The sequence below is a fragment of the Plecotus auritus genome (assembly GCF_963455305.1).
Source record: "Plecotus auritus genome assembly, chromosome: 1".
NCBI lineage: Eukaryota > Metazoa > Chordata > Mammalia > Chiroptera > Vespertilionidae > Plecotus > Plecotus auritus.
The window spans coordinates 216,363,906-216,435,994 of record NC_137770.1 but is presented as its reverse complement, the minus strand read 5'-3'; the positions used below and the strand labels follow the sequence as shown (position 1 = coordinate 216,435,994).

Sequence of the window (72,089 nt, the reverse complement as noted above, 5' to 3'; positions counted from 1 at the left end):
AGGACATTTATCCGGCCCGCCGGGTGCCGCTGCCTGTCTTGCTTAGCAGCCAACTCGTCCCAGGCCGCAGTGCACATAGGAATTTGTTCATAGTTTTTTTTTAAACTATAGTCCGGCCCTCCAATAGTCTGAGGGACAGTGAACTGGCTCCCTGTTTAAAAAGTTTGAGGACCCCTGGCCTAGGATGTGTAAGACACTCCATGAATGACAACTGTCATCATTATCTGAAAGTTAAAGCTAGCATGGTATTTTAATTTCTACCACATGGTGAACAGTTAATATTTATTAATATTTAACAAGTAAACATTCTATTACAGAGTGTTTTCTTCCTGGTGCAAACTAAGGAACCACAGTCTTTTTCTACCTCATATATGTGCAGTTAGAATGTGGCTGAAAGTTAATGCACTAAAAACCTGTCTTGCCTCTTAGAAGCCAAAAGAGAGCATGTAACATTTATTGACAGTGGACCTTTTAAACATCTCAAGGGGGTCTATGCCCATTAGTTACCAAAAGCTTACTTACATTGAATCTAACAGTTGCTTCAGCCCTTCATCTTTTAGACAAGGAATAGTGGAGTTTTAAAAACACTTTTAAAAATTTTGGATTTTATTCACTTCTGATATTTTAGAAAACGTTAACTTGAAGATCAGTGCAACTTAATGAAAGGTGTATTAAATTTAGGCTCTCTGAGACTGTTTTAAATATGGAGATTGTATAATAGATACAGTAGTGCTCTGCAGATAAAATAATTACCAGTATCACAAACTCTGTAAAAACATAATTGCATGCATACTCTTAAAAAAAAGTCAAGTCACGATCTGAACGTGTTGAAGACCGCTCCGGTTCTTCTAGTGAGTATTTCCACAGGGGTGGTCTGAGACTTGGCAGCCCATGTTCTGGCCTGTCACTTGCACTTTGAAGAGAGTCCCGTCGGCGCACATGCAGAGCTTGTAGCGCACCCACTCCCCAGCACCGAACTGGTCCCCACTGGAGGAAGTAGGCAGGCGAGTGGTGCTAACCATCACGGATCCATTTAGGATGATGCTGTTTTCCTAGGAGGAGAGTAATAACAAGACCTATTTACCTCCACAAACGGGGATACAACAGGTTTAATAAACAAAACTTACTGGAATATTAACAAGTAAAGAAGGCAGCAAGAAAGAGGGAAGTCATGACCAAAACGACAACAAAGAAACCAAAACTAATGTCAAGATTCAACCAGTGGCCTCTTAGTAATCGTTTACAACGTATACCAATACACCGTTACACAATTTACTTCTCAACTAGTTAAAATTACATCAGAATTCCTAAGTGCGAGACGAGGCTGATGTTGATAAGGTCTCAGACCATTTTGTTTACTTCCTGAGAGAGTTTTCACAGTTATTGCTTGGTAAGTTTCTGATGATGATAAGAATTTTCCCCTAGAGAAAATTAACTTTAATTTCCACTGTTTTTCCATCACACAGATGAAGATTCAAGCCGTATACTTTTGCAGACCAGGCACTCCAAGGAACTGCCTGGAGGGCTCTTCTTCAGGTCCAGGAACTTGCTTGTATTATCGGCCCTTTCTATCTCCCTTCTTTGCTCTCTGTTTCCTTTTCTTCTTTTCATTCATTCAACAAATAATTATTAAATGTCTACTCTGTGTTAGACACTATTCTAGGTGCTGGGGATACAGGAGCCAACAGACAGGCAGAGTCCAAGTTTTCCTGCAGCATTTAAATGGGGAGGGACAGACAATAAACACATGAACAGGGAAAACTAATAGGACATCATCTGAGAAAAGTCAGTCAGGGTACGTAGAGAGAGAGTGACCAGGCAGGGTTCCATTTTACACAGGTGGTTGGGGAAGGCCTCTCTGAGGAGGTCAAAGTCCAAAGGGAACTGGGTCATGTGAAGGAGTGAGCCATGTGGGTTAATGGGGAAGGGCACTCCAGGCAGAGGAAATGATACACCGAAGGCTCCAGGAGGAAGATGTGCCTGGGGTTCAGGAACAAGCAGGCAGCCGGTGTGGCTGAAGCACAGAGACTGGGGGAGTACATCGGTAAGAGATGAGTCAAAGAAATAACTGGGGGCCACACATGTAAGGCCGAGGAATGGGCTTTGGATCTTATTCTGAACTAGAGGGGAAGCCATTTGTAGGGTTCTGAATAGGGAAGTGGTATGATCTTTTGAAAAGGATCACTCTGGCTGCTGTATAGAGAACTGACTACAGGGCGAAAGAGGAGGCAGGGACCCGTAGGGGGCTGTTCAACAGTGCAGGCAGGAAACTGGTGGTGGTGGTGGTGGTGGTGGTGGTGGCGGCACAGCCTGAAGGCTTTGCTGATGGACTGACAGGTACCACTTGGGAACCTTGAAAGAAATACATGTTTGGGGAGGGAGGGACGATATCAATACTTTAGTCTTGTTGTGTTTGAAATGCCTATTAGATATTAAAGTACAGAAAGTAGTTGGATATGTGAATCTTAGTTCAAAGGAAAGATTAAAGCAGGAATTTGAGAATCATCAACTTATAGAAGGTATTTAAAGCAATGAGAGAAAGTTGGTTATGAAGTAATGAAAATGGCTCATTGATCAGGAAGTGATAGTATATGGCCTAAATATAGTCCAATTTTGTTCCAATGCTGCCATCGTGTGGTCATTTAATTTTATTTTCTTAAAATTGCTAGTGCAGTTATTTTTTAAAAGCAGTTTTATAAAATTCTTTGTAATTATTAGCTATACACTTAAAACTAACCACTATTATTAACTAAATTACAAAGCTAATTATCTTTTCAATATTGGCCTTTATTTCTTTAACTGTGGAAAAACAGATATGTGTGTATGTATATTACAAATTATTTTAATAATTGTCATATTAACAACAGGTAGGATTTCCAGGTAGGAAAAAATAAAAGACTTAGGTCACTTGCTAATGGTTAGGTACAAATCTATCACACCTATTGCTTCTTTGAGTTTCTAGTGCAGAGAACAATGGCCCCACTGTGACCATTCTTCAACACTATTCGTTTAGAGGAATGTAAAAAATACCCTGTATTGCTATTGAATTTTTGGGAAGAATCACATTTTATGTCCATCTTTTTAATTCAGAGATTGGAATATGTGCTTTAGGGGAGAAAAGCTGTTTATGAAGGTGAAAGAACTAACTTTTTTAAAGTTTATTTTTTCTAAGAACTATGAGATTAAATTTAAATAAAGGAAAGAATTATTTTATAAGTCCTTAGGTTTAAGTTCACTTTTGTCATTTAGTGCTTGGTAAAAAAAAGTTAATTAGCTTGAATTAATTAACATATAGCAGGTGCCCAAAGACATCCTATATAATAAAAGCCTAATATGCTAAGTGTCCGGTGGTCCATTCAACCAATCAAAGTGTAATATGCTAATGATATGTTAAGGCCGCTCAACCACTCACTATAACGTGCACTGACCACCAGGGGGCAGACGTCCTGACTGGTAGGTTAGCTTGCTGCTGGGGTCCGGCCGGACACACCCTGGAGCCCTCCCTTGGTTCCTCCCCGCTGGCCAACCTCCCGCATCCCTCCCTGGCCCCAATTGCTCGTGCACTGGTGGGGTCCCTCAGCCTGGCCTGTGCCCTCTCACAATCCAGGACCCTTCGGGGGATGTCAGAGAGCTGGTTTTGGCCCAATCCTGCAGGCCAGGCCGAGGGACCCCATTGGTGCATGAATTCTTGCACCGGGCCTCTAGTTTTGAATAAATATGCTTTAACCAGAATTGTGAGCAGGTAAAACATTTTCAGACTTATTGCTCCCTTATGAAATATTTACCTATTAAAATTCAGATATAATCTGTAAAGCACAAAGAAAATCTCATTTCCACAGCTAGAATAAAGGGAAACCTTTTTCCCTTAGAAATAATAATGGATGTATAAATAAAAAAACATTTTATACGTTTGCTAATTGATTTTCATGACACTGGATATAAAACTGAGGAAGGGATATGAAAAATCTTTAACTGAAAAGAAACCCAACTTCAGAGAATAGGTACTTAATTTGATCTTTCAGAATTCTCTTTTGTAAGTTTTTGTTGTTGGTGTTGTTTGGTTTTTGTTTTTATCTTTTAAAATAATATAGGCATCATCATATACATTTTTTTAAAGAAAATGACAGGCAAGCAGAAATAAAATAAAAATAAAAGTCATCTGTTATCCTGCTACCCATAGCTAACTATTGTGACATTTGGCATCCCCTTACAAATTTTATAATTATACATGTTTTGAAATGTAAAAATGAGGTATTTCACAAATTGTCTTATAACTTTCACTTCATAATCCATTTTGAACATCTTTCCATGTCAAAAAATATACAACTACATTACCATTTTTAATAATTGTACACTATTCCACATGTGGATTTATATATACCCAAGAACCTTATAATTCTCTTAAATTCTTAAAAAATACTCACTGCTTTTAACTCCATATTACCACCCATGTGAAATTCAATGGTTTTGCCCATAATGAAAACTCCTTCATTTCCACGCACTATAGCATGTCCATCAACTTTTATATTTAAATCACTAGTGGCATTGCTTGTAATCTGAAAATTTAAAAAAAGCAGTGAAAACAGTTACTAAGTTAAAGTGAATATTATCAGAGACAGAGGAATAGGAGTTTACCATGAAATATGAAAGGCAAGTGTTTTCATTCATGTTTTACAGGTGTTGAGGTAAAGCTATGACTTGATAATGATCACATAAGCTAGGTAATGACAAATCTAGACTTTATCCTTTTCATTGTTCTGGAATTTCTTTCATGCCACATAAAATAGTAAAACTCCCCTCACAATTTGTACCTTTAGACCAGCGATTTTCAACCGTGTGTCGCACGAATCTTTAAAACATGCAATACCCAACTATTTAGCCAGGGGCACTAACCTCTTTTCCCTTATATTGTCAAATAAAAAAATGACATTAGCCAACACAATAATAGCTGTCTGATGGGAATGAATCAAAATTATACCTATTTTTTGGTCAAATCGGCAGAAAATATATTTTTTGGTGTGCTGCAGAATTTTAGTAATTAGTTTGTGTGTCATAAGATGAAAAAAGTTGAACATCGCTGCTTTGGACAGTAACTCTCTTCCATTAATAAAGCAAAGAAAATAAATCATACCCTTTCAGTAGATGCTTTTTGAACATTCAAACTTTTCACTCCACTTGGCAAATGAAACTCATGAGTTTCATAGTCTGTGCTGAATAAAATATTTTGAGTCCTTGGGTCGAAAAACTGCATACCAATGTCACTTGTAATAGAAGTTTTGTTCTTTTCGACACTGAGTTTTGTTGTCCCTTGCTGAAAAACAATCTTCAGAAAAACACTTTATCATGAATATGTTTTCAAAGAAGACTGCATCCAAAATTCATCAAGAACATTATAAAAACACTCTATAATAACAGACTAATTTCAAATATTTTAACTGTGTCTGTCTGTGACAGACAGACACAGTTAAAATATTTGAAATTAGTTTAGTCTCAAAAATTCTTTAAAACGAGGCTTACTGTGGTGGTGAACACACAATAAAATGCACATATGATGCATGGTAGAACTGCCCGCCTGAAACCTGCATAATTTTGTTAACCACTGTCACCCTAATAAACTCAATTAAAAGAAAAAAAAATAAACTGAAATAATTTAGAAAAAGTATAATCTCACCCCCAAAAACACACCCAACAAAACAAAACACAAAAACAAGGGCTTATGCATTTATTTGCTTATACTGCGCTGCACAAATACTTGGGACTAAGCCTGTGATGGGCACGGAAGGTAAGGGTACCTTGAGGTTCTATGTGGTTAAGAACCTTTGCTATAGCAGCCCCTCGGCATGGGCTACCACTGACTAGATTGGCATATTCTCTTCTAAACTCCCAGAAAGTAGAGAGTATCCTAACCAGAAAAGGCACTTTTCTAAAAAATGTTCTTTTATTGATTTCAGAGAGAGGAAGAGGGAGAGAGGGACAGAAACATCAATGGTGAGAAAGAATCATTGATTGGCTGCCTCCTGCATGCCCCCTACTGGGGATTGAGCCCACAACCTGGGCAGGTTCCCTGCAAGGGAATCGATCCATGACCTCCTAGTTCATGGGTTAATACTCAATCACTGAGCCACACTGGCTGAGCAGGAAAGGGACTTTTTAAGGATGGTGTTCCTGTATGGAGAAGACAGGAGTAAACTATGTATTCTTATGGTAATATATCTATCACAGAACATGCTACAATGGAACAAAATCTAGAATATTAAGAAAGCATTTAACATTAATAGATTAAAGACCAACAATATTATTAAATATATTTATGAATTTTTCTCTCATGTCCCTCAATTAAGTCTGATAACTTACAGGCTGGTTGTTGCCAGTGATGACCAAATTTTCATTTCGCCTTCCTCCTACTGTGCTCTTATAAAGAGGGTGGATAACGCCCATGTCAGATACTTGCTTAAATCGAAGCAGGCCACTTTCATGAAACTCCATGCTGTCACAGCCATTTGGTCCAATGCGAATCACAGACCAGATAACAAGTGTTATCTAAAAAAGAAAACAAGCCGGCTTTTAACAGGAAGCAAACACTTAACATACTTGGAAAACAAACAGAAAAGATCATCGCCAAAGGATAAAACTTCTTAAATAAACTGTTTCATCAGTGAGATGAACATATCAGTTGGTTTTCCACTTATAAAAAAATCATTTAATTTCTATCAGGATATTATATGCAAATAGCTGATGGTCAAAAAGTACTAAAAGGTCTATAATAGACACAGAGCAGTTTAGTTCTTCTACCCCTTCTATCTCATCCAAATGACAACCACTTTCAACAATTTTATCTATTTTGTCTAGAATTTATCTTCACATTTAAACATAATATTTGTGCATTATTTCTTCTCTCATCAAGTTTAGGTTTTATCTATTGATATTCTATTTCAATAGGTGAGAATTTTAGCACATTTATATTTCTTTTCCTCCAACTTCAATCTCAAGTTTTGGTTAAATCCATGTTTAGTATTTTCAGTATTATGACCATATAAATATTATTCACTGCTAAGTCAAATACCATATATGGTAGCAATTCCTTTCTCATACTTTGTGTCGCTGAGAGTTTAATACTTATCTTCCCTTCTTTTGCTTAGTTTCTTTGAAAATCTGACTAAATCTTTCCAAACCCTCCAGTATTTGTCAAATGTCTCTCAATAGAATGTTCTAGGAGTCCAAGCCTCCCAGATAATTTATAAGTTCTATTTTTCTCTCTCAGGAATCTTTCTGGAACCCCTATCTTCTTGCTCCAGTCTGGACTATCACCTCTGGGCCTGCTGCACAGCTGTAATCATGAACTTGTCCTTCATTTTCATGCTGGAACTCCCTTTTGTCTTTCTCCCTGTGGATACCCAGTTTCCTGTATCGGCGTTTTCACCTTCCATGCCTTAGTACCTCCTTCTGGTAGAGCACATCCTCCCGTGGCTTCCTTAGAATGTATGTGAAGTGAAATTTTTTTGAGTGTGCATGGCTAAAAATATCTGTATCATCCCTCACACTTGACTGGTGGTCCAGCTTGGTAGATGTTTCTAGATTGGACATTGTATTGTTTCTGAATTTTGAAGACCCTTGCTTACTTGCCTTCTAGCTTCCAGTGCTACTTTTGAGAGGTCTGATGCCACTCTGGTTTATATTCCTTATACATTAATAACCTGTTTCTTTCTCCTCTGGAAGATTTCAGCATCTCCTCTTTATTCCTGGTTTTCTTCAGTTTCAAAGTGATGGCTTTGGTGTGAGTCTTTTCTATGTGTTATGCTGGACCCAGAATGGTACTTTCAATCTGTTCTAGAAACTTTTCTTGGTTTATTTATTTGAGAACATTCTCCCCAGTGAGTTTCCTCTTCTCTTTCTGAAGATACTAACTCCTATTAACAGAATGATACAGATCCTGGATTAATTCTTCAATTTTGTTGAACTTTCTGGAAGAGTTCCTTTTCTTTATCTTCCAATATCTATCTATCTATCTATCTATCTATCTATCTATCTATCTATCTATCTATCAATCATCTACTTACCCACCCACTCATGTGTGTATGTCTATGAGTTGTCCTTATTCTTTAATTGCTCCTTTTTAATGGCATGTTATCCTTGTTCAATGGATGCAATATCCTCTCATTTCTCTGAAGATATTTTAGTTTTTTTATTTATTTAAGTTTTTGTCATTCATTGCACTTTCTCCATCTCCTTGAATTCCTCTTTTTCCCATGGTTTGGATAGTTTTGGTCTCTAACACTTTTCAATTATAAAATCTTAAAAAAAAATACCGCTCCCGGGAGGTTCAGTGTTCATATTTAACAGTGAGGTTGCAAAAAGTCCATAAAAAGTTCTGTGTGTGGGGTGCAGCTTGTGACTGTCAGGCTTCCTGTAGCCTTTTCATTGGGACCTGCCAACTGTCAGCATCTTCAGGTCTTTTCTCAAGGTGCTTCAATTTCTCTAAAGAAGATTATTTTATCTCTTGCCTTGGGGATGTAAGCCTGGTGCCAGAAGCTGGAGGAGCAGGATGAGGAGAAGGGAGCCTGGGAAAGGGACTCTCAGTACTCAGGGTTCAGACTCCTGCCTTCAGTATAGAAACCCATCCTTACCCTCCTCAGTGCAGTAGCTTCAAGCAGTGAGGCTCTCTCTGGTTCAGGGTATTCTTCTGTGGGGTTAGGAGGGGTTGTGGTCTAATTGCTGGCTGGGAGAGGAGGGCTAGGAATCTCATGGCTTCTATAGATTTTTCAAACAAGCTCCGTTTTCAGTTCTCGCCTCACTCCTGCTTGTACTTCTTATTCCTGAAGCTTTTCAGGATTCTGCAAGGCACTTCATCAAGACACCCTGCCACCCCTCCTGAACACACACAGTAGTTTCTTTTCTTGGATAAGTTATTTGCCATGCCTCCTCCTTTTTGTCTTCATATATGTTTAGGATTTCAGTTGCCTCCCACTTTCTTCCAAGATATTAACATTTTCACATTGGAATGGGCTTTTTAGAGAGAAAGAGGATGAAAATATCTTTAGCCTGCCTTCTTAATCACAAGTTTCCAATAAAATAAATTAACGAACTGAAATAAATTGGGAATATGTGCTCCCAGTAAAGCTATTTATAGTACTAGCTCTTTCTTTTCTTTTTTGGTTAACACTCACCCAAGGATATTTTTTCCATTGATTTTCAGAGAGAGCAGAAGGGAGGGAGGTGGGGAAGAGAAAGAGAGAGAGAGAGAGAAAAAAAACACATTGATGTAAGAGAGACACATTGATCGGTTGCCTCTCTCCCCCGACCCGACCTGAGATTAAACCTGCAACCCAGGTATGTGTCTTGATGGGGAACTGAACCTAATACCCTTTTGATGCTTGGGCTAATGCTCTAACCACTGGGCAATGCTGGCCAGGGCTAAGTCTTGACTTAAATAAAAAAGAGCTTGTGTTGCTCCGTGGTTAGAGCACTAACCTGCATGCTGAAGGGTTGTGGGTTCAGTTCCCCAAGGCATGTATCTGGGTTGTAGGTTCGATCCCAGCCCAGTTTGAGGCGGGTGTAGGAGGCAACTGATCAATGAGTCTCTCTCACATCAATGTTTTGCTCTCTTTCCATCCCTTTTCCTTCCACTCTCTCTGAAAATCAATGGAAAAAATATCCTCGGGTGAAGATTAACAAAACAAAACAAGAAGAATTAGACACAAAATCTTTTAGGTGTACATAAATACAAAGGACTTGGAAATATTTGAAGTAAAAAATAAATGGAATCACTTTAGAACTGCTGAAGTTCATGTTCATGATCGGTCTTAGGTATACCAATAATCACTCTCTGAAAATTTAACACTCACATAGTTACAAGCTTGGATTAAAATTCTTCTTCCTTAAAAAAGGAATATCTTTAGAAAGGCAACATACCGTGTCTTCAGTGTAAACTAGCTTACCAGATCCTTTCATTCTTTGACAACAGAGATTTAAGACTATAAAATATAACCTTTTACTGCTATCCAAGGGTTTATAATTTTAAAAATCTAGCTGAGGAGACAATACTAAATGCAGAAAAAGTTGACTGAAAGTAGAAGGATTATATTTTTTAGGAGAGGTGAAGTCAATAAAATCATCCTGGCAAAGTCTCTTCTATTGAGTTGATTCTACCCTTTTAAAAGTTAAGTCTTTAAAGGGAAGAATTCATGAACCTTTTTTTTTTTTTTAAGAAAATGAATACATGGCAATATCAGTACACTAAGTTTTATATATATACTAGAGGCCTGATGCACAAAAATTCCTGCAAGAGTAGGCCTTCCTTCCCCCAGCTGCTGGCACCGGCTGCCCGCAAACACTCAGGACCTGGGCTGCTTCCCTCCTCCGGCCACCCACAGGCACCCAGGACCCGGGCTGGCTTCCCTCGGGCCCTGGCTTCATCAGGAAGGACGTCTGGTCTAATTAGCATATTATTCTTTTAGTATTATAGATATATTCATTAAAACTCAGTAAGAGATAGAGGATGAAAATATGTGTAGGGGAACAGAAAGTAAGAGGATCCTGAAAGAACTTATAGAAACAAAGTCCATTATTTCACTGAAAAACAGAGCAAAATTCCCATGGTAATTAAAAAAGGAATATTCAGTACTGCATACTCACAATTAAGTTGATGACGGCCAGGATAAACAAGAGGATAATCACACAGATGGCCAAGTTGCCCTTTCTCCCTCTCAAGCCCGTTTTATGGAGGCGATCTTCATCAATTGGAATATATCCGGCTTTGAAGTTACTGTTGTGCTCTTTATTGACATTCCTTCTCTCAACAGCCTTCTCACGCATGGACTTCTTTACAGGACCATTGGAACTTTGCTAAAACAAAGTACAGCACATTGGGACAGCTTTTGATGTATTTATTTATTAAGTGCATATTCATAACCAAAGACAGCTCAATTGGTCAGTGATATACTTTCCCCTAATAAACTTAAATCACATTGAGTTCCAGGCTCCAAGAAAGGACATTAATTATTATGCTTAGAGGGGTGGCAGGAAGAACTTTCAGTGTGACTATCTGACAACAGATTTCCACTCTCTGCTTTGAATAGTCCTACTTCTAGTGAAGAAGCTCATTTGGGGGAAGAGTTGACATATATACATTCTACAGTGGGTAATCTTTTAATTAATGATTCATAATTATTTTAAATTATATATGTTTTCATTTATATGAAAAGAATTTGGAAAGGCTGACAGACTTTGTTATTTATCAAAGCCAAAAATGGGCTAACACTAACATTATCCTAGACCAGCAGTTTTCAAAGTATGAGCTGGGGAGTCCTAGAAGGATCTGGAGCAGGGGTCCTCAAACTGTGGCCCGCGGGCCACATGCGGCCCGCTGAGGACATTTATCCGGCCCTCCGGGTGCCGCTGCCTGTCCTGCTTAGCAGCCGACGCGTCCAGGGCCAGCAGTGCGCATAGGAATTTGTTCATAGTTTTTTTTTTTTAAACTATAGTCCGGCCCTCCAACGGTCTGAGGGACAGTGAACTTGCCCCCTGTTTAAAAAGTTTGAGGACCCCTGGTCTGGAGGGTAAAAACCATTTTCAAAATAACACTAAGATGTTATTTTTCCTTTTTTACTCGCCTCTCGTGAATGTACAGAGGAATTTTCCATAGGCTCCGTGATTATATGGGATGACATCATTGCTCTAACAGCTAATGAAATTGTGCATTGTATATTCCTGTGTTGAAAAATTTTTCCAGTTTTTCTAATACAGTAAATATCAATGGATATAACACATGTAGACAAAAGCTCTTTGAGATCCTCAGTGATTTTTAAGAATATAACGAGTACCTGAGACCAAAATCAATAGTATAGGCAATACATGCTGTGGAGTGTAATGGGAGGAGACACAGGATGGCTTGGAATTGTCAGGGAAACCAGATGGAGTGGGTGGGTCAGATCTGGCAATTCAGGGAGAATAAAGTAGGAAAAGTAGGGCAGGTTGTGAAAGTTATTGGACTGCTGGGTACAAACTCTAGTCTTTATGCTGTTTAACTGGGAGTTTCTAGAAGTTTTGAACATGAACGACATGTTTCAGGATGCTAAATGTGTTGGCGTTGGTAGGAGAGTTAGTAAGTACTACTACCAGGAAGCAGGCTGTTGGGAGATGTTGCAGGAATAGAGGTCTGTGGTAATGAAGGCCTAACCTAAAGTGGAATGAAAAAGGATAGATAAAAAATATACTTCGAGAGAAAAATTAACTGAATTTGTAGCCAGGTTCAAAAAAAGAATCTCATGTTTACTAAATGGTGACTAGTTAAATACGTGAAATGAAGGAGGGAGGTGATTCCACATATGTTGCATTTGAACTCAATGAAAAATAACCACATGCCTCAAATGCAATGGGAAGGATGGGATATTAGGTCGTTAGGACTAGAGATACAGATTTGAGAGTTCTCAGCCTCGAGGTAAGTTAAATCTATGAGACCACATCAGTTCATTGTGAAAAAATAGTATAAAGAGAAGAGAACAAGAGTAAGGAGATAGTACTGGGAGACTTTAAGTGTGCAGGAACAATGGAAAATAAGAAATACGATAAATGTCAAGAAAACCCAGGATGTACAGTTGCTGAACTTGCTTTGTCAGGAAGTGCCTCCACAACCTTCAAAGATGAACTCTGCATAGCAAATTGGTAAGTAGGGAATAGTCGTGAAAAGTCAGCATGTTTACATCTATTTTCGAATCCGGAAGGAGAAGAAAGATTATATCTAAAGAATTATGTACTGTCCGAGGAAAACTGTGTTTCTTCTGTTGTTTTTGTTAGTACCTTTCCCCTCCCCAATTTGGGGGAGCACTTGTATATTTGACGGCAGAGGGAAAGATGTCAAGAGAGGCAGACGTCTGAGTAGAGCAGGGTAACGTGGGAAACAAGATCCTGTGGAGGCAGGAAAGAAAGTGATACAGAGTACAGGAGAAAGTAATAGTCTTAAAGGGTGGACTCCGACTTCATTGAAATGGTTCACACCACTAAGGGAAATCATTCTTTTTCCTAGGGATGTTCCAGGCAAGGCCATCTGGAATCTTACCATGTGTCAGGAGTAGTAGCAGGCTGGTTGGGGGCTGACGCAAAAAGACAGGAATCATCACTGAGAGTAATGTGGCAGATAACATTTTTTTAAATTCCATGAAGCAGTAAGGAAGGCTCAATAGAATATAATTCAATCTACTTAACGGATTTTATCACAAAACAGAATGCTGATACAGTTGTGTAGGTTGTATATCTGCATGCGGTGCAACATCTATGAGGGTGCACTGACACAGCAGACATTTTAGCCTTGAACATGCATGTTGGTAGTTTTTTCCTGAAGGTAGTAAACTGCCTTAAGGGAGACGTGCTTTCTTCTAATTTTCACAGACACTTGTGACAGTGCTGATAGGTGGGCAATTTCAGTCCTAGTCAGAGTTTGAATGATCATCTACATAAAAGAGAGGCAGGGCGAGAAACCAAGATGGCGGCATAGGTAAGCACCTAAACTGCTGCCTCGCACAACCATTTCAAAACTACAACTAAAAGACAGAACAGACACCATCCAGAACCACAGGAAAGCTGGCTGAGTGAAAATTCTACAACTAGAAGGAAAGAGAAAAGCTCACAGAGAATTGGAGGTACGGCAAAGGGTCTTTGTGCGCGCAGAGAGGAAGGGCGGCTGAGAGCCTGGCTGACTTTCTCTGGCGGAAGGGGGAAGGAAGCCCCCGACCGCACTGAACCCCAGTTCTGACTACACTGAACCCCAGTCCCGGGTGAAACCCCGTGGACCCAGGCTCATACAGGGGGCGTCTGGACTGTCAGGTAGAGAGAAAGGCACCCGGAGACTCGGAGACCCGGGGGAGACCCGGGGGAGACCCGGGGGAGCCCCGGCGGGCAGGGGGTCTGGAGACACGCGCGCCAGTGAGCACAAAGGCTGCGGAGGTTGCCACAGGCTTTCCCTAGCAGAAGGGAGTTGGAAGTTCCTGACTGCACTGAACCCCAATTCTGACTGCACTGAACCCCAGTTCCAGGCGAGCCCCTGGGGACCCACGCTCTTACTGGGGGGAATCTGGACTCTTGGGCGGAAACTCGGGAGCCGGGGAAGGCAGAGGTCTGAAGGCACGCGCGTGCCAGTGCGCACAAAGGCTACAGAGGTTGCCACAGGCTTTCCCTAGTGGAAGGGAGTCAGAAGCTCCTGACTGCACTGAGCCCCAGTTCTGACTGCACTGAACCCCACTTCTGACTGCACTGAACCCCAGTTCCAGGCAAGCCCCTGGGGACCCACGCTCTTGTGGGGGGGAATCTGGACTCTCGGGCGGAGACTTGGGAGCCAGGGAAGGCAGAGGTCTGAAGGTGCGCGCGCGCATGCACGCGCAAGGGCAAGGCTGACTGGATGCCCTAACCGGTTTGGCTCAGTGGATAGAGCGTCGGCCTGCGGACTGAAGGGTCCCAGGTTCGATTCCGGTCAAGGGCATGTACCTAGGTTGCGGGCACATCCCCAGTAGGGGGCGTGCAGGAGGCAGCTGATCGATGTCTCTCTCTCATCGATGTTTCTAACTCTCTATCCCTCTCTCTTCCTCTCTGTAAAAAATCAATAAAATATATTTAAAAAATTATAAAAAAAAAAAAAAGGCTGACTGGAAGCCAAGACTGTCTGCTCCGCCCTGAGACTCCACCCCATCCAAACTGAGCACAGAGGCTATTGCAATTTGGCAAGTCTAATCCTATAAGGCTGTCTCCAGCACCGAACTTCTCCCAGCGTAGACACAGCTGATCCTTACAGCCAACTGGCCTGGAGGTCAATTCCTCCCAGTGATACCAACAACAATCAAGACTTAACTACAACAAGGCTGTACACACAGTCCACAAAGGGGTGCACCAAGAGTGTCCACCTCAGGTTAACTGGGAAGGCCGACCCACTGGGCCATATAGGAAACCTAGCACACAAATCTACCCTACCAACTCAGGGAAGCAGTGAAAATGTGGCGTCAAAGAAACAGATCACAAACGAAAGAAATGGAGGAAAACAAACAACTGGATATAGAATTCAAAACCACGGTTATAAGGCTTTTCAAGAATATCCTAGAAAAGGCCGATAAATATAATGAGACCCTTGAAGATATGAAAAAGGACAAACTAGAAATTAAACATACACTGACTGAAATAAAAAATATTATACAGAGACCCAACAACAGACTAGAGGAACACAAGAATCAAGTCAAAGAATTGAAATACAAAGAAGCAAAAAACACTCAACCGAAAAAGCAAAAAGAAAAAAAAATCCAAAAAGTTGAAGATAGTGTAAGAAGCCTCTGGGACAACTTCAAGCATACCAACATCAGAATTATGGGGGTGCCAGAAGAAGAGAGAGAGCAAGATACTGAAAACCTATTTGAAGAAATAATGACTGAAAACTTCCCCCACCTGGTGAAAGAAATAGACTTACAACTCCAGGAAGCACACAGAACCCCAAACAAAAGGAATCCAAAGAGGACCACACCAAGACACATCATAATTAAAATGCCAAGAGCAAAAGACAAAGAGAGAATATTAAAAGCAGCAAGAGAAAAACAGTTAATTACCTACAAGGGAGCACCCATACGATTGTCAGCTGATTTCTCAACAGAAACTATGCAGGCCAGCCGAAACCGGTTTGGCTCAGTGGATAGAGCATCGGCATGCGGACTGAAGGGTCCCGGGTTCGATTCCAGTCAGGGGCATGTACCTTGGTTGTGGGCACATCCCCGGTGGGAGGTGTGCAGGAGGCAGCCGATCAATGTTTCTCTCTCATCGATGTTTCTAGCTCTCTATCCCTCTCCCTTCCTCTCTGTAAAAATATCAATAAAATATATTAAAAAAAAAAAAAAAAAAGAAACTATGCAGGCCAGACGGGAGTGGCAAGAAATTTTCAAAGTGATGAATAGCAAGAACCTACAACCAAGATTACTCTACCCAGCAAAGCTATCATTCAGAATTGAAGGGCAGATAAAGAGCTTCACAGATAAGAAAAAGCTAAAGGAGTTCATCACCACCAAACCAGTATTATATGAAATGCTGAAAGGTATTCTTAAAGAAGAGGAAGAAGAAAAAAGTAAAGAGAAAAATTATGAACAACAAATACATATCTATCAACAAGTGAATCTAAAAATCAAGTGAATTAAAAACCTGAGGAACAGAATAATCTGGTGAATATAATAGAATCAGGGACATAGAAAGGGAGTGGACTGATAATTCTCAGGGGGAAAGGAGTATGGGGGGGTTCAGGAAGAGACTGGACAAAAATCATACACCTATGGATGAGGACAGTGGCGGGGAGGTAAGGGCAGAAGGTGGGGTGGGAACTGGGTGGAGGGGAGCTATGGAGGGGAAAAGGAGAAACAATTGTAATAATCTGAATAAAGATTTATTTTAAAAAAATAAAAAATAAAAGAGAGGCAGGGCAAAATTTATCCCTGCTGGGATGCATTCTTTAGTCTTCTCTGCTAATTCATGTACATTATTATATTCACTGCAAGCATTTAACATTTACTGAAGAGTGACTATATGCCAGATGCTCAGACCAGCAAAATAAGCAAGACATAGCACCTACCCTCAATGAACTTACAAGCAAGTAGGGTAGATAGTCAAGGTCACTAACAACTGCAGTTCAACAAGGCAAGTGCCCTAGTGGAGCAATGCGCAGGGCACACACGGGTACACAGGAGGGATGAAATACTACTCAGCAAGCAGGGGCATCAGTTGAAGGTTTTTAAGAATACTTGAGGTTTCAGTTGAATCTTTTAAAAAAAATATATTTTATTGATTTTTTTACAGAGAAGAAGGGAGAGGGATAGTTAGAAACATCAATGAGAGAGAAACATCGATCAGCTGCCTCCTGCACACCCCCTACTGGGGATGTGCCCCCAACCAAGGTACATGCCCTTGATTGGAATCGAACCTGGGACCCTTCAATCCACAGGCCGACACTCTATCCACTGAGCCAAACCAGTTGGGGCTCAGTTGAATCGTGAAGGATAAATAGGAGTTCGCCAGGCAAAAGTGCAGAGAAAGGTGTTCCAGGCAGAAGGAACAGCATGGAGATTCTGAGTTCAGGTCATCTCTGGGCAAACTAATTTTGTTAGCTTTAAGTGTGTGATAAAGAGGATAAGTACAGAAATGGGGGAAAAAAAAGAGGTGAGAGATGTGGTTAGAGGCCAGTAAATGAATGGACATAAGTACTATGTCAAGAACGATGGACTTTATCCATAGGTGATGGGGAACTACCAAAAATTTAAAATAGGTTAGTGATAAATCAGATTTGCATTAAAGCAAAATCAACCAAAAAAGTGCTGAACTGGACTAGAAGAGTTTAGAGTTGAAGATACCAACAGCAGGTTTCTCTAACAGCCCCAAATGAGGGCTTGACTGGGCTGTAGCATTGGAGGTGAAAGAGACTGGGTAGAGGTGTTCAAAGGCAGAACTGACAGGACCTGGTGAGTGACTGGATGTGAATGGGACAAGGTGGGATCTACGATGACTCCCAAGTAGGACCTGCTACATAGTTAGTGGGACCTGCCTATTGTCTTTGGCTGGTTGTTCTGCACCTACTAGGCAATTTGACTTTAAGCTCCTAGAAGGCAGATTTCATGTCTCCAGTATTTTATATCCCTCAGAACGCCTCTTCCAGTGACATATATCTATTAGGTCCCTAAAAGCAGTTAATTACCTACGAAAATCTTTCCAGAAAAAAAAAGAAAGGTTTTCTAGAAACAGAATGTTGGTTATTTGACTCGTATTTATTTTTTAAACACTGTTTAAGAATGGGACTTAAAAAACATCATAGGGTTTTTTTTCCTAAAAGGAAATAGTTAATGAAAAGAAAAAGTGACCATGAAAACGAATTTTGTTGTAAGAAATCACCCTATATAAAGGTTGTCCCCAAAAAATGTATACACACTTAACAGATCACAGCTCAATTAATGATTCTCACTTTTCAGCTTTAACCCATTGGAATTAATAATTATTCAATGTGTGTATACATATTTTTTGGACACCCTGTATAATTTACATACACATTTTCATATGTATATCTTGCTTTTAGGGGAAAATAGCCTTCGAAACTATTCTAAGTTCCCAGTTTACAATGCAGATCAGGAAATACTTGATAAAGCATTTTTTAAAAAAACAACCGGACAGGAGACAGTTTTACGCTGGTGACTAAAGCTCCAAGAACCAAAGCGGCAGGCGCACCCTGGGTGCCCGCAGATCCGTATCGGGGGTGCAGGAGCGAGCAGCGGACGCCGGCAGCAGCTGACCGCCTCTTGGCCGCCGTCGGGCAGCCTGGCGCCGCGCGCTGAGGTTATTTTTACCCGCATCTTCGCTGGCGACTGAGCGCGGCCCGTCCTGGCCAGGCTCCCGGCTGCCTCCAGACTCTCCCCGAAGCCGAGGGGCAGCCCCGCCAGGCCGCGGGCAGCTTGCTCGCCTTCGAGGCTCGGGAGCCCCCGGGGTCCCGCTGGCCTCCGCCAGCAGCCCGGGCTGCGGACAGCTCCTCCCGCCCCGCCCCGCCCCGCCAGCCCCGTCCTCCCGCGCGCGCGCGCGCGCGCGCGAGCCGGTCCCCACCCGTCAGCCCTACGGCGGCCCCACCGCCAGGATCCGGGCGCCCCTGCCCCTCCAGCCCTCCGGCCGCAGCGGGGGTTTCAGACCTGCTCGGCCGCCGCCGCCGCCGCTGCCGCCATCTTCCCGCCGCCGCCGCCTCCCCCTTTACCCACCCCCCCTCCGGAGCCTGCGCATGCGCCCTGGCGACGGGTGTGTGTGTGTTAGGGGGGAGCCCGCGGGGCTGCCAGCGCGCTCCGCCGCCCCTGCACCCGGCCGCGCGTGGGGATTCCCCGCGACCTGGGCGGCCTCTGGATTGTCCCGAAAGGGCACGCCGCCGCCTCTCCCTGCCCGCTCTGGTCCCCATCGCGCTGGGCGGGTGCCGTCCCCGGTGGGACCTTCTCCTTGCGCATCACCGCCGGGTCTCCCAGGCTGGGCTGGAAAGGGGCGATTTCGAAAGGACACGTGGGCGGAGACGGAGTGGGGACAGGAGGTCACAAATCGCCAATTAGCCACTAAAATCATGAAAACGGAGAGTCCTTAAGGAAGGCAGTCACTTCAGGGATGCTGCTTAACTTTGGAGGGCCTGTAAAGGCTGATGCTTTTTTTCTGTGGCATTGCAGGGGCTTTCCCGTTCGGTATTGGAGATGGTGCATGGGAGTGTGTGTGTGGGGGGGGGGGGGGGGGGGTGGGGGGGGGCGGGCATAATATAACAGATAAGTACTGCCCATCAGGAAGCACCCAAATGTACAAGTCACCTGAGTACACATTCCTCGTTCCCAGTCCTCAGTATGATCCAAAAATCCTCTGTTTTTTGTTGGTTTGGTTTTTTTGTTTGTTTGTTTTTAATGCAGCGAGGGCAGTAGCAACCAAGGTGCAAAAGCTGTTCCTCAGGTGGCTGAAACCACTTCTAAGCAACTTCGGGCCCTAGGGCTGCCTAACTCAACAGGAAGCAGCAGAAACTAGTTGGCAAAACCTTTATTTCTCTAGGAACTAGATCCGTTTTGCTTTCTGATGTCTGGAGCCGTTATTTCACTGCCTACTTCACATCATAGGATTGCTGGGAAGTTTAATAGATAATCTGTTGCACAGGGAACCCCTAATAAACTCTTCCCTCTCGCCCCCAACTTTGGATAATGTGGTCATTTCATAATGTATTACCTTCAAGCTTAAAAAACATATATTTAGAGACTACTGTGTACCTAGCAATTCCTCTTTAATTCTCCCAACAGTCTATTGAGATAGGTCATATTTCCCGCATTTTACAAATGAAGAAATCAAGACTCACAGAGGTTAAACAGCTAACCAGGTTTTCAACGAATAAAGAGCCAGGATTGAACCTGGGTCCACCTGACTAAAGTCTTGGCTCTTTCTACCATGCAAGAGTCTTTCACTCTGCATTTCCCTTTGCCTGTTGCATATTATCAGCACTTAGAAGTGCAAACCAAGGCGACAGTACTAGTCAGGTTATGAAGACAGTTATCCCCATCATTCACTTTGTAGTGGGTAGAATAGTATTCCCCCCCCACAAAGATATATACAAGTCAGAAATCATGGTACGGGTGAATGGGATGATATTTGGAAATAGGGTCTTTGCATATGTAATTAAGTCAGGGATCTCAAGACAAGATCACTCTGGATTTTGGTGGGCCCTAAATCTAATGACTGGTGTCCTTAAAATAAGAGGAGAGGACAGAGACACACACAGAGGCGAGGATGACGTGGAGACAGAGATTGGGGTGATGTGTCTACAAGGCCAGGGACGGGAAGACTGTCACCAGAAGCTGGGAGAGAGGCACAGAGCAGATTCTCCCTCAGAGCTTCCGGAGGAACTTACTCTGCTGTTTTCTAGCTTCCAGAACTGTGAGAGAATATATCTCTGTTGTCTGAAGCCATCAAGTTGGTGGTAACAACTCATTCTTTACGCCAGCCGCGTGCAGCGTTTGCTGTTCCCATTTATTTGCCTGGACACATCAAGTCGTTAATGTCTCTGTGCCTTTGCAAATGTGGGTTTTTTTATCTAGCTATCCTCTTACTTGTCCACTAAAACAGCTCAAGGAATATGTCTTCTGGAAAGCCTTCCTTCATCTGTCTTGTCATCACACATTTCTGATTCCTGTGCCCCTGTCTGTGATCCCCAAGCATGTCTCTGTTGTCACACGTATCCTACTATGCTGACATTTACATACTTGCCTGCCTGTCTTGTCTTGGAATTTATCCTTCCCCAAATTTCATTCATCTTTAAGGACTAACCTCATCTGTTCCACCTCCTCCTGACAGTAACAGCCAATCATTATTGCTCTCTCTTTTCAACTGCTTGTGACGCCCATTTGACACTTAATAAAACACTATCTGATGTTATTTTACCTTTCACACATACATGTATGGTTTTCTCCCAAGGGAACTGTAAACTCATTACAAAGCAGGGGCAACGTGTTGCTCCAAATCCTGAACACATTAGGAGACATGCATATAATTAGTAACTTTGATGGATGAATATTGGGCTGATTTTCTTCTATTGTGTAAAAAGTATTACTAATACCTGAGTGTTTCTGACATGTGTCCACTCTAATGCTCACCAGGCATCACCCCAGAGAAGAACCTCATTCACTCTCATCTCTGTGTCTCCTAAGTGTGCTTCCTGGGTCCAGTCCTGGCCCCTCCAAAGTTAGCCCCTAGGACCTCCAACGGGATATAATAGAGATACCAGAACATACTGTTTATCTATTTACAATCCTTTGCTGCCTCCCCTGTTGCCTACAAAATAAATCTCTCTCTCTCTTTTTTAAAACAATAGTTTTTATTGACTTCAGAGAGGAAGGGAGAGGGAGAGAGAAACATCAATGATGAGAGAGAATCATTGATTGGCTGTCTCCTGCACACCCCACACTGGGGATTGAGACCGTAATCTGACCATGACCTCCCCGTTCATAGGTTGACACTCAACCCCTGAGCCATGCCAGCCAGGCTAGTTACACGTTGTTAGCCTGATATATAAGAATCATCGTAGCTGAACTCAGAACTGTCTTTCCAGTCTTTTCTCTGACTCTGTGATCCCACAGAACTAGCATTCATCATTCCCTGCCTCTCCATGCAATTTCATGTCTCTGCTGCTGTCCATCCTGTTCCATTTTCTCTTCTCTTCCTGGTGAACCCCTCTCCATCCTTCCAGAGCTGGCTCTCTATGTCACTTTCTTCTGTAACTTTCCCTGATCCTTTCTTCAGGGGGATGGAGGAGGAGATAAGGGGAGAGTCAGTGTTGCCATGGGATTTTATATTTCCTCGTGTAATTTGTCGCATTCAACTATGGTTGTGTATCTCTCTTGCATAGATTGTGAGACCTAGGAAGTAGGGACTGAGTCTGATTTTGCTTTCTGATTAAGGCAGATGTTTCTGTCCCACTAGAAATTTAGTAAATGTTTTATCAAATGTGCTGCAAAGATGTATTTCAACATCCTTCATCCTAGGACTTCCCTCATGCCGCCCCATGTCCCTCTCCTGGGGTGTTTAAGGGTATCTTACAATGGAGATCATGCTCACCTTTGCAATAGCTTAATGTGTCCTAAGCTCACCCCTTCAATGAGTGCTTCACAGAGCCATGTATTTAGCTGGCAGAGCTGAAAAACTGAGGGCAAGAATGCCTTCTTTTTTGAACTAACTGTAACGATGGAAACCTGGGTTGAACTAGGAGGGCTACCTTGTGGTCCTAAAATACCTCACTAAATCTATTTTTTCCTTCTATACCATGTTTGTTACAAATGTATAGTTCATTTAGATGCTAAGGTGATACAGTTGTGATATATTAAAATTTTCCTCTTGTTTTTGTGGTTTAATCAATAGTGAGTATATTTTTTTCAGGAAAATTCTCAACTGTTGCTTTGAGTAGGGAATGCTTATTGTTATTTTGTCCTGTGGGAGGGCCTGCCTTCAGCTCAGATTCCTACCAATTACAGTTGGCCCTTGAACGTGGATTTGAACTGTGCAGGGCCACTTATATGCAGGTTTTTTCAATAAATACATACAGTACTGTAAATGTATTTTCTTTTCCTTACGATTTTCTTAACACTTTCTTTTCTCTAGCTTACTTTATCATCAGAATACAGTATGTAATACATATAACATACAAAATATGTTGATGAACTGCTTATGTTTTTGGTAAGGCACTGGTCAGGCTACTAGTTAAGTTTTTTGGGGAGTTAAAAGTTATACATGCCCTAACCGGTTTGGCTCAGTGGATAGAGCATCAGCCTGCAGACTAAAGTGTCCCAGGTTCGATTCTGGTCAAGGGCATGTACCTTGGTTGCGGGCACATCCCCAGTAGGAGGTGTGCAGGAGGCAGCTGATCGATGTTTCTCTCTCATCGATGTTTCTAACTCTCTATCCCTGTCCCTTCCTCTCTGTAAAAAAAATCAATAAAATATATTGAAGAAAATAAATGCTGGTGGTGTTCCCCATGACTCCCATTAGTGATCCTTAAAAAAAAAAAAAGATATACACAAATTTACCATTTTGCAGGGGTCAGCATGCCGGGGTTCTTTTCCCAGCCTTACAAAGGGTTCAGCATTCTGGAGAAAGGGGCTGTGTGTAGATGATTAAAAAGGAGTCCAAAGACGAAGGATATTTTTGAAAGGCATTGGGGGTCAGAGGAGCTTCAGCTAAAAGGAACTGAAGATTCCTCCTTGACCAAGGACCCGTGCTTTTATTCAACACGATTTATCCTAAGGCAAGGTGGAAATATACACTTCAAAGGGTAAGGTAACAAAGGGTACAGAAGCATTATCAGTTTGGGGAATAGCCTACAGCTGTTCAGGTGTTTGGCCAACAGGAGGCAATAAAATGCCCTGAGCTGTCTGGCAGCAGACAATCATCCTATTCAGGTTTGGGGGAAGTGCCGTTTAGCTGTTTCCAACAGGTAAATTACATATGTGGCTCACCCTTGTTGAGCCCCCCAAGTCCCATCAACCTTTTGATGGAACTCTTGTAATTATACCATGCTGGAATTGGTTCTCGGCATCAGCACCCCTAATCCCCATTTTGCTCAAGGGTCAACTGTAGTTCTTTCTCCAGTGGGTGGGTTTTTAAAAACATTTTTCCTTCCAGTGTGGCAGAGAACAAGGACCAAAGGAAGCTGGTAAACTGAGGACCTCGAACTGTCAGGTGACAGAACACTGATTGGGCACATTAGTGTTTTGCTACCTACAAGGAGACAACGTGCCTTAGCATACCACCAGTAAACACTGACTCTAGAGGAAACTTCATGCAGGTAGGGCCCTGACCCAAAGGAGCAAGCTCCTAATGCAGTCAGCTGTGGGCCACGCGTGGCAGGGCACACACAGAAGGGAATTGGGTGCCTGAAAAAGCATCCGGACCAGAGCAGAACAGGTTATTCTTTATCTACACTGTCCTGAGTGGGGAAGAACGGGATATCTGATAAGGATCCCATCATCAATCTTTGTAGCTTATTGCCTATATTCATGTTCGGTGTAGCATGAAACTACATACACAGCTCTCATGTCACTGAGTGATTCTGTTAATCTTTCATTGGCTTCTTCAAATCCCAAATTAAAAATCTCTCCCGCTGACCAATGTAGGTAAAATTCAGAGTGGACAAAAATTAAGGACGTTCAGAAGCTTATTCCATCCAGATGTTCGACACATTGCATTCTCTAGAACAAATGGTTTCTGGCTGGGTGAGGGAATTATGATGCCATAGAACACCAACTGGCTATTACATTTGCTTTCTTCAAACTCAAAGGGATTATGACATCAGATACAAAAGAGCCAATCATCTCCCTCCTTTCTTCCTTCCTTCCTCCCTCCCTCCCCCCCTTTTTAAATTTAGTGTATCAAACTATGTAGAGGGTCTAGAACATACCAGTTGCTCTGCTGAAGATAATAAAGCTAAATAAGCCTCTTTTCATCAAGAAGCTCACAAGCTGATATGGGAGGCAGACAAATGAGTACAATATCCTGTGATAATTGCAACAGTATTAACATTTCTGAAAGATAAAGACAGAAAACATAAAGATGAGAGTGATGAGCTCTGAGGGGTTGTAGAGTTAGGAAGATTTTTATCAGTTTGAGCTGGGTGTAAATTGATTTCAAGTGCAGCTATGGAAAAATACCTTGTTTGTTTCTTAGAGGTTAGGTTATTCCAGAGAATAAATTGTACTCAAGAAAGATGCTCAACTTTTGATGACTAGCTAATGCTCTCAAAATCAAGGCTTGACTCGAACTGAACCGTGGACCAAAAATTGAAACAGAGGGCAAGATTTGCTCAATCTGAACCTTAACCAGTATGTTTAAAAACAACAGCACTAGCACTGAAGAATGTCACAACTACAAGAGCTCTTAGAACTCATTTAGTCAATTTTTTAAAATTATACAAATACAGAACAATGAGGCTCAGAGTGATGAAAGTGTTATGTGAAGTCATGAAAACACCATAGGCAGAGTGTGAGATAAAGCAAGAGTCCAGGTTCCAAGTTAGCTGTTCTTTCAACTTCTCCAAGAGACCTAAAAGTGTATCACCGAAGAAAGGGTTGCTTTTCATTCTTTCCAAGTAATTGCCTAGTTGGTAATATCCTAAAATAACCAAATCGGGATAAAATTAGAATGTCAAAATATTTTCCAAATAGAACCTTTATTTAGCTGACATTTTCTTCCATATATACACTGAAGTAGGCTTACCAGCTTTTTGAACAGAACCTCTACCTTATTGACCGCACACTTGGAATTTGAAGCATATGGATTCTTCTTTAATCGGAAAGACTATTTGCACTCCAGGCTCTAGCTTTTTCTTTAATTGATCGCTATGCTGCACCCGAAGAAGCTCTGAGGAGGGGATCACTATTTAGGGCACTTCTGAGGATGTCCACTTATTCCTACAGGTATGGAATTTCTAAGTGTGTAGCAAGTAACATCACCAGAGCTAAGAGATGGGGTGTCATGTGCTTGTCCCTCTCTTTGATGACATGTGTCCCAGTGTTATCCCTTCGGCATTGTTGGAAGGTGACTGTAAGAAACCATCACATGAAGATTGTTCCTATATTTTCTTTTAAGGTAGGGGGTTGTTAAAGACACCTTCATCTCTGTTGTTCTAAGAACTGATATCTATATTTTAAAAATCACCATTCATAACCCTCATTTTCTTTTCTGCTTTGGCTTCCACAGAGCTCAGAAATAAATGTAAAATATGGCTCAATCTTACCACACAAGCTTAAATTTGGGGCATATTTGCTTTTTAAAAATATATTTTTATTGATTTCAGAGAGGAAGGGAGAGGGAGAGGTAGAAACATCAATGATGAGAGAGAATCATTGATCAGCTGCCTCCTGCATACCCCCTACTGGGGATCAAGCCCACAACCCCAGCATGTGCCTGTGACCTGGACTTGAACCATGACATTCTGGCTCACAGGTCGATGCTCAATTTTGCTTTTCCATTAAAAAATAACAATGATATTTTCTACAAGTCTTTTACTGTAAACCATTTCAGATCCTTTTTTGGAAGTAGTGGGGGTAAATTATGAATATTAAAACATTTCCTTTGTTTTGACTCACTGAGTGCTATGCTTTGTTATTTTTTTTAAAGAGTTAAGTTTTTAAAGATATATTTTTATTGATTTCAGAGGGGAAGGGAGAGGGAGAGATAGAAGCATCCATGATGAGAGAGAGCAATTGATCAACTGCCTCCTGCACGCCCCACACTGGGGATCAAGCCTGCAACCTGGGCGTGTGCCCTGACCAGGAATCAAACTGTGACTTCCTGGTTCATAGGTCGAACCTCAACCACTGAGCCACGCGGGCCAGGCTATGCTTCTTTGTTATTAATAAAAAGTTTCTACTATGCACCACCACACTCCAGAGTTCTAAGGAAACCAAGAAGTACAAAATGACTACAGACCTTAAGCGGCTTGAAACTGGTTGTGTGGCCAGAGCACTGTAGACATAAGTAATATCAGGTAGCATATTCTTAAGGGATTTCAAAGCTGCATTCTATCCTAGGACTCTATAAGTTTTGTTATTAACTTAGTAATATGGACATTTGCTCAAAGCATATTCTGTTTTGATTCAGATTAAATATTCATATTTCAGCTAACATTTTTCTGAGGGTGGTTAAAGTTCTTGGGTAACTTTGTTTCTGAATAAGTTTCATAAAAGCAATTTGTATTCCTGGTAGAAACTTGGAAAATGAGAAAGGTATAAAGGAGCAAATTAAAGTCACCATAATTATACCCGGCATTCATATTACATAATATTACACAATATAAGTGACATTTGATATCCTGCTTTTTCTACTTTGCATTATATTGTAAGAATTCTTAGATACTAGATATTCTTTGGTCATAGATTTTTATTTTGCAACATTTCATTGAATGATTGTTGAAGACAATCACTCAGTGATAGTTGCAAAATAATCATTGTTGAATCCTATTTTTGAAGATTTAGATTGTTTCCAATCTAACTATCCCCATTCAATATAATACTGTGGCCCTAGCTGGTTTGGCTCAGTGGATAGAGTGTCAGTCTGCGGACTAAAGGGTCCCAGGCTGGGACCCTTCTGGTCAAGGGCATATGCCCAGGTTGCGGGCTCGATCCTCAGTAGGGGGCCTGCAGTAGGCAGCCAATCAATGATTCTCTCTCATCATTGATGTTTCCATCTCTTGCTCCCTTCCTATCTGAAATCAATAAAAAATACATAAAAATATATAATACTGTGATCTACATTTGTAGTGGTAGTGACACAGCATTTATGAAGCACTGACAGTATATGCCAAGCACTGTGCTGTAAGTACTTGACATGAATTATTTAGTCTCATATAATTCCGTGAAGTAAGAACTATCATCTCTCCTTAAAGATGATGAAACCAAGAATTAGCAGTTAAAGTGCCCACACCAAGGAAGAGGATTTAATCCCTAATCTGATATAATATTTCAACTTGTTTTTTATGAATATGTAAATAGGACTGTTGAAGATTCCAGTTGCCTATTAAAATATGAAATAATTGGTTCCAAATTAAGAAATTTGTAAAGTTTTTCTCCATCCCTTTTGTCCTCCTTTATATTCTTTTCAAGGAAGAGAGCGTCTACTAAATATTTAGTGGGATGTTTGTGATTTCTTTCTTTAGTAATTATTCTACAGTGATAAAATAATATGTGCTATATACCCTTATAGCCCTTATTTTTGTGTTCTACAGAAAATAGTAGGAACACTGGTCCCAGAAACGAGCCTCTCATTTTTTATTAGAGAACAATAAAACCACTGTAATGAAGAGAAATAAAAACAAGAGATGATAAAAATTCAGAATTTTATGGTACTTGGACACATACAGTGTTCATATAATTTCAAGTACCTGAGGAAATGGAACTGAATTAAAGTATTTAGCAAGCTGAGGCCCTGCCTCACTCCCACCGTTTTAATGAGTAGATAAGGATGATTTGCAATCAATACATCATTTGATGGCATGTAAAATAAGGGCTTCTAAAGTGCTTAACGGAGGTTGAAATGGTTTCATTTCTTAAGTAGTTCAAACTATCCACTGTGGCTCACTACATCCTTTTGAAACAGTGTCAAACCAGGTCTGAACTTTCACAGAGTCTCAATTGGAGAATTCAGAGTTCAATGAAACTTTAAAGTGCCCAAGGAGTCTAAAAATACACTACCAATTCTGGTCCAGTCCTGAGGGATTAAATTGTGAACATCCTGGAACTAAAATCTAATGACTTGGGCACCCACCCAGTGGGCCATGGAACATTGCCAAAGATCGAAGAGGGAAGAATTGAAATTTTAGTTAAAGCGAGTTTCTTAGGTGTTACAGACGAAGAAGTAAAAGCCTGAGAAGTGAAAGGATAAAGAAGGAGCCAAACGTGCTTTCCTGACCGAAAACTTCTATGGGGAAGGAACCTTTGCTTTTTCTAGACAAGAGGCCTTCAGCTGACCCCCAGCCCTCCACCCCGCACTGCGGCGGGTCTGGCGCAGCTGCCATCCGGAGGTAGTCTTGGCGTCTTCCAGCCCCAGGCCCAACCTGGAGTCTCAGCAGCACAGGGCCCACTCGCCTTCGGCCAGCAGCAACAGCAGCAGCAGCAGGAGGAAGAGCAACAGGATCAGCAACATTGCACGCTTTTGAAGGGTGTCCCGGACCCCCGAGGAAAGCAGGAGGGCTGCGGGGCGGAGGTGAAGGGAGGGCGCAGTGGGGGCTGGGCGGTGGCACCGGCGTTGCCTCGGTGCCCGGGGCGCGCGTCCCTAGCAGCCGCCCGCCCACGTCAAGGTTTGTTTAATAATCGCCCGGGTATTTAAGGCCCGGGCTCGCGGCGGGCCGCGGGGGAGCCAGGAGACCGCGCCGGGCAGCGGATGAGGCGCGGAGGCTGTGGCCCAGGGCACCTCCCCCCGGCTTCCCAAACCCTGCCCGGTCAGACCCGAGGGGGAGGATGGAAACATCGGCCGAACTCTGAGCCCCTCAGGAAGATCACCTTCCCGCCTAGTCGCCCTGCGGTCCAGCGGAGGCCACCGATTCGTTCCCTCCAAGTCTCCATCTCCCAGAGCCGGACCGAGCGGAAAAACCAGCGATGGCGGAAACCCTGAGGAAACTGGTCTCCAACGAATTTTTACGAACGATGCACGAGAACCTGGAGCGCTGGCAGAGGGATTACAACGTGAGTCGGCGTGGGAGAGCCTGGGCTGGCTTTCCCTCTAGCTCCTTACACAGCCCTCCGCGCGGGTTTGGTAGGCCTGGCGTCGGGGTGCCGCCTTGCAAAGCCCCGGTGATTGTGATCCCTACCAGCCACGTACCCGGAATGCGGGGAAGGAAGGACCGACAGGTGTCTGCTGGTGGCGCCCTTTTCTTCCCGGGACGCGAGGCGGCGCTGGGGGTGCGCCCTGGACCGGAGTGGAGCTGTAGAGAGCGCAGCCCCTTTAGTGGTAACCAAGGACGCTGGCAGCCCTAACAACGGGAACGGCCTGCGATCTGCCAGGGGTCTGAAGGTCAAGCCCTTCAAGCTCCCTCCAGTCCCTTCCGCCAGCAATCCACCTCCCTATCGTCATCTCGAAAGTTGTTGTTTATTTGACTACACTCCAACCCCTGCTTCTCCGCAAGTCTCCCACTAGGAGGATACCCAGGAGTTGCATCAGAATAGATTTTTAAAAGAACACACCCAGTATTTATTACCCAGAAGTGCGTGAAACGGTCACTTCTCAACATTGCGGGTTTCATGGTGTGTTGGTCGGCATGGCCTGTAGTCGCAGCTTCAACACCAAGGCAGACTGCAGAAGGCCGATTGCCAGGGGGTCTGTAAGAGGCCAATATTCTGTCATCAAACCCAGAGCGCTCTTCAAGTCTCTACCCCACCCCCCCATCCCCACACGGGCTCCCATTACCCCACGCAGAAGGTAGAACTCCAGTGCTGAATTTACTTTACATTTGTTCCGTCCGTCCTAACCAAGACAGTTCCACGCTTACTAGTAAGTAGAACTAACGGCGAGGCAGACAGAGCTGGGGACCCGGAATCAGCACCCCTAGGTTCTAGGTCTGGTTCTGCTTGGTACTAGCTGAATGACACGGGCCGTTTATTTAACCTCCCTGGGTCCCAGTTAAAGGGGAGAGACTGGACTAGATCATACATAAAGTTCCTTTTCGGATCGCAGTTTGTTGGGTCTACATCCACTTGTTTCTAAAATCCCACAGGAAAAATGCAACTGGTGGCCGTCCTGCATCCCTTAGGCTTTCCCACTCACCCTTTAACCAGAGCTCCCAGGCTGGCTGGGTAATCCCAGAACAGCTACAGCTTTCTCCTGGGCCTGCCTTCCTAGTGTTAGTGTTTATCCCCTTTGTCCTCTTTTAAAGAACCCACACTGACGATTCCTTCTCCAAGATTGCAGGAAATTAAGATTTACCTCTTTATCACAAAGGCCTTAGGTTCCCCCCGCTGCACCCCTTTTAAAGTGCCTACTTGCTACAAAGTCTCAGAATAATTGTTAGGCCCTGTGACTGGACATCTCCCTTTGAAGGTCCTGCAGACCCCCTAACCTGTCCCCCAAACAGCATCACCCCTATACCTCTTACCTGTTTCCAAACCTCCCAACTTCCTCTTCGGGTAACGATAGCATCAGTGGGACCTTAGTAGATCCAGATGTGACATGAGGCTTGGAAGAACCTTTAGTGGACCCTTGGCATCTCCACAGCCCTCAACATCTAACAGCCAGATGTTAAAGCTGCCTCCTGCCCTGCCAGCAGACTCTCTAATCCAAACTCTAGCAGGGGTCCTCAAACTGCAGCCCGCTGAGGACATTTGTCCGGCCCGCCGGGTGCCGCTGCCTGTCCTCCTTAGCAGCCGACTCGTCCCGGCCCCGCAGTGTGCATAGGAATTTGTTCATAGTTTTTTTTTTTTTTAAACTATAGTCCGGCCCTCCAACGGTCTGAGGGACAGTGAACTGGCCCCCTGTTTAAAAAGTTTGAGGACCCCTGCTATAGAGTCTGCTTCTGCCAGATTGATTTTTGTAAAATGCAAAGCAAATCTGACCATGTCATACCCATGCTTCTTTATTTGCCCTGCTAAACCTTTTGGGGATGGGATGAAGCCCAGAGGCCATGTGACAAATAGAGTCCTTTGCTATTTGGTCCCTGGACCCTGTATTCCACTTCCCCCTATAATATACCTTGTTTCTTGCCCTGTTACCTGCTGTTTCTCCCCTTGAAATGCCCTAACGTCTTAGCCTTCACCCATCACCAGTGTGCGTTTTGCCCCTTCAGCAGCTCACTATCCACCCAGAACCCTTAATCAACTATAAGGTAATTATTTAACCCAGGTATGTTTCCCATTCTCCCTCATGCTTCTCCAGCCGATGAGCTCATTGACAGCAGGCAACATTTCTAAATTTTTATTTATTTTTAATATGGTGTTGTGTCCTGAGCTGCCAGCCCAAGTCCTTACATCCAATAGAAACTCAATGACTTATGAATGAAGGAATTTTGAGAGTCTGTGCTTTGGAATTAGGAGACAGGATAATTAGGTCATACCTGTATTTTATTTACCTGTGTGAGTACATGTTTGGTAATGTGACCCTATTGAAACTTGAGTATCTTGGGCAGTGCTTTGTGTTAGAAGTTGCAGCGTGTTGTGACATGTCTTGGGAACAGGAACTGACAGTATATTCTCTTCTGTTATTTAAGTTGTGCAGACAAACATTTGGCAAACATTCCTTTGAGCACATACTTATACCAGGCACTGGGCAAGGCAAAGGAGCATCTATAATAATAAAAGTGTAATATGCTAATTAGACTGGACGTCCTTCCAGACGATCTTCCGGACGAAGCCAGGGCTGCGAGGGAAGCCCGGGTCCTGGGTGCCAGAGCGAAGCCCGTGCTGGAAGCTGGGGGAAGGAAGGCCTACTCTTGCACGTATTTCGTGCATTGGGCCTCTAGTATAGTAACTATACCATAATAATACTTTTAATTATTGTGTATCTCCTCTATTCTGCACCTAAGTTAGCTCGTGAGATCAACCACCTCCTAAATACAAGCAATGGCGGCTCATATTTGAAATTTATTTTCTAAGGGAATGTGACTAATAAGTGGAGAAGCAGATTTGAACCAATGTCTGCCTTATTCCTAAATCCACTGCTCCTTTCAATACCGAATGCTACTTCAAGGCACCAATTGTTGAACACTTCTGTCTCTGAGGTGCTGAATATGCATTATTTTGATTTCATTCTCTTAACATTCTGCAAGGCACTATCTATCCTTATTTCTGGAGAGGAAATGGGCTCAGAGAGGTAACCTGTGCCGCATCACATAGAACTTGTGACAAGTGGCAAAGCTGAGACACTCCTTCAGGTCGGCATGACCCCTAGCACGTGGCATGGTCTAGGGGCAGAAGGCTGAAAGGGGAATTGAAGGTCAGTGTTACAAGTGCAGGAGTTAAACAGCAAGGGCAGGGAGCTGCTGGTTCAACAAGGAAGCATGGAGATGGCTGTGTAAGCTGTGTGCTCCAAATGTTCGAATTATGTCAGTATTAGGCTAAGTCACTCATTCATTTATTCAGTCACCCATCAAATATTGTTGGGCCCTTCGATTTGCTATGGATACGAGTGGCAATTGATACAAACATGAGAAATGCAAAATCATTTTTAAGAAAGACATAGTCTTCTTAGGAGAAAGGGATAGAGGATGAGACAGAGAAACAAATGGCTGAAACAAATAAATGCTACAACAGAGCTCGTCACCAGGTGTTTTCACCGGGCATGGAAAAGAAACCAGCAGCCCCCCTACGCAATGATGAGTCCATTCTATCCAAACTCCTTGGAAGGCCCTCCAACCTCTCCCGCCTCCTGTGCTAATGATACTTTTGGTTCTCAAGGTTACCAAACTCCTTTTTGTTATATGGCCTCTGCCCCTGCTGTTCCCACAACCCAACACACTCCCTCTGTAGCCTCTGCATTCAGGACTTAGCTCAGGGTCTCCTCATCAGCGAGGCCTTCCCTAACCACCCTTCTCATGCCCTCTCTGTCATACCATCTAGTCCTCCCTCTACTCCTAGCAATAATCACCATCTAAAGGTCAGTATCCAGGGGGGTGAGGGCATGAGTGTGTGTGTGGGGGGGGCAGTGGCGGGATAAGGACACCTATGTAATACCTTAATCAATAAAGAAAAAAAAATAAAAACAATAAAAAAGAAAAGAAAAAAAAACATAAAATAAAAGTCAGTATCATTTAGTGGTTAAGAGCATGGGATCTGGAACTAGGCAGCTAAGGTTCTGATCTCAGTTCTGACATTTTATTAGCTAAGTAATCTTGGGCAAGTTATTTAACTTCTATGCATCTCAGTTTTCTCATCTGAAGATGGGAATAATAATAATGGTACTTCTATGTCATAGCGTACTATCGTGGGGCTTAACTGAGCTTATAAATACAAGCATGAATAGTGCTTGGCACTTAGGAGGGATGTAATAAATCCAAAATGAGTGAATTGTCTTATGTTCACTCATCCATCTAATACTTACTGTGTTTGAATATATAGAGACTCTAGAAAGCAGGGCTGGAAATACAACAGTGAATGATCAGGGCAGGCACAGCCTCTGTCCACAGGGCACTTCCTTGTGATACCGCTATGCATTTTTCTTATCAACTTTTGGCTAGAGGTCATCTCAACTTTTCCTCTTTATTCCAGTTTCTATCCTCCTTGTAACACACTTCCTGTCTCGGGGTTTATAGTGCCACTGCTAGTGCCTTATAATGGCTTGAGATGACATATCAATCTATGCATTTTTACACCCTTGTGATTTGTTGGTTGCTTACAGTTGTGTCCCTTCTTTTAGTATTAGACTCAATTAGAGGTTTAGCTAATGAGAAATAGGAGCAGCTCACCAGGGAGGTGACAAAGGCAGGATAATAGCGGAAAGACCTACCTCTTGGCTTCTTCATGTTCTGCTCTTACTGCTTCGATGTTCCACAGCCACTTGAACCAACCCTTTCCCCTAGTCTGCCTATTTTCTTCTCACCTAGATTATACTTCCTCTTGGAAAGAAGTCTTCTCTGACTTTCGAAGACAATGGGCTCTTGAGTAGACCTGTGTTCACCCCCATGGTAAGACTTACCATTCCACTGCAGGATAACGGTCTATCTCTTGTCTCCCCCACTCATCTGCAAGTGCCTTATGGCCTGGCTCATCTTTTTTGTCTTATTCTCCATTATCCTCAACCCAGCAATACCTGTTTACTGTTAATAAGTAGTGTTCTTTATGTACATATTGAACTTAGGTAGAGGACAAGAACCACTAAAGCAGGTAAGTTAGGGAGCAATGATTTGTACTGTTATAAAAGGCTTATTCACTTTATGAAAGGACTTGTTGCAGGATTCTGTTGAGTAATGAGTCAGGGTTAATGATATTAAAATAACTCCCAAACCTCAGTGGATTAACACCCACAAATACACTTTCTCAATTATGTAACAGTCATTGTAAGTGTTCAATTAGCAGCTTCCCAAATCTTGTGGCTTTACCACCCGCTATGCCTTTGGGGTCTTCTGCAATTGGCTGGCAGATGGGGCAAGCAAAAAAGAAGAGAATCCCTCAAGAGGTTTTCTTTGGGGTCACACCCCAAAGTGGCACGCATCACTTTCCTTCCCATGGACCTGAACTCAGTTACATGGCCCCACAAACAAGCTGGGGAAAGCATCTAGCTGTGTGCCCCGGAGGCAAGGTAACCGTGTTTTGGTGAATGCATAGCAGTGTTTGCCTCTGGGAGCATACCAGACCAGGCAGCCCTGGAATAAAGTGAGGTCCCTTGTCTACCTGCCGGGGGAGTGAAGAATTATACTGATGTCTACTGTTTTGGCTTTGCAGTCAAACTCATGTGATCAGAATCTAAGTTTTTGCCTGGAATTCATTGAACAAGTTGCCAAGATGCAGGGACAACTCTTTGGAATCCTTACTACAACAGCTCAAGAAGGTGAGAATGGCCTCGGCTTTCCCATCCAGCCCCCACCCCTTTACTCTGTGCTCTCTGATTGAGTTGGTGTGCTTGGATTTCTCTCGCTGACCTGATTTGTGGATTCTTCTAGGAGGACGTTATGATGGTGTGGAAGTAATCAAGTCACGCCTTTTGCCTTGGCTGGAGGCCTCCTTTACTGCTGCTTCCCTGGGAAAACCTATTGACAGCAAGGTACCCTCTCTACAGGTAAGGATGCTAAAGGATTCCCCTTGATTTTCAGCACCATGGTCAGACTCTGTGAACGCAAACATTCATAAGATAGGTTGGGACTCAACTCTACTTAGGGAGTTGGGACACAGGTATAAGAGGCGAGTTCCTGTTTACAGTAGTATGGGGCATATTGGATTGAATTTTCTCTTAAGACAAACCTGGATTCAAATCTTAGCTTGGCCTATTTACTAGTGGTATGACCAGGTAAATCAATGAGCCTCGACCTCCTCAGCTATAAAAAAAAGGGCTTGGGGATGATCTTCATCTGAGACACTGCTTGGCCCACACTAGGCATTAAATAGTAACTTTTAAATGATGATTTAGTCCTCCAGACAGGGTACCAAGGGGTTCAGGAGAGAAAGAGATTACTAGATGGGGAAAGCTCAGTATTCTATTCTGAAAGAGTGAAATACAATTAATTAGAAAATTCCAAGATAAGAAGAAAGTTCAGTTCTGGTAGACTGACAAAGGGTCTCATAATTGGTGGTTGATCTTGGTGGTTTTCATGGACAGTGTCAGTGTCTTAACAGGGGAATATCAGACTGGAAACAGAACGCATACCTTGCTTAAGGCATTGGCATCATTATATTTGGGTAAGCAAAACATTAGCGACCTTGATTTTAAATGCTTACATGGATCTCCATAAATTTCTTTCCAAAATTAAAGTATGTTGAGCAGGCTGTTCTAAGCAACAAGGCCTTATGAGGCAGTGGCTGAAGGATTCTTCTTTGGAGATCACTGGACAGAATTCTTGTCCCTCTTCTATAGTCCTGGGGAGGTTGCCTAACCTTTATTTTTTAGTGTCCACATTTGCTAAATGGGGACAATGCTTTTGCTGGCCTAATAGAGTCATTGTGAGAATTAAATGTGATAAGTATGAGAAGCAACATATATGTGGTAAGTACAATAGTCATCCATTGTCTTTAAGCAATTTTCCCCTCTGGGGATTTTCATATGCTTTTGAAATTTTTACCCCCTATGCATGTTATTCTGGGTATAGACATATAGGATGATATTTAAATGTCTGTTTTTAAAATTGAGGTATAACTTACCTACAGTGACATCTATAGGTTGATGAATTGTGACAAATGCACATATCCAGGTAACTCACCCTCCTATCAAGATATGAAACATTTCCATTATTCCAGAGCATTCCTATGCCACTTCCCAAGCATGCCCTTCTGCCCCCAGGGCAACCACTCTTCTGATTTTTATCATTTCAGCTTAATTTTGTCTGCAAGTGAATGGAACATAGATATATGCTCTTTTGTGCTTGACTTCCTTTGTTCAGCATAATACTTGTACAATCTGTCTCTTCTATTTCATGTATTCAGACTATTTTTTGATGTGTGTATCTTTCTAGGACACATTTGAGAGGGAGAGACAGAAAGAGGCTGGTGGTCGGGATCGGGACATGAAACAATTAGAAGTGGAGCTGAGCTCAACTCATAATCAAATCAACCAGATTCAAGACGAGTAAGAGGAATGCAAGTTATCTTTTTCCAAAAAGAGTTGCTTATTCTTCATTTAATTTTTAAGTTTGAAAGGAGAATCATGTAAAATGTAGACATTTGCTAATAAGTAATAAGTAATATGGTGTGTGTGTGTGTGTGTGTGTGTGTGTGTGTGTGTGTGTGTTGGGAGTCAGTGTCTTTGAATTTGGAGCCAGGATTTCCATATGATCCCCAAGGCCCTGGTCCCTTTTGGCTCCATTCCTGGAGCCTCTTCTTTTCCATAGGCCTAATTGTTAGCCCATATTTATAAATAGAGGAAGATCGTTATATGAAAATCTATTTTCAGGGAGGGAAATGAGAAAAGATGCAGAGGGAAAGGGTTAAGGAGGGTAAACAGAAAAATTAAGAGAAGAAGAGCAAAAGCAAGATGAAGCAGGCTGCATTTATTTGTTTGTTGAACTCACTTGGGGGTGGGACTGAGAGATCAGACTTTTTAAATGATGAATAATTCAAAATTCTGGAATAACTATTCGATATAAAAAAGTATTTTAAAAAGTTAAGCAGTGCCAGATGCCTGGTATGTACAAAACCAGGGTAGCAAGCTCAAGGAATCACTGCAAAGAAAATTGCAAACTTTGGGTCATACTTGAGGAAGATAGACATAATGTGTATGAAACTGCATTCAACACACCTAACACGAGCCCATCCATCAATAAGGTATTTCTCCTCCCCCAGCATCGTTCCATTGCTGACATGTATGGGACAGCAGGGGATTTTGTTTTTAACTAGTTCAGGCTTGTGGTGGAATAGGGTATGGCATTCTGTCTTGTTCTCTGATGAGCTTTCCTCCTATGGAAAACATCTCTACTAATTTAGAAAATTGCCTGATTAGAAAATACAAGTTTATTTCTCAAAATGCATACAATAAATAAGAGTATAAAGATGAAAATCAAAAGAAAAAAAAGATGAAAATCACTTGTTATCCATCCTGGTTAATATTTTGGTATATTTTACTCCAGAACTTTTTCTTTGTGTGTGCTTGCATGCATCTCCACACTCCTCCTCCCCCCATCCATTTTTCTAATTGGAGCCATCATCAATGAGCAGTTTTATAGCTGCAACAAAGTTTACAACTGTAAGGTACAAAAAGCATAATTCCTCTGAATTTCTATAACTCATTTCAACTAATGTCAGCTGATCTGGAGTGGGGTGAGGAGGATCCTTAAATGTGTCACTTCCTTTCTGGTTTATTGTAGTTCTTTTTGTGTAAATATTCAGTTAATTCCAAGTTCAGACTTTCCTTAGGGGCTGTGTTTGCTCTCTCAAGGGGTCTAATTTCCCTCCTCCTTCCTTAGACTGACATCTAGGGGTGAGGGATGCTTGCATGTCCTGCTGGTGCCGGAGAAGAGGGGATTTGGTCTTGTTCTGCCTGCTGGGTTCTTGCTTGCCTCAGTTCCTCCTGGTCACTGGTGTCTTGTGCTGCTGGAGGCTGAGTTGTGGCTTGTCTGGTTAGGTCACCCGGGGGCATTTACTGGCCTCTGCTGCTGATGACCAGGTCTCTCCATTTGTCTATCGTTGCTTGGGAGTTTGCTGGTTCTCTCTTTTTATCAGTAGCAATAGGAGCCAGGTTCCTCCCTCTCTCTCTTGTCACGATGGCTCTGTAGTTAGCTATAAGGGGCACCATGGACTGAGAAAAAAGGACTGTATGCATTTTTAAAACTTTTTATTTGGAAGTAATTTCAAATACAGAAAATTTAAAAGAATAGTACTAGGAACACCCATATACCCTTTCCTACACCTTTTTCCCTATTTGCTTGATGATGTGTGTATTTCTCTTTATCTATGTACACGGCCCCCATCCCCCATCATCCATTTGGAAGTTGCACACTGGAAGGTGCTTGTTGCTTTCCTCTGAATTTCCTAGTTTTGTTTTTGTTATGAACTCATATGTGGCTCATATTCTATTTTTATTTAAGGCATTACAAATGGTGGAGGCTGTCCCCCCCCCCCCCTTTTGTGGTAGTCATCTCTCTCCCCCTTCTCTCACTCCGCCTACCTCTGTCTCTAAAGCCAGGGTGCTACTTGTGGTGGAATGAGTGACCCACCCAAGGAGGTTCCAGGTCTGTCCTTGAGGAGACCAGTTTGGTTGTGACTCAGTCCCAAGGTGCAGATTCCAATACAGTGCTGAGTGCGGACAGGTCTGCCCAAGTGTGATGAACTCTAGACATGGAAAGACTGCGATATACTAATTGATTTTATGCCTGGACTCTGGTTAGGAGTCTTGCTTTTCTGCGTTTCCTGTACCCTGTCTGTTAGAACAGAGTTGAATCTGCCTCCTAAGCATCCCACACACTTGTCCCTTTCTTTCTATTGTACCGCCATTGCCCTGGTTCAAGCTTCTGACACCTCTTGCCTCAACTCATTGCCTTCCAACTGGTTTCCCTGTTCCCATTCTTGATCTACTACAAGCAATTTCTCACATAGAAAATAGAGATGTATTTTTACTTTATTAAGTCATCACTCTGCTTAAAAGCTGTGAGCAGCCTTCCCAGGGCTCTCACGGCCCTGCACGATCTGACCCTACCTCTCGCTTCACCCTCATCTCATGCCAGACTCCCCTCACCTCGTCTATGTCCATTTCTTCACTTTGAGGCCTTGGCCTGTACTCCTTCAGAACAATGGAAGTCTTCCATGGGCTCTTTGCAAGGCTGGCTCTTGATTATCTTCAGGCCTCAATTTAAATGTGACTTTCTCACAGTCTGTTTGTGACCACAATACAGCAAACAGTCTTTCTTCTTACCCTTCTTAGTTCTCTCTCACAATGACCTAAAAATAGCACTTTCCACAATTTGGAACATTTAAACACTCGTTTGCATATTTGTGATCTGATGAACTGCATATTTGTATTGATGTTTTGACACTTGTATTTTTAGCACCCAGCATTGTGCCTGGCACATAGTAAATTCTCAGTAATTTGATCAATGAATGAATAAATCCATAATAAAAAATTTAAAAAGCTGTTCATCAGCTTAAAACAATTCTTGGCACATGAATGTTCCTCTTTTCTCTCTGTATGTCAGCCAAGGGTACCAAATTAACATGTACCTTTGCTTATATGTATATGTACTCACACATATATGCCATATTTTGAGAGGGAAAAACCCTACTTTATTCCTGTTCATACTCTTTCATTTCTTAGTCTATCTTGTCCTTTTAATTTTCTACAGTTTTCTCTTAATAAAATGTTCATTTTCCCATATATACTTTTAAAAAACTATAACATATTCACATTTGAATTAGAGCACAACAATTTCCTTTCAACCTCCAGTAGGCCTGGAGTTATTGCTACTATGGCTTTGTTTTAGACTTTAGACATTTTCATTAAATTTCAGGGTGTTGTTGTTGGTTTTTTTGTGTGTGTGTGTATGTGTGTGTGTGTTTAAAATCTACATTGTGACAGGCACTGTTTTAGGTGCTTGGGATAAAGATACGAATAAAATAAAATCTTTGCCCTCAGGTAGTTCACAGTGTGTTTGTAATGAGGTTGTGAGTGTGAGCTGAGTGTGGGAGGAGCCCAGAGAAGGGGAGACAAACTTTACTTGAGAGAGTTAAGGGTGGTTGAGAGTAGCACTTGAAGGATGAGGACAACTGTGAGTTTAGAGAGCAGTTGCTCTCTCTTAGTCGCAGGACTACTGTGGTGAAAGCGATGTTCCAGGGAGGTAGGGTCAGCTAAGTCAAGAAACCTTTGCCAACCCATGATCTCTCACTGCACTGGGGCGACTTAATTGAGGACCATTGGTCTTCATCCATTGTCATCCAGCACATTCATATTTCCTTTTAAATGTAGATGGACTTAAAGAAATAGTATAATTTACTATGACCTTTACGATGGAGGGAGTCATTAAAACCAACAGCGACTGAACTATGCAGCAAACGCAGGGAACTCGTGCTTAGTAAGTGATGGGAGTCAGAGGCAGGAAGACACGAAATAGTTGGTAGTCAAGTATAATTGTGGAGGGCTTTATAGGTGGGCAAATAATTTTTTTTATATATTTAGGAAGTCTGGAAAAATTGAGTCAAATTCAGCTTTATTTGCAGCTTTATAGTGCAAAGTAATCAGAATAGGTATTAGTATATTGCATAAAAATGAAGATTTTATAGAGTAAGGCAACCTAGGGACTTGGTATAATTAGAGCAAGTGAATTGGGAGGGTGAGGAGGAGGAATTGAACAAGTATTTTTGTCCTTTACATTTTAATGTTAATAATTATTACATAGTCTTTTAGGGGGTAGTAGATTTATAATTTCTTTGTGTTTGACACTGAGGAAGGGTATTAGCATGCTTTTGCATATAAGCATATTACAATATTTGTAATATCATCTGATTGAATGCAGATGTCTTATAACTTGATCTTGTTTATGTCGAATTTATATCATATGCCAAAAATTCCCAAGAAAGAAAGAACCTATGCCTTGATTTAGAAAGTCTGCCAATTTTGGAAAATCTGTCTTTAGTTACTGATTTCTCTTACAGTCTGGCTGACACTCCAAAGACTCTTGAAGCAACCAAGAACAGATCGGCCATATCCCTTTTGGCTGCAGAGGAGGAAATAAATCAGCTAAAAAAGCAGTAAGGAAAAAAAAAAGACAGGAGTATTGCAGCCTGCTGATTAATCTTTGCATTTAGCTTTTTTGGTGTTCCATTACAATATGAAAGAATCTGTTCACAATCAAAGAGAAAAGGGAACAATATTTTTATTAGTGTTTTATATATTTTTCTTACTACAAAAACATTACCTATCTACTAGAGAGAATTTGCAAAGCACAGTGTAGTATAAGGAAACTAAAGACCCTCTCATAATTCCAGAACCAGTTACTGTTACCATCTGACATTTCTTCCAATTCATACATTAGAAATAGAGTTAAGACTACAAAATAAGTGTAAGTTTACAATTTTGGACCCATTTGTTCAGTTAACATTGTTTTTCCCTCTTACTAAACAAACAAACAAACAAACAAACCTTCTGCAGAACTTACTTTTGAATAGGTGCATCATGTTCCATCATTTGGGTGTTTCCTTAATATCTACTGTTTACTTTGATACCAATTTTCAGCATTGGAAATAACATTGTGATGATTTCTGTGGCAAATCTTAGTTAAAATTTCTGGGTATTCTCTAAAGATAAATTTCTAGAAGGGGAAAACAAACACTGATCATTTAAGGTTATATACCTTCCTTGATTTTCATTTTGATATTCCCTCCATCCCCAAAGAGCAAGTGGACATTGTATTAAAAATATTATATATATATATACATGTGTGTATATATATATATATATATACATGTGTGTGTGTATATATATATATATATATATATATATATATATATATATATACATGTATATATATATGAATACTGTTCTGTTGCTTCACACACATTCCAATCTTTCTGATTTCTTCAGGAATCCCCCCTAAATTTTAGCTTGGAGTACTCTTCTATTTTTCACTTCAAGCTCCCCTTTCATCACTTTAATCTCTTATTCCTATTTGATATACCTTCTCAAATGCGTTGATCAGACCACTCAGTGACTGTTCTTTACTGCTTCTAGCACAGTTTTGAATTCTGCTGTTGCATTTTTAGCTTCTCTACATCCTTCTCAATCTTACCCCTTATGCTTCTGTCTTACACCGTTGTCATTTTCATCACAGCATGTCCTCTTCTTGTGGCTTTTGCTCCCGTTTTATGATGGCCATGCCTCTGTATCTTTATGAAGATGCCAATATGATTTCTGAAGCTCTGTTTGTTTCTGTAATACATTATTTTCGTAGGTCCACACTTCCACCTAGTCTTGTAGATATTGTTCATTTTCCATTGTAGTTTCTCCCCATAGTTCATAATGTCTTTGCCCAGCTTCTGGACTAGGTTTTGGAGGTCAAATGCTTCTAGAATTTTGTGTGGTTCATATCAGCCCAATCTAGAACGATATGACTACAGGCCCACCCTGCTTTTGCTGGAGGGTCTGCATAGCTATCTTTTCTTCCAAGTATTTTCCAAGGCAAGCTGCCGAGGTGGACTGGCCCCCTGACCCTGCAATCTACTCTTTGCTAATCTGTGTTTGTTCCTAGGTATTTCCTTTAGACTTGTCCAATGCAATAATGGCACACGAAGTAGTGTAGCCTGTTTTAAGTATGCCAACTGTTGCTTATTACCTTTCCTCCCTCCCTCTCTCTCTTCTTTCTTGACTTAAAAAAAAATATTTTTTCTCTTCAGGCTTAAATCTCTTCAAACCCAGGAGGAGTCTCGCCACAGAAGCTCTGCGCATAGAGCCTCTGTGCGTAAGAGCACAGAGCGAGGTGTAGAGCGAGGTGCAGAGCGAGGTGCAGAGCGAGGTGCAGAGCGAGGTGCGGAGCCCCGAGGCCCCGAGATGAGGACCTCGGAGTTGAGGCGATCGGAGCATCGCAGCTCCGAAAAGCGCAGCGGCTTGGACAAGCGCATCGCCGGCTTGGACAAGCGTGAGCGGTGTGACCCCGAAGTGATATCCGATTATGAGAAACAGGTCCGCACGCTGAAGGACGAGATCGCTGCTCTGACGGCCGAAAAATCTGCCCTCCAAGGAAGGTCCGACACCTTCTCACAGATCTTCTCTCTTAAGCGCCTTGTGTTAGTGAAACAACAAAGTAACCAATACTGTGGTTGAGAAACCAAGGAAACTGACACCCTTGAACCCAGACCCCAACAATATGGGAAGCTTTGAATGGTAAACTGTTCTCTCTATCTGACCCTTCAGAGAGAAATGACCTCCTGGATTGCCAAATCCAGGCACTCATGGATGTGGGGCTGGCGTTGAAGCGTAAGGCAGGAGACTGAGCAATATGAGAAAGGGAAGTTCTTTGGCTTGAAACCAGAGCTGAGTGGGCCCGTAAGGCAAGAGGTGGTACCCACACTGCCAGAATGTTCCGTGATATGAGGGGCCCGTTCTCTTAAGGCCCGAGAGTGCTCTGTCCGGGAAGGACCAGCTGTTGTCTTACTGTAGGGTAGTTCCCTTTGACAGCTCTGTTTGATGAAGGTGCAGGTAACTGCTCCTGTGGAATCCCTTTCTGCTGATGGACAGACATCAAGGCAGGCCATTCACACAGTGCTGAGTGAGGACAAAGTAGGATGTTTCTCTCTGTAGTCGCTACATTTTCCTTGTGCTTTCTACCCGCCTCCCCATCCCAGCCTGAACACATGCCCTGATTCAAATTATTAAAGTCACCCCCATGCCCGGTCCCCATGTCCCTAAATGTCACCTTAGTCTTTCATTTTGGGGAATCACTCCTTCAGTGTTGTGCTGCTGCTGGCTCATGTTGGCTCCCAAGAACATACTCTGGATTTCTGCCTCACTCTGAGTTTAGTGACATCACACACGTTGCCCTATAGTTTCTTCTACGCAACCTCCTTTTTGGGGGGCCCATTGACTTTGGGCTAGCTAGTCTGGTAATTTCCGTTGTACTTGGTGGTCATAAACGTTTTACTGATATGGCGCTTTCCAATTAGCCAAGTACTTCCACATGGATTAGCTCACCTGCTCTTCCCACCCCCCTCCTCCACCCTCCTCCTCCACCCGCAGCCAGCAACAGAGCAAAAATGCGGTAGGTGGAAGCCGGAGCTGAAGCTTCGCAGGGGAGAAAGGATTTCAGTCGCTCCTGCTGCTGTGACGGTGGGGCCGGAACTACAGCACAGATCTTTCTCATTGCTCAGTGCGCATCCATTTTATACCGTACGCTCTCCAAGGCTGGGGCACGCAGCAAAGACAATCTGGCTTCTCCTTTGCCTCTGGCTTCCTAGCTGGGTTACTCCAGGACAGCCCACTAACTTTTCTGAGCTCCCAGTTCCTCATCTGTAACGTGGCCAACCATCAGTGCTGGACTCACGGGCCGCAGCAGGCTAAAACTGAGGTGCTCAGGCAGCGAGAGTGCTTTACGAAGTCTCATGCACCATGCAAACGAGGCTTGTTTCATGGCTGTGCTCACATTTGAGGCCACGTGGAGACGCTGCCTCTGTCAGGCCCAGTGGGAAGGCCCCGGAGGCAGCGGCTCTCGGGGCCTGCAGGGGCCCATGGCTCCTGAGCATCCTTTGCAACTGATGTGGGGAGAAGCAGAGTCCAGGAGGGACAGAATCCGAGTGTTTCCCCGCTGATTCTTGCTTACCCACAGGTCCACCCGGAGCCAGTCTCCCAGCCCGGCCGCTCGCAGCCGCAGCCCAGTCGCTCGCAGCCGCAGCCCAGGCGCTCGCAGCCGCAGCCCAGGCGCTCGCAGCCTCAGCCGCAGCCGCAGCCGCAGCCGCAGCCGCAGTCATAGTCGCGTAGGAAGCCGCAGCGGCAGCCGCAGCCGCAGCCACAGCCGCAGCCGCAGCCGGTCGGGCAGCCCCTCCAACGCGATGGTGAAGATCAGGACGCCGTCCCCGAACCGCGCCAAACTGTCCAGTGCGGCGCGCAAGGCCGCGCTCTTGTCCCGGTTCAGCGACGCCTACTCCCAGGCGCGCCTGGACGCGCAGTGCCTGCTGCGGCAATGCATCGACAGCGCCGAGACCGTGCAGCGCATCATCTACATCGCCACCGTGGTGCGTGACCCCGGCTGCGCGCGGGCGTCCCTGGGCGCGCGGGGACAGAGGTTTGGTAAACTGAACAGCACAGCTGAAAAGGACTTAGATCCTGAGGTCCCCGCAAGAGGGTGGGATTTCCACGCGTCCCCGCCTTCCTTTTCTCCCTCCCTCTCTCCTTCTTTTTCTTCCTTCCCCTCCCTCCCTCCCTCCCTCCTCCCTCCTTTCCTTCCTTCCTTCCTTCCTTCCTTCCTTCCTTCCTTCCTTCCTTCCTTCCTTCCTTCCTTCCTTCCTTCCTCCCTCCCTCCCTCCCTCCCTCCCTCCCTTCCTTCCTTCCTTCCTTCCTTCCTTCCTTCCTTCCTTCCTTCCCTGCTTCCATTGCAAGTATTTGGGATGAATAATTTTTCCCCCACAATCAGTAACTATTCATATGTATTAATATATTGATATTGACCAGACATTTGTTGAAGGGTTTATAATTATAGGATAATCTGGAATGGGTATATACCTTAGTCGATGTGCATGGAATCTTCAAAAACGGGCATAGATATACCAGTGTATACATGCTTGTTAATGGCTATCATTTGATTGATTTCCTTCTGTTCTCGAAAAATCAGAAGAGTAGTTACCCACACTGGGAACATAGCTACTTGAATATGGCAGATTACAAAGTGCTCATCTGTAATCCTTAATTCCCAAAGCAATTAAGGGTTGTTCCTTTGGTACCATATTGAGATACTGAGTTCATCATGAGAACAATTAAATATTAAATAAAACAGGACATTGGTATGAGAGCAGAATGATCAGAATCTACTGAACTTTATCCTGTATTTATGAATTTATGTCAGGAGTCAGCTAACTAGGACCTGTGGGCCATATCTGACCATGACCTATATTTCTAAGAAAAATACCACCCGAGAGCTAAGGTTATAAGAATGGTTTTACATTTTTAAAGGGTTGTTAAAAAAAAAAAAGTGACAGACACAGTATGTGACCAGCAAAGCCTAAAATAGGTACTATCTGGCTCTTTCCAGAAACAAGTTTGCCAGCGCCTGGTTTGAGAATTACTTACTGGGTTGGTTAAAGTTCTGTGAGCATAGAGGCCATGTCTTGCGTGTATAATTAGGTTTTCTCAGTGCTGACTATATAACAGGCATTTAATAAATGTTTGTTGAATTAATGTACATCAGGAAACATGCCCAACACCTGATATGTGTCTATGTATAATAAACACTAAATTGATAATTTTTCTCTTATTTCTTGACAAGTAATATGGTGTTACTGTGGGGTCATAGATAGCATCAGCTAGCATCTGCCAAGGATTTATGTAACCACAGGTGATTTATTTCCTTGAACTTCTGTACTGTCCTGCACTCGGTATTACCAAAACAATGGTCCGCTGTCTTAAAATGAGTGAATATGAATAGTCTTATTTGTATTTATATCCTTTTCAAAATTGAGAGATAAATTTTCTCCCAGATTAAAAATAGTTTTGACCAACTGTGTTTAGTTGTCAGAAAACCCATACGATGTTGAATTTTTGATGAATTTCTTCATTCCTTGCTTTGGACCTCTTTGCCCCGCTTGTCTCACCAAATAAATTTGCTGCAATTTTTATGTGCAGGAGGCATTCCATGTAGCTAAAATGGCATTCAGACATTTCAAGATCCGTGTAAGGAAATCTTTGACACCATCTTATATGGGGGCGAATGACTTTGAGGATGCCGTCATGGATTATATAATTTGTCACCTTGATCTATACGATTCCCAAAACAGTGTCAACGTAAGTGTTGGGTCTCTTATGGGGGTTAGTTTGCTGCTAATGATATTTACACCGAATTCCAATAACTCAGAAACCCATTCAGTGCTTCTTCTAGGTAATGGAAAAGCAGAAACAAGCAGCATGCAAGTTACTTTGTAGAAGCAGCCAATAATGGCTGTTTCTTTCTCAGACATTGTCTGAAGAAAATATTTTGAGCTTGCTAGTTCTATTCTTTAAATCAGTGATTTTCAACCAGTGTGCCGCGACACACTGATCGCTGCACGGATTTTTAAAACATGAAATACCTGACTAGTTAGTTAGGGGCACTGACCTCTTTTCCCTTAGATTGTCAAGTAAAAAAGATGACAACAAGTCAACACAACAATAGCTGTCCAGTGTGAATGAATCAAAATTATACCTATATTTTTTTGTCAGATCGGCAAAAAATACATTTTTTGGTGTGCTGCAGAATTTTAGTAATTAGTTTGTGTGCCATGAGATGAAAAAAGATGAAAATTACTTCTTTAGTTGGGCCCTTAAGATTGGAAGATGGAACATCGTTGTTCCTAAGATTTTGGGAAAGATAGGTGTGGATTTGCATCCTGGCTCTGGCCACTTACTCGCTGTGTGACCTTGCACATTTACTTAACCTCTCTGTTCTTTAGTTTTCTAATCTTTGAATGGGAACAGCAAAAGTCAGGACTCCATAGAGTTCTCGAGAGGCTTAAATGAAAGAAAGCAGGCCATTTGCTTAGCACAAGACCAGGCATATAGTGAACTCTCAATAAACGCAAGCTATTATAATTATTATTACTATAGATTATGAACAAGTCAGAGTTCTGTGTGGGCATATCATATAACTTGCCCAGAATTTAAAAAAGGGGAAAGAATAAATAAAAGCTACTAAGGGTTTTTTCTTTGGTTTTTTTTTTGAGACTCTCCTGACCGTTAGTATGTCATTCGTATTCTGCCATCTTTCCCCCTTCCTATTCATGAGACTGCCTCCTTTTAGCACATGTACTCCTTCTCTTGTTTTTAAATTGCTTCACTCACACTTCCTTTCCCCACCTCCATCGGTCATAACGTCCTTGGGGTTGTCAGAGTTTCTGGCCACAGCATGGTAACAAGGGGATGCCATCTTTTTGTTTTTCAGGACGTGATTCGAGCCATGAATGTCAATCCCAAGATTTCATTCCCTCCGGAAGTTGATTTTTGCCTCCTCAGTAACTTCATCCAGGAGATATGTTGCATTGCCTTTGCGATGCAGACTTTAGAGCCACCCCTAGATATTGCATTTGGGGCCGATGGAGAAATGTTTAATGACTTCAAGTAAGAGACATAAGAGCAGAAGCTAAGGAATAGAAAGAAATAAGTGACCTTGTCTCTGTTTCCTGGGGACATTTAGGGAGAAGAACACGGGGTGGGGAAATCAAGAGATACATTTCCAGGCCCTGCCATATACTTCTCTGTTACTACAGGACAGGGCCCTCTCCTTGGTCACTTTCCTTCTCAGTCAAATGGGCTTCAGAGGGGACAGTATGATTTTCATTGATCATATTGGTCTTGGGGAGAATTAATAAGTACCTGGAGCCTGTCTGTAACATTTTAAAAGAAAGGTGCAATATAAATACAAGCATGTATTACTTTTTATTGTTTAACACATTTTATTGAGGTATAATTAACATATAACTCTATATTAGTTTCAGGTGTACAACATAATGATGTGATATTTTTATGTATTGCAACATCTGTAACCATACATGGTTATATATTTTTTTCCTTGTGCTGAAAACATTTAAGATTTACTCTTTTAGCAACTTTCAAATATGCAATACAATATTATTAACTGTAGTCACCACAGTGTACATGACATCTCCTGACTTATTTATTTTATAACTGTAAGTTTGTATCTTTTGACCCCCTTACCTCATTTTGCCCACCCCCCATGCCTCTGGCAACCACCAATCTGTTTTTTGTATTTATGACCTTGGTTTTTGTTTGTTTGTTTTTTAGATTCCTTATATGAGATCATGTGGTATTTGTCTGTCTCGGTCTGTCTTAAATCTCTTAGCATAATGCCCTTAAGGTCCATTCATGTTATTGCTAATGGCAAGCTTTCATTCTTTTTATGGTTGAATAATATTCCACGGTATATGTGTATCACATCTTCTTTATCCATTCATCCATCAATGGACACTTATGTTGTTTCCATATCTTTGCTATTGTAAATAATGCTGCAGTGTACATGGGGGTGTATATATCTTTTCGAATTCGTGTTTTTGTTTTCTTCAGATAATACCCAGAAGTGGAATTGCTGGATTATATGGTAGTTCTATTTTGAATTTTTTGAGGAACCTCCATACTGTTTTCCATCGTGGCTGCACCAATCTATGTCTGCCCCCCGCCCCCCCCCCCCCCCGCCGCCACATTGCACAAGAGTTCCCTTTTCTCCACATCCTCGCCAACACTTATTTCTTGTCTTTTTGATAATAGCCATTCTAACAGGTGTGAGGTGATATCTCCTTGTGGTTTTGATTTACCTTTCACTGATGATTAATGATGTTGAGCACCTTTTCATGTACCTGTTGGCCATCTGTATGTCTTCTTTGGAAAAACATTCAGATTATTGGCCCATTTTAAAACCAGATTGTTGTTTTCTTTTATTGGTTTTTTATTGCATTGTTTAGACCAGGTTTCTCAAAGTATGGTGCATAGATCACCTGCATTAGAATTGCTCAAGATATTTGTTAAAAATGCAGATTCCTGGATTGCACGCTGTGATATGTTATGTAGTAGATCTGGAGTGGGGCTTGGGAATCGGTCATTGAGCAGGCACCCCAGTATTCTCCATGCACACTAACATTTGACAACGATGCTCTTGACTCTTTCATCTGGGTCCATTAGGTTTCTATCAGGTGTTTCACGGTAAATATTTCCTTTAAAAATGAGGAAAAATTAAGTTAATTTGGAACATTTTACTGGGATTTTATGAGATCTTGTGATATAGCTGGAGATGATCTGGGAGGAGGCCAGATGTCAAGCTACCTGGGCTCCAGTCCCAGCTCCACCACTAATTAGCTGTACCATCTGGGCGCGTCACCTAATTTTTCTGTTCCCTATTTCTTCTCTGTCGAATGGGGGAAACGTCAATCCCTACTTCCGAGGGCTGTGGAAGGTCCGTTGAAACCACGCAGATAAAGTACGTAAGGACACTGCCCGGCATAGCGTGTACACTCAGGAGACGTTAGCTCTGGGTCCTCATTCAGGCTGCAGAGGGATGGGGTGGTGGCAGCCCCCACCCCACTGCGGCATAACTAACATACCTTTTGCTTATGAAAGTCACAGCAGTGGTGTTTCTAAGTGCCTTACAGCCTGTCATATTTCCTTGCCATTGCCTTGCTTCTAGTTTCTTTCAGATGACTGCTCCGGGCCGACTTCACTCAAGGAAGAGCTGAATTGGGACAGTACACTGCAGCTGGGTCTTTCTGATTCTCTTAGAGAACACATTTGCATCCCTCTTTTAAAAAATTTCTTCTTCCTTTAGAGGATGCCTGTTCCCACTTAGAAATATTCATCCCCTTTCTCTGGCCAAGTGGCTCAGTTGGTTCAAGCATCTTCCCGTACACCCAAAGGTTGCAGGTTCGGTTCCCGGGTTGAGAGCAGGTATGGGACTCAACTGATAGATGTTTCTCTCACATCGATATTTCTCTCTCTCTCTCTCTCTCCCTTCCTTCCTCTCTCTAAACATATCCTGTGTGGGGATTAAAAAGAAAGAAAAGAAAAGAAAGAAATATGCATTCATTTTGGTTTACAGGGTCTGCACATTTCCTAAACCTCTGGCGGGCCTCCTGCTTGCACGCCTTTATCAGCGGGAGCAGGCAGCGTCTTGGAGCATCCTGTGGACTGTACTCTTGGTTGGCTGTGGAGCGGAAACTGGAGTTCCTAGTAATGATTGGATTTGGTTCTTCCTCTAGGACTTCACAGCACAAACATAATTCTTGAAAAAATTTTTTATTTTTAACTCTGGCAGCCTTTCACACATTTAAAAGCAATTACTCAAATTCTCCTCCTTCTGGACTCATGCCTTCACGTTTTTTCTATATGTAAGGGTTGGGGGTTGAGACTTCTTGACAAATACATCTGTTTCCTTGGCCTGTGCTACATGCTCTGCTGAGCATCCCTTGTTAAGAGAGTGTCCTAACTGAATGCAGTCCCCTGGTTTGGACTGGCGAGTCTGGAGGGACTGACACACTTTCCATTCTTATTCTCTATTAATTCAGCTAATTTAAAAAGTTTTGTTCTTTCTCCACCTCCCCGCCCCCTAGCTATATAACACTGTTCACTCATTTTGAATTGAACTGAAATCTGTTAATTATATTTTTACTTGGGCTGTGTAAGCCATTTATTACCTCTAACTTTGTAGTAATTTTTTTTTTTAAGATTCAATTGCAGAACCCCATAGGTATCCAAATTACATGCTGTCTTATTAGATTCAGCTTATTTTTCCCAGCCAATTGAGCAATTTCATAAAAAAATATGATTTTATTGATTTCAGAGAGGAAGGGAGAACGGAGACAGAGATAGAAACATCAATGGTTAGAGAGAACCATTGATCAGTTGCTTCCTGCACGCCCCACACTGGGGATCAAGCCTACAACCTGGGCATGTGCTCTGACCAGGAATCGAATCATGACCTCCTGGTTCATAAGTCAACACTCAACCACTGAGCCAAGCTGGCCAGGCGAGCTATTTTTTGATACTGTGATCTGTGGGTTTTTTTTTTACCCACTCCCCACCTTTGAATGATTTTTCTTTATTTCATGCAAATCATTGATGACAATGTTGATTTATCATGGGATTGAGAGAGAGCCCTTTCACTCACGTTCTCATGGGTTCATTAATTACCACTCCTTAGATCTGATCCTTGAACCAGTTTCCAACCCACCTACTTGAGTTAATCATCCACTTACATTTCTCCTGTTTTGTCCACAAAGGTAGCATGAGAAATCTTGTAGAAAGCCTATGGGACTTCACACGGTCTCTAGCATTTCCCTGAATTGCAACTCTTATAGTCTGGAGAAAGAGAAGGGCACAATTAGCCTGACATGACTTGTTCTTAGTCCATGGGGTTCCTCCTTATCACTGGTTCCTATTCTAAGGGCCCGCAACCGTCTCTTTAATAACAGAATCAGGATCCGTGTTTATCTAGATCTAAGCTTCAAAATGGAAGTTTACACTGCTGTTCCCTCCCAGTTGTGCTACCTAATTGCTTCACTTCTCTTTCTCCTTCTTTTGTGTGTTTAAAATAGGTACCGTCGCAGCTATGACTCGGATTTCACGGCACCCTTGGTCTTCTATCACGTGTGGCCTGCCCTCATGGAGAATGACATCGTCGTTATGAAGGGGGAAGCTGTCACCAAGAGAGGGGCTTTTGTACGGTGGCCTTGCATTGTGACAATTCGTCCCAAGTGTTTGATTCACAAGTTCGAGAACATTTATACACCCAGAGATTCTATAAAAGAAGCTCATAAAGAGTTGCTTGATAAGATTTCATACAAAGGAGAGGGAAAGGATTGGCTGGGAGAGAACAGATTCTTTTCTTCGATTCATCTACAATTCTTCATAATTTCTTGGCAGCAATTTCTTTGCCTGTTGCTTTATTTATAAGCTAGAACTGGTCCTACCTGCCTCCCCTATCTTAGAAATATTAAGCCATTATAAAGGCAAAACCTTTTGAGCTCACCTTACGGGATGCCCTTTGTAATGCTAAGCATTTAAAAGGGATAAATTTTCAGGATACAGTTTGCCAAATTTTTACTGATGAGCCGCCATTTTGGGAAACAATGAATGTGCCATTTTTCTCTCCTTGGTATGATGTGTGGAGAGGGGAGGGATGGAGAAAAAGTGGGCAGAGGGGGTGGGGAAAGAGGGACCAATCAGTTTAGGAAGGTTGCTTCCTGTGTATGTGGCTGCAGAATGTTCTGAGCATGTTAAATAATTGGACAGCATTCAAAACAGAGTCTCAGTGTGACTTGGTATTGGAGCTAGTGCCCACAAGTGCTGGACATGATGTGAACATGATGGAGTTTTGACCCTGCCCTTCCTAGAAAGAGCTAAGTAAAATTTGAAGTGAAGTTCCTCAGTCCAGATCAAAGCCACCATCCCGGTGACTTCTGTTCTACACTCTCTGAGCTGGAGAACGGGATGTGCTTCATGGCAGCTTTCACCCACATAGGGGAGAAGGGAAGTAGTGCATTGTCACAGAACTCAAGACAAGGGCTTTTGCAGCGGAAGCAGCCCACTTTAGCTAACTGTATTTCAATAAAACACTTTGTGCAATGAAAGTTGAGCCCATAGAAGTTGGGTTGTGTTGTTCTGACAACCACATATGCTATGCAATGAATGAGCTCATAAGCCATGCTCTTGTCCCTACAATAATCACTGTTAAAAGATTCTCATTGTAGACTGTCTGCAATACAATTTAGAAGGGAAGGAGAAGAAATAGCCACTATTAGCAATTGCCTTTTAATTTCCTTTGCTCTCATCAAGCATGGTACCAACATTTGCCAAGCTTAAACTCCTCATACAGAATGAGAATACACTAAAAGGAAGAACTTTGAGAAGGAAAGGGTTGAATGAAGGGAAATTTTTAAGAAGGCTTTTTAATAGATCTCACTATAGTGAATATATATATATTTTCTTACTGATTAATTGAATTGAAGGGTAGGGTCCAGCAATGGTGATTTACTTAGTCACTCAATTCATTTCATCCAACAATAGTTGCTCTGTAGTCATTTATAACACAGGTGCTGGGGTTCAGCAGTGAACAAAACAGACTCAGACCCCTGCCACAGGGAGCTTACATTCTCCAACACTTGCAAACCTAATGTTCTTTGCAACTTATTCATCAAAACAGAATTCTACTAGCACCAAGGGTTTGAATATCCCAAAGTTCATTGTAATGGGATTTTACTTGAGAAATACCCTAAATTTATTGTCAAATATTGGGCAGCTATAGTAAATGAAAGGAGTATACCTAATGCTGACGACCAGTAATGGGCAAATGTAATCATATCAGCAAAACCTCTCTACCGGTGGGATATGCATATTGTCATAAGCCATGAGAGCGTTTATGAACTATTGACTATTTTTCTTTCTCTTTTTAGTGGAACTCTGTGCGACCCATAACCCGAAGTCGAAGCAGGAGTTTAAGTCCCATCTGCCCCCGTAGCCATATTGGGATAAGCATGGTATGTATCTAATCATTTTGCACAAAATCATCCTATGATTGACATTTTAAAATTCAATAGTAGCCTATCAAAGAGCTGATTACAAGTCTGTAGGTAGAAAGAGAACCCGTTGCAATAACCCAAACTAATTTTTATACTACCCTGGACTAAGGAATTGATCACCTAGAAAGAAGTAGAGGTAGTTTGTTTGTTTTAAAGAAAATGGGCTATTGGATATCAGTTATAGAGAATGGGACACCTTAGTCAACTGACCTCAGCACAGGTCCCTGCCTCCTCTGGAACTTACTCTGTGATTTGGAGAAACTGAGCAAATGGTCTGGATTTCAGTACAGAGGGCACTGCAGGTGTTAATTTTCCTCCCAATTTCAAAGTAGGAAAAATAAGATTAGTTTCCTTTTATATTAGTTCTTTAGAGAATTACTAATTCTTCTGTCAAAGGAAAAAAATAGCAATAACACCTCTGAAGATGAAAAACATTAGTATGATTCATCATAAATAAACATGTTTACTTATTCAACAAATAATATGTAGTCAATGCCTTTTGAATGCCGGGCTGGACCAAGACATGTGGACACCAGGTAGGCTAACAACGTCCTGTCCCTTCAAATAAAAAAATTAAAATGTTTGCTTCGCCCTTGTTTCAGAGAGGGTGGTGGGGAAGGAGAACCACATCCACCTCCCTGAAATTATCTCTAGCAATGCAGCTCTAGCCCCAAGCTTCGAACCCCCTGCCCCCAGCAAAACAGAAACAAACCCCCTGCAGTGACGACCCCCCCCCCACCCCCCCGAGGAACCGAGTTTGGTGAGCATCTATGGCTACTCCACCACTCCGTTATGTGTGACACTGTCTTCACGAAGCAGCCCTTCGTTCCTTCTGTATCGGGTGGATGCTAGATTTCGGGATGGCGGAATGGGACACAAAAATAAAGGAAACGTGGTCTTTCCCCTGGATGGGCTTCAATATTTCATAAACTAAGTAATTGAATGCGGTATATGATTTGGTTCATAAAGAGGCAGGAAGTGCTAGAGTTATTAGACGAGGTAAGATGCCTTCTGGGTTTGGTGGTGAGGAAGGGGTGCATGGGGGAGTTTATATTGGATTTGGCAGAATTTCACGAGCTGGGAAATTGGGGAGAAAAAATCCTGATAAAGGAAGTGGCCTGAGAAATGGAAAAGGCATGACTCTGACACAGTTCTTTTGCTCTCAGAGATTTTAATATCACTTAATAGTCCTCATCCAGGAATAAGTTTTACAGGAAGTAAAAGCAAAAGGATAGTGCATTTAGTAAACTGATAAATGAAAAGGAAATCTTGAGAGTTTTATACTGGAAGATCGCAATTCTCCCCAATCTAAGAGGAAATGGCATGTGAGAAGGAGCAAATCCGACACCTATGTGCTGACATCCATGGCACATGTTTCCCCTGGACAGGCACCGGAGGCTCTCATGGGCACCGTCCCTCTATAATAAGCCCCTCTAAGGTTCGACCTGCCTCCTCCTTCCCGTTGTGTGCACAGGGAGGACAAAGAAATTTAAACGTTAGGTGAGAATAAACGATGTTCTCAAAGGTGAAACTGCTGCCAAAATTCCGTCCCTCTCCAGCATCCTCTCCTTACAGCCAGCCGGGTACACCTGCAAAATAAGATGCAAATGTCTTTGGTTGATCTGGTCGTGGCTTATTTGAGGTCTTGTGTGCAGAACAGCTTCCATCTTCGTGAGTGCCTCTCTGAAGTGTTTGAAAGCTCAGAGCAAGAGGGATGCTTGTAGGCGGTTATTTCTGGGCCGTAGCAGGTTTGCAAGTACAGGCCGTGGCTTTTGCTTAGTGAAAGCAAAGGTGAGATTTGAAGAATTTTCTTTTTTTTTCTGGCTTGACTAGTGACTCCCCTTAATAGGGCAGTGCTTGGGACACAGGGGGCAATTCATAGGAAGGATCTGACCATTGGAGCTTTAATTCGTTAATAATAATGTTCTGGAAAGCTTTGAATTCAATATGGCCTCTGAGCATTCAATCTCAAAGTATTTAGCAACCATTAAACAGCAATAACAAAAAGCAACAAAAAACAAAGACACCGAGCCCAGGTTTTAATTAATAATATAATTTAAACTAAATTGAGTGCCCATTTACTTCAGGAAGTAAAAAGGAATCAGGGGCCCTAACCGGTTTGGCTCAGTGGCTAGAGTGTCGGCCTGCGGACTCAAGGGTCCCAGGTTCGATTCTGGTCAAGGGAATGTACCTTGGTTGCGTGCACATCCCCAGTGGGGGGTGTGCAGGAGGCAGCTGATCAATGTTTCTCTCTCATTGATATTTCTAACTCTCTATCCCTCTCCCTTCCTCTCTGTAAAAAATCAATAAAATATATTTAAAAAAAGAAACAAGGAAACGGGGTGCTCAACCTGAGTGGGGAAATCACAGTTCTGAAGTGTCTTAGAACAACTAGCTAGCTGACGTTTTAGGGAAAAAAAGTCAAAGGGACTCATTCATCGGGCTCCATCTACTGTGTAATTCACATTCCACTTGTATATTTTCCAGCTATCTCGAAGTCGGAGTCCTTCTCCAATAAGATGTGCATTGCCAAGTAAGTGGGCTGGTTTAGATGGTTAGACAGAACAATCTTCTGTTTTTTAATGCTCCTTTTAATACTCAGCCTTGTGCAGCAAAAGGAATGTTTTGCTTCCCAGGGAACATCTTTTACCGCCACCTGACACTTTTTATTTCTGGGCGGGCCTTCCCTGAGCAGGTCCCATGTGTGTGTGTGTGTGGGGGGGGGGGGGGGGGTGGGGGTGGGAAGAGGGGACATAGACGGAGCCTCTAATTGAGAGACTTCATGGACATAAACCTAGATCAAGCACCCTGCTTCATTTAGGTCCTACCAGAAGAAACCCTTCAGGAAGGGGCCACAATGAACTTCTTTCTGTCCCTAGGGTATTAAACCACCAGACGTGTTCCTCTGCCACAGCACATCACCTGCACCAGCACATCTGCACCAGCCAGCCTCCCCGGCGCCCGCCAGCCTGCTGTGTCTGCCGCACACCTCACTTAAGATAATGTGAAAGGGCAATTCTGTGTATCACTCCACACAGAGAGTTAAATGTTTTGGCTTGATGCATTTGTAACTTCAGATATATTGCATTTTATTTTATTTGATAGGTACCAACCCCATGACTTTGATAAAAACGATTGCATAGGTGTTTAGGATCACATTCATTTGAAGCAGTCCATTGCCCAGGTTCAGGATTCTCATGGCAACTGGGTGAACACACACGGAAAACCTTCACTATGCTGAGTTCAAAAGACAGAGGAGAAGTCATAGTTTACAATTTGATCATAAGCATTATAATTAACTAGAGGCCCGGTGCACGAAATTCGTGCACGGGGGGGAGGGGGGGTGGGTGCTGTCTCTCAGTCCAGCCTGCTCCCTCTCCAATTTGGGACCCCTCAAGGGATGTCTGACTGTCCGTTTAGGCCTGATCCCACCAGGATCGGGCCTAAACAGGAAGTCAGACATCCCTCTCACAATCCAGGACTGCTGGCTCCCAACTGCTCGCCTGCCTGCCTTCCTGATGGCCCCTAACCGCTTCTGCCTGCCAGCCTGATCACCCCCTAACCACTCCCCTGCCAGCCTGATTGATGTCTAACTGCTCCCCTGCCAGCCTGTTTGCCCCCAACTTCCTTCCTCTGCTGGCCTGGTCACCCCTAACTGCCCTGCCCTGCTCCCCTGCAGGCTTGATTGTCCACAACTGCCCTCCCTTGCAGGCCTCATCCCTCCCAACTGCCCTCCCCTGCTGACCATCTTGTGGCGGCCATCTTGTGTCCACATGGGGGCAGGATCTTTGACCACATGGGGGCAGCCATCTTGTGTGTTGGAGTGATGGTCAATCTGCATATTACTCTTTTATTAGATAGGATAGAGGCCTGGTGCACGGGTAGGGGCCAGCTGGTTTGCCCTGAAGGGTGTCCCAGATCAGGGTGGGGGTTCCCTTGGGGTGTGGGGCGGCCTGGGTGAGGGGCCTATGGTGGTTTGCAGGCCGGCCACGCCCCCTGTTGACCCAAGCGGAGGCCCTGGTATCTGGGGTTTATTTATCTTCTACAATTGAAACTTTGTAGCCTGGAGAGGAGCCAAGCCTTCTGCTTGCTCCATGGCGGCAGCCATTTTTTGGGGATTTATGTATCTTCTATAATTGAAACTTTGTAGCCTTAAGCGGAGGCCTGGGCTGGCCAGGGTGTGCGGAAAGCTTGGCTTCCTCCATCACCAGGGAAACCCAAGCCTTCCTCCTTCTCTCTCCGTGGCCACAGCCATCTTGGTTGGGTTAATTTGCATACTTGCTCCTGATTGGCTGATGGGTGTGGCTTGTGGGTATAGTGGAGTGATGGTTAATTTGCATATCACCCATTTATTAGATAGGATAGTGTTAGCTTTAACTTGAAAACAAAATTGGGTGTTTTACTTTGCTTTTGAGGTTTGGAAGACAGCCCTAATCTCAGATTGGGGAACTTGTAGCAGGAATGGTGACTTTAGGCTAAATACAGATGATGGTGAGTGAACAGGCTGCAGGTCATTCATTGGCTTGCTTCTGTTTTCTTACTTTGGGTGCCCAGTTTGGCTGAGCTGAGTACTGTAGGTTGAAACTACTGAGTTGAGAGAATTTTCTTGCTTCATAAGTGCGGAGCAGTGATTTGGACAGAAGGCAGCATTGAGATAAATGTTCATTACATTATGCTTATCTCCTGGAAATGTTTCATGCAGCTTTAATGTAAGTGTCAAATATAAAAGCTACCTGGGCCATGCCCTTTCCCTATTCCACCTACTTGGTTACAAATTCAGGCCTCCTATGAACTCTTCCTGACCCCAAATACCTAAACTCAAGGCCTAAAACGAGGAACACCATTTACTGATTTTAAATTGAGCATATATTCCTCAATTTCTTCACTGTGAAGTACTGTTGTAAGTTCAAGATAAAAATGGGATGTGGCTTTTCAAGATAAGTAATAGTCTTTTTAGGCTTTTTGTTTGTTTATTTATTTTTTTACTTTAACACCGGCCTTGAACACAAGCCTGACAAATGACTGCTTTCGCCAAGTATCTTTTAGAGAGAAACTCTGAATTGGCCACAGCTCAGCTTGCATTAGCTTAGTGCCAAACCCAGCACCTGAGGCTTTTCAGGTGGGACCCCCCACCCCAAATTTCTCTAAAACATCTGTCCCTAAAGATGAGGGAGAGACCGCTCAGTGCTGCCTTTGGGTGAGTTGATTTCCCCTCGCTGAGTATTTGTGTAGTTACCTCTTCGGGGCCATGCAGTGTGCTAGAAGGAGAACCTGGTGCTGGGTAACTCCAGTTTCGTTTGGTCATTAGCTGGCTTGTGGCCTTGAGCAAGTTACTTCACCTCTCTGAGCCTCTGTTCCCTGTAGAGTGAGAAGGCTGGATGAGAGTAGTGGTACTCTCCACCCTCCCAGAGTCAGTGCCCACCCCTTTTAAACAAATACAGGGATCACGTGTTTTTCTGGCAATTCTGAAATGAAATTCAAAGTTAATAGGATCAACGTGACATATATATTTTTAAACAATGAATATAATACCCTAACTGTCATAGGACATAGTTAAAAGGAAAGACACTTTTTAATAGAATAAAAGTGTATTTAATGGCAAAGCTGGGGTGTGACCATCTGGAGGATAGAATGAAGTCATCAGATGCTTTCGCTGTGTGTGGAATCACAAGCTCCCAGGGCAGATCAGTGTGTGTTGTATTGGCAACATTCCACACAGTGTTGTCACTGGATATGATTCTCTGAAGTGGTGGACGGCTCTGGGAAAGTTTTGAACAAAAAATCTTACAGTTGTGCCTTGATTTACACAGTACATGCATTCCTGGAATAGTCGCTGGATAGAAAAACCATGCAACAATTACCGTTAGCTGTATGTCGAAAGGTCATTTCTAACATCTCACGAAGTAAAGAGAATGCTTACATACCAGAATTTTCTTTTTGGAGTTGAATGTGGAAGTTCATGCCCTGATTTGGAAAAAGGTCACCTGTATTCAGTGTATTTGCTTCGTACCCTGTCTGGCTGTGTACCATTTCTCAAGTCTCCGATTTGAACTATATCCACAACAGGGGATGGTGGGTAGTCTAAAATAATTTTTTGAAAAAATCCACAAAACCAAAGGAGGCCGACCTGTGCTCCTTTCACCTGGGTATGCACCGTAACCTCAGTGACTTTGAAAAATGAAAAGCTCTTACTTCATAATCTGGATAAATATTAGCTTCTGTATTATTGGTTTAATAGCGAATAATAAAATTGAGGGGAAAAAGTGCTTCTGTATCTGTAGGTTCTTTGCTATAAAATGCTTTCCTTCCAGATTCCCAAGGTCAGCCATGCCTTTCGCCCACCTCCATTCTGTGGGGCCTGGAGCAGGACGGAGTTCGTTCAGTGAATAACAACAACTGTGCTCTGTCTGGGTTAAGGCTGTGATTGCTGCAATTCCATGCCTGTAGCTCAATTGTTGGCTTTAGTTCATGTTGCTCACAATTCATTGTCATCACATTCAAGACACTGTCTCTGAGTAGTACTTTACCATTCTCAGCTTTCACTTAGTTATTTCAGTTGCTGCCCCATAATGTCATGTCCAGTTGCATTCCTTGGTGATTTCCCTGTCCTAGAGAGCAGATATGAAGGAGGAAAGAAAAAATGGAGTCCTACAGTAAATTTAAAAGAGAAAATGCCACATATTAACTGAAGAGATTAAATATGTTAATTTTTGGGGGGATAACTGCAATATAGAGAGCTATGCCAGGCAATGATAGAAGTGTGGTGAGCTGCACAAGAGAATTAATGCAAGTTAGTCATGTCATCCATGGTGAGTTACTCAGTCTTTTAACAAATACCTACTGAACCTATGACCCTAGGATCATCCTATATAATAAAGAGGTAATATGCAAATTGACCATCACTCCAACACACAAGATGGCCACCCCCATGTGGTCAAAGATGGCTGCCCCCATGTGGAGACAAGATGGCTGCCACAAGATGGCCAGCAGGGGAGGGCAGTTGTGGGTGATCAGGCCAGCAGGGGAGGGCAGTTGGGGGTGACCGAGCCAGCAGAGGAGGGCAGTTGGGGGCAACCAGGCCTGCAGGGGAGGGCAGTTGGGGGCAACCAGGCCTACAGGGGAGGGCAGTTAGGGGCAACCAGGCCTGCAGGGGAGGGCAGTTGGGGGGGACCAGGCCTGCAGGGGAGGGCAGTTAGGAACAATCTGGCTGGCAGGGGAGCAGTTAGGTGTCGACCAGGCTGGCAGTGGAGTGGTTAGGGGGTGATCAGGCTGGCAGGCGAGGGGTTGGGAGCCAGCAGTCCTAGATTGTGAGAGGGATAACCAACTGCCCATGGGATTGGGCCTAAACGGGCAGTCGGACATCCCTCGAGGGGGTCCCAGATTGAAGAGGGTGCAGGCTGGGCTGAGGGACACACACAACCCCCCTCCATGCCCCTCCCCCCCCCCCCCCCCCCCCGTGTATGAATAAAGTGAGTCTGGGGAGGAGAAGCTCGTAAGATCAATTCCAACACTTCTCATCACCATAGCTGCCATATTCCTAAGTAACAGGACAATTTTCAGACCATTATAGTTCACTTTGAGGCACCCCACAAACCCTTCATGGGGCAGATTGCTGCCAATAATGTTCTATAAAGTTTTGAGTGGAAGATTTCTTAGTAGTATGACTTTGAATAGTATCATATCTATAATGAAGGTAAAGTGAAACAGAGCATTTAAGAAGCTAGAATTACAAACTGCATTAGGTCACTGAAATGTGAGCCCAGGAACCAACCATATGGGTGACATTTTGGTATTTTCCATTTAAATACCAAAGCAATGAATTTTGTTGGCCTTAGTACAGTCAGTGAACAGGGGCCTTGAAAATGAAGCTGGAACTAATTTTTTAAAATTTAAAGATGGGACAATTTCACACTTAAAAAAAAAAACTGGGTGCCAGCATGAATATCATACTTTCCATAGTATCACTGGCAATAATATATCAAAACTGGGCAGCTAGCTCTCTTTTCTATTGGGTGAAAAACAAAAGAATATGATAAATGAGTATGTTATAGCTTTATTTCAATATAGATTAAGCCATAATTTTAGTGATACAACCAAAATAATGTCTTGAAATGTCATGTGAAATATGTTTCAGAAAAGGTTTTTAGTCACTGGACAATTATCAGAAGACCTTGAGCACCGCTGATGAATGGGACCCATTTGCAATCGATTTCTGGTGTTGCAATGCTGGGGATGAAACACCACACTTTTCTGTCATCTTAGACCAGAGAACAAGTTTCAGAGCCATAGCTTCAGAGCAACAGACTTCAGGATTGGCCTAGCTCTGTGGGCCACAGGTTGAAGTGAGAATGGAAAAAGTTATCTGTTCATTTATTATTTACTCATTTAAGAAGCATTTGCTTCCCAGTCGGCATGGCTCAGTGGATGAGCATCAACCTATGAACCAGGAGGTCAGGGTTCAATTCTGGTCTGGGCACATGCCTGGATTGCAAGCTCATTTCTGAGTAGGGGGCATGTAGGAGGCAGCTGATCAATGATTCTCTCTCACCATTGATGTTTCCAAATCTCTTTCCCTCTCCCTTCCTCTCTGAAATCAATAAAAAAATAATAAAAATAAATTTTTAAAAAGAAGCATTTGCTGATGCTTATTAACAGAGGTTCCAAGCACTGTGCTAGGCCCTGGGGACTTTCAGTTGTGGAGAGAAGGTGCTCACACTCGGGGGCAGTGTGTGCTAAAGGGGTGGGTCTGTGCTCCCTCTGAAAGACAGGACAATGACTGGCAATGAGCTCTTGTTTGGGAGATAAGCTGAAGTCAATTATACGTGGATAGTGGGTTGAATCAGTCTTCCATGGCACTGTCTCCTGGAAGAACAGATTTAGCATCAGGTGATATTCAGGGAGGTTACCCAGCTTAATGTAATATATGATGAGAATGGTCAGAGAAAATACAGATGCAGCTTAAATAATGGGTTAGAAATGACAAGGGTGGGGGGCATAAAGGACTTTGTACTTCGCCTTGGAAAAGAGGCATTAATACAGCAAGAGAAGACACACATGGTCGAGTTCAGAGAATCTACTTTCCACAGAAGTAAATTTAGGAGCCCTCCCAGGAAGGCCTCCCCACCCAGTTTCTTAGCAAGCTCTTGACATTTCACTTTTCGAGCTATGCTCAGACGTAAGATTTTGAAGCATGTTGGAGTGCAAAAGTAAATGACTTAGAGCAGTAACCCTGTGGTACGAATTAAGTTTTAGATTATTTTCTGAAAGTCTTATGGATAAAGGGAGAGATGAGGAACTATCAGTGTCCTTAGAACATGATTAGAGCTAGCAGGGTATGTAATGGAAAGGTTTTTCCTTTGAATGAGATGGTCCAGGGCATGAAAACCAGGTTTCACCCGTTCTGCTGTTGTATTTGGTGTGAGCACAGTCTTACTGGCCAGAGAAAGTTCTGTCTCCCCAAAGGCAGCTTCATCTTGGAAATGGTTGCTATGGACCAGCTATTTGTGTCCCCCATACATTTATATGTTGCAACCTAATCCCATTGTGGTGGTACTGGGAGGTGGAGCTTTTGGGAGGTGAGTAGGTCTTGAGGGTGGAGCCCTCATGAATGAGATTAGTGCCCCTATAAAAGGGCCTCCAGAGAGCTCCCTCACCTCTTCTGCCATGTAAGGAGACAGCAGAAGACAGTCTTCTATGAAGGAGTGAAGCATAGTAACCTCCATCTTGTATAAAAAAACTGCTGTCTGAAACTCTCTGCTATTGTTAGATAGTCCCTAGTCCTGTAAACTCTGTCATTATAAACGTCACTTTAAGACAGTCTGTTATTCTGTAAAATGACTTTGTTTTTAGTTCAAATAATAGAAAAAGATAAACTTAACTGTCTGACCTTGCAAGCTAGCCATCCAATGTAATAGACTAAAATAGACTAATACTGATAATAATTATGCCAAGTACAAACTCATTATGTATTCAAGGTTACAACTGTCTGTAACAATAACTCACACAGAGCCCTTAGTAATATCTGCAAACAAAGAGGCTCAAAGAGTATAAATACGGGAGACTTCCTGTATGGAGGGCTCAGAGATTTGGAAAGAGACACCTCCCTCTGGGCCTCGAGCAATAAATGACTCCTAATTAATTGGCTCATTAAGGTGTCTTGTATCTCATTTGATGATTGACAATACAACAGGAGGAAGTGGGTCCTCACCAGATACCAAATCTGCTGGCACTTGATCTTGGACTTCCCAGCCTCCAGAACTGCAAGAAATAAATGTCTGTTGCCTAAGCCACCAAATCTATGCCATTCTTGTTATAGCAGCTCGAACAGACTAAGGCAATGGTTATCTTTGATCCAAGACCCATTTGTATTCTTGTATATCCAGTTGCTGATGTGACACTTATTCGCTGGCCTTGACATGATGTGACTGACTTCTAACCATTCTTGGTTTGATTTAAAATGGCTTAACTGAAAGGAAGAGGGTAGTTTTTTGTTTTTTGTTTTTTAATTAGAAAAATATTTTTTTCTGGGTGTTATAAATGATTTGGCATAATTTAATACATATATTTAATATTGATAATCTGATGGAAAGTTTAAGATGACCTTAAGTTTCCCGGAATATCATCTGTAGAATACTAATAACTAGTACTTAACCTAACATTTACTGTATGCCAGATGTTGTGTTAAGCACTTTATATTATTAAACCCATTTTATAGATGGAGGAACTAAGTCTCAAGGTCATTATTAAGTAAGCTATCCTAGTAAATTTTGGAGCAAACGTTCAAGGCCAGGTTTTCTTATGTTGAGTTCATACTCTTTTCACTCATTCTACAGGATAATAAGATGTGGAGTGAAAAAAAAGTATTTTGTGGTCATGTAGGTTTGAAAAATAAGTTAAAAAAGGCTTGCCCAGGGTGGGAATGGCAGGGGGGAGGGGGTCAATTGGGGGAAAAGGAGACATATGTAAAACTTTAGACAATAAAAAAAAAGTGAGTTGAACAAATCTTCTCTGCAGGACTCTGCAGAGCCTCACTGTTCTACTGTTCGTGGGCAACTTCAAGGTCAGCGTCATGTGCAGCATTCTAAATTTATCCCACCATGGAACCCTTTTCTTTGCATGCAGCTCTTGTAGAGGCACTGTGCTAGAAGACCTGTTTCAGGAATGCTTCCTTAGGACCTATTTAATTTTTGAGAATTGCAGATGCTGCTGACCATTGGGAGTTAGGTTTCATCAATTTTTACAAGTGAATGAAGAATCCTGACTCTTATCACCTGATAAAACTTTCATGCAATAAATTAGTAAATGAAAGGCCAAAGCAAGAAATGTCTTATTTATCCCTGTTTCTTATACTTCTGCTGATCTTTTCCTTTTGTCTTATTTTCTTCACCCTTCTATCATTTGTATCATGAAATAAAATTCCCTTTAGCCCAATAGTTGTCATTGTTGTTTTTCCAGCATTCGTGTTTCTCCTTAAATCCCTTACCTTTGCATCTTCACTTCTGATTTATACAATGCATCCATTCTATGAAAATTTCAAATAATTATTTTCTACATTTTTGAATGCGTGGGTTATTAAAATGACAGTTAATTCTTAAATGATAAACTTCCAATAAGTCAGAGCTATGCTTTTATTTACATCTTATGTCGCTTCAATATACATGTTGACTTGTATTTCCCAAATGTGTTTGGTGATGAAACTCACTTGGCATGCTTATCAGAGATACATTACTGCATTCTACTCAAATACCCTGCATCAGAATCCCCAGGGGCATCTGTTAATATCAGCGAATGAGTCTGTGAAACACTCGTCTAGATCTGGCTTTAATGACCCACAAACAAAATATTGCATAAATACTTTATTGCATATGTTTTATGTTATTTAAGAGCTTTTGAGAATATTATTTGCTACACTCCAGTAATAGGGAAGTTACTAAAGATTTAATACATGTATTCTTTATCCACATACATACATATAAAAATATGGCCAATCATGGGCTATGCAATTAGATTTTCAATAAAAGAAAGAGATGAAAAAGAATAGCAATTTTAATTTTCTTCCCTAAAGGTTAGAATTTTCCTCTCATGTTTTGTATTTGGACAGCTTCTTTGTTGAGCTGTCACAAAATATATTTCATACTGAACTCATAAGTCATTCCCTTCCACCTTGTAGACCTGTGTTCACTGTATATATCTGAGAGTTAGTCATGGCTAGAATAATGAGACCTGATCGGTCATGTTTTGCCTAGTTGTGGTTGTCTGCCAGATGGAGCTAGTCACCTGGATGACTCAGAGTTAGGAATATCTTTATGAATATTCATATGAGTCTCTAGAGAAAAATCTAAAGTAGAGTGAAACTGACATCCAAATATTAGACCTCACAGGTGGCCTATCTCAACTGGAATTTTCCCAAACATTGAATAGAGGAGATAAATTTGGCCTTTTATGTTTACTTTGCAAAGTACTAAATGTCCCAAGGAGAAGATTGGAAATGAACATGTTTTAATATCTATTCATGAAAACTGAAGCACTTCTTATCTTTTTAGACCCCAATAGAATCTCTCATCACTACAGTGTCTAAGTCGAAATGCAGGTTTGGGAAAATTCCAGGAAAGAAATATTGATACAGAGGGCCAAATGGATCATCAGTTCTGAATATCTAGGATTTGAAATACATGGGCTAATAGTTCTAATAGAGATGTTGGATGGGAATAATGATAGACTCTTTTCTTAATGTTTTCCTTGTCTGAATTCAGTGTTTATTCATCGAATAGCCAACGGTGGAAATGTAAAACAAAACAACATTTAGTATTGGAAACTAAAGTTGTAAAATGTCTTAGTATGACCTCTCCCTTTCTAAGATCCACAATTGGAGGAAATTCTAGGGACATAAATAAATTCCAATCTTTGGTGCGGTGGAGGTCTTTTTAAGTCTGTTTCCCTGGGAAATGTATGGACTTAGCCACCAGATGGCAATGTTGCTTAAGAAATGAGAGAATGCTAGTAGTAACAAGACAAATAGTAACGCCTCAGATAAAATTTATAACTTAATTTTAGTTTTATTGCTCTCCACAAATTTGGAGAATAAATTAATGGAGGATGTACAGGCATAAAATACAGAGTATGGTAGAAAACATAGTGTTAAATAACTATATTATTAAACCTAACAAGGGATTTATGCATTTGATCTCCAAGGTTCAGAAAGCAATTCCTCTGTTAGAAGAAAAAAATTTTTTTTTCTTTAATCCTCAACTGAAGATATGTTTATTTATATTAGAGAGGAAGGAAGAGAGAGAGCGAGAAACATCGATGTACAAGGACCAAACCCACAACCTAGGTATGTGCCCTGATGGGGAATCAAACTTGTAACCTTTTACTGTATGGGATGATGCGCCAACCAACTAAGCCACAGTGGCCATGGCAAACAAAGATTTTATGTGTATGTTAATTATAAAATCCGTTTACGAAACCTAACACCACCATCTTGTTAACTTAGAGTTCTTATTGAGACACAATTCAGTTTGTTAGTAAATGTTTGCTCTTAAACATAGAAGAGGAGAAACGGGTGGTTTCTTTAATGATCCTCTAAAATTTCCAAGATTTTTCTAACTGTTAGTGTTTCATGCAGCCCAATCTCCCCAGTTCTTGGTCAGGGAACTCAGTTTCAGAAACCCGTGGGCTTATTTCAAGCAAATATTTCAGTTTTCATCTGGAAGATGGAATAATATTTCTAAGAAACTCTCTAAGAAATTGCAGGAATTCAGCAGAATAATATTTTAAGAGTGTTTGAAAAAGCCACAATTCAGTATGAAAGGGGAAAAAGAAGTTTCTGGCATTAATAAAACTATTTTCTTTCTTTAAAAAATTGTTTCCACAGAAACAGATTTTTCCTGTTGAACATGTAGATTTCTGTTTGGTTTCCCTAAGCTTGCTACCCCCCCCATTTTATTTTTTAACAAGGTAATTTTTCAGAGAACAGCTATCTTAAAATTAATGTCTTTACAATGAATTTATCAGTTACATATGCCTCTTGTCAATGACTACATACCTAAGTTTCAGTTAAAATCTCCGAGCAAAACTTTACAAAGGTCTTTCTATTTCCCCCCTCCCTCACCAAGCCTCCAACCCCAGCTCTTCAGGTTCCACTCCATCTAGGTCAGACTTTTGTGGAAGGGGCTCAGCTTTGCTGGCATTCTTAGGGATACTGAGGTTCTAGGATATTGCCGCTGATGGCCGAAGGCAAGGAAACGTCTTTGGTGTGGGTTTATGAGCAAAAAGGAAGCTGCTGATTGATATCATAGGCACTCGGCACGCTGGAACAGTGCTGGGAGCCTCTGCCTTCATTGTATTGAATTTTAATAAATAGACATTAATAAATCATGGGTCCAGAAGTCATCCTGGGTCAGGTCTCTTGTAGCCAGAATAGAGTGCTAGAACCTTTGCTTCAGAGCCAACCCAGGAAACAGAAAGGAAAAGTTTCAAATGTTAAAAATGCAAACAAACAAAAAACTCAAATTGCACTAAACAGCATGCTTAGGGACACAGTTGATGTAAATTCTGATACAAGCTCCTTTTTAGTGGAGGCCCTATAGCCAACAGCTTGTGGACTGGCAGTAGCACCGAGACAGTGATGAGAACAACATTGCCCGATAATACGCAGGGGACCTGCGTAAGAGGAGGAGGCTTTAGTATCAGTTTGATGGCATCTTCAAAGTTCTTAGAAAGCCTCATGTAAGAAGAGATGACCATTTTGGCTATTTGCCTGATGAGGGATAGAAACCATATTCTTCATACAAAGCTTCTGCCTTTCTTCTGAGGTTCTTTAGGAAAAGTATGGACCAGAATCTGGACGAGCGTGAAGCAAGCAATGCAGATGCATTGGGTACAAAACACTCAGTAATAAATAATATTTTAATGCAATATATATATTTTAAAAAAATCAAAATTAATGAAAAAACCCTTGGTGACCAAAGTGTCAGCATTTTAAATGAAGACAGCATGATACTGAGAACACATTTTCCCGGGTGCTGAATGGCTGCTCTGAATTGTCTTCAGAGTAGCGCAGTATCGCTGGTATCCCTGGGCTCCGACAAGAGAGCTGCCTTGTGCTCTGTATCTTTTCAGTAAATCAGATCGGAAACAAAAACAGCCCCAAGGTAGCAGTTTCTGGCATCAGTGAAATTGCATTGACCAGCAACTTTTCTAGGAAGCCACACAATGCAAAGTGCTAGATCTAAGAAATAACGAGAACTTGCCCAATTCCAGTTTCTGTTCCCGTGACCTGTATTACGTTGATCTGATTAATACGTTTCCTTTTTATTCCTAGGCGTGCTTCAGGCCAGTGTGGAGATAGGATGGAATTGTCAGGACATTAGTTCTGGTGGACCTAAGGGCCATTCCTAATCAAGGGTGCAGTGAATAAAAATGTAAAGAGCTCCAACAACACAGGAACTGTTTTATTTGAGCAAAATACAGTCTCTGATAATTCACGCTGAAAGAGAACATCTCCTGTCAGTAAGGCAGGCATTTCCTTGGGAAGCCAAAGATAATGGGAGTTTGTTTGTTCATTACTGGATGTGATTCCATTGTGCTATCCTTGAGGTAGCTTTCTGAAAAATTTGTCTTGTGTGGCTCTAATCTCTGTACACTCGACAGTTGCCTTAGAATTAATTTAGTCATTGCAGGATGCAATGACTGATCTTGGCTTTGAAGAACAATAAGAACTTTATAAAGCAACTTCGGAAAGATAGTCCATTGGAGACAATCCCGATGTCCCACTAAGCCTCCTCTCATTGAATAGCCCCTTTCCAAGAGCTATAGATTTATTTATTTAAAATAATAAATCTTATTGTTCAGATTATTACAATTGTTCCTCTTTTCCCCCTCATAGTTCCCCTCCACCCGGTTCCCACCCCACCCTCTGCCCTTACCCCCCCACCACTGTCCTCATCCATAGGTGTACGATTTTTGTCCAGTCTCTTCCCACACCCCCTACACACCTTTCCCCCTGAGAATTGTCAGTCCACTCCCTTTCTATGCCCCTGATTCTATTATATTCACCAGTTTATTCTGTTCCTCAGATTTTTTATTCACTTGATTTTTAGATTCACTTGTTGATAGATATGTATTTGTTGTTCATAATTTTTATCTTTACCTTTCTTCTTCTTCCTCTTCTTAAAGAATGCCTTTCAGCATTTCATATAATACTGGTTTGGCGATGATGAACTCCTTTAGCTTTTTCTTATCTGTGAAGCTCTTTATCTGACCTTCAATTCTGAATGATAGCTTTGCTGGGTAGAGTAATCTTGGTTGGAGGTTCTTGCTCTTCATCACTTTGACTATTTTTTGCCACTCCCGTCTGGCCTGCATAGTTTCTGTTGAGAAATCAGCTGACAATCGTATGGGTGCTCCCTTGTAGGTAATTAACTGTTTACCTGGGTCTCAGTGTCCCACGGTAATCGCTGAAAGCACCTCTGAGAGAAAGCCGCCCTTGAGTTTCGCCTGCTGCCAGACAGTCCAGTTTCTCCCTGTATGAGTCTGGGTCCCCAGAGTCTCACCCAGAACTGGAGTTCAGAGCAGTTGCTTGAAAAAGCCAGCCATGTACTCAGTTGCCAGTCCTCTCCACTCTCGCGCCTCTGTACCTCTGCCTTCCGCAGCTCCTGTGAGTCTCAGTGTGCTTTTCTCTTTTCTTCTAGTTGTAAAATTTCCACTCAGCCAGCCTTCCTGTGGTTCTGGATGATGTCCGTTTTGTCTTTTGGTTGTAGTTTTGAAATTGTTGTGTAAGGCAACAGTTCAGGTGTTTACCTATGCCGCCATCTTGGTTTCTTGTCGATTTATTTAGATGAGGTTTTGAATTTCTAAATATTCTTAATTGTGATAACAGAATTCTGAAAACAAAATAAAGCTTGTTTACCTTTCCCTCATGAACCTGCAGTACGCTTCCAACCAGTAGTGACTCTCTGTTTTGACTTAAAGTTGGAAAAAGAGGACCAGGACCAGTCCTAGCTGTGGCTAGTCAGACTTAGCATGAACTAGGGGATCCGCAAAGCAAGGTCACCTCCAAAATAAAACAATTTAGTGTCTGTTATTTAAGCAAAAATACTGTAAGTAGCTCTACAAAAAAAAAAAAATCAGGATTTTGTTGGACGTCCTTAAACTTTGAATTTAGACTGTAAAAAATGGAATGCGGGGGTGGTGCACCATAATTTCTTCAAGGTTCAAGGTCATTGAAGGCAAAATAACACCCACAAGGGACAAAACATGAAGCCAGTCTGTCTATGGAAGGCTTTAGAGAAAATGGTCAGCCTGCTCGGTCCCAGAGCCTCTTGTGATGTCTCCCATGAGGATTCCCTGGGTGACGGGCCTGCCTGTTGTTACCAGAAACCCAGACTGGAAAAGAGGTTCTGAGTGTCTTGAGGAGTCCCATTGCCCTTGCTCCTTATGGCCCACGTGTAGCAAAGATCCTGGGTGACCTGGGAGGCCCTCTGCTCAGTACCCCGCAGTGTCCCAGGCAGACGGTCATAACTTTAGTGCCGGCCCCACTGAGGCAGCTTTGTGTATGGTGTCTCAGAGCCACGAGGGAGGCACACCAAAGACTGTGGAAGCAGGAACTGGCGTGGAGCTGTCTTCCTAAATAGAAGACTTCTCCAGGTTTTATTGAGAGAGGAGAGCTGGATTCTCCACTTGATCACGTTCCGTTGGCTAAGCTTTGAGAGCAGTGGACTATTCTGTGCAAAATGAGGG

At 42.4% G+C, this 72,089-nt stretch overlaps 2 protein-coding genes across 2 annotated transcripts in view; one reads left to right on the top strand and one right to left on the bottom strand.

The window, feature by feature from the left end:
• SGCB (sarcoglycan beta) overlaps positions 1 to 18,765 on the bottom strand; it is a 21,015-nt gene extending 2,250 nt beyond the window's left edge. The window contains exons 1-6 of the mRNA XM_080676533.1: positions 18,678 to 18,765; positions 10,633 to 10,842; positions 6,355 to 6,540; positions 5,132 to 5,323; positions 4,425 to 4,556; positions 1 to 1,052 (exon numbers count right to left, since the gene is read on the bottom strand). The exon at positions 1 to 1,052 is cut by the window's left edge and continues 2,250 nt beyond it. Of these exons, the coding sequence (XP_080532659.1) occupies positions 849 to 1,052; positions 4,425 to 4,556; positions 5,132 to 5,323; positions 6,355 to 6,540; positions 10,633 to 10,842; positions 18,678 to 18,710 (957 nt within the window). The 5' untranslated portion in view covers positions 18,711 to 18,765 and the 3' untranslated portion in view covers positions 1 to 848. The remainder of the gene's footprint in view (positions 1,053 to 4,424; positions 4,557 to 5,131; positions 5,324 to 6,354; positions 6,541 to 10,632; positions 10,843 to 18,677) is intronic.
• A 10,158-nt stretch (positions 18,766 to 28,923) lies between these two features.
• Positions 28,924 to 57,651, top strand: SPATA18 (spermatogenesis associated 18). The gene is made up of 13 exons (XM_080677492.1): positions 28,924 to 29,222; positions 34,905 to 35,010; positions 35,123 to 35,238; positions 36,626 to 36,738; positions 41,250 to 41,345; positions 42,987 to 43,334; positions 44,912 to 45,317; positions 46,921 to 47,079; positions 48,212 to 48,387; positions 52,368 to 52,491; positions 54,225 to 54,308; positions 56,838 to 56,883; positions 57,230 to 57,651. The coding sequence occupies exons 1-13, from the start codon at positions 29,136 to 29,138 to the stop codon at positions 57,235 to 57,237; spliced, it is 1,869 nt and encodes a 622-aa protein (XP_080533618.1). The 5' UTR covers positions 28,924 to 29,135; the 3' UTR covers positions 57,238 to 57,651.
• Positions 57,652 to 72,089: the final 14,438 nt, after the last annotated feature.

Coding starts and splice junctions, on each gene's coding strand:
- SPATA18 (XM_080677492.1), top strand. CDS start 29,136: ATGGCGGAAACCCTGAGGAAACTGGTCTCCAACGAATTTTTACGAACG. Junction 35,011..35,122: donor TACTACAACAGCTCAAGAAG/GTGAGAATGGCC, acceptor GGATTCTTCTAG/GAGGACGTTATGATGGTGTG. Junction 45,318..46,920: donor TCATCTACATCGCCACCGTG/GTGCGTGACCCC, acceptor TTTTATGTGCAG/GAGGCATTCCATGTAGCTAA.